The sequence below is a fragment of the Lygodium microphyllum genome, chromosome 17, assembly GCF_053477565.2.
Source record: "Lygodium microphyllum isolate KBCC chromosome 17, Lygodium_microphyllum_v1.1.10, whole genome shotgun sequence".
NCBI classification, from domain to species: domain Eukaryota; kingdom Viridiplantae; phylum Streptophyta; class Polypodiopsida; order Schizaeales; family Lygodiaceae; genus Lygodium; species Lygodium microphyllum.
In genome coordinates, this window is record NC_141151.1 from 123,692,376 (window position 1) to 123,764,464 (window position 72,089).

The 72,089-nt window shown below is 39.7% G+C and overlaps 1 pseudogene; it reads right to left on the reverse strand.

Annotated features, from left to right (window-relative positions):
* Nucleotides 1–15,830: 15,830 nt before the first annotated feature.
* Nucleotides 15,831–30,489, reverse strand: LOC148022320 (elongation factor 1-alpha pseudogene; annotated as a pseudogene).
* Between the last annotated feature and the right edge of the window lie 41,600 nt (nt 30,490–72,089).

The window sequence follows — 72,089 nt, forward strand, 5'->3', positions numbered from 1 at the left end:
GAGCTTTTTGAGGTGAGCTATAGTGTTGAGCCCCAAATTTAGAATAGAATTATTTTGCAATGGGACCTTTGTGACAGTCTTGCAGGATTGTGACCAAAAACACTGCCTGTCCCTTAGTACCAAGGTCTTACATGGATAGAGCATAGTTCAAGGGGCCTAATCAGCCACATTAATAGCATCTTGAGCATACAGAGCATCATTGCATACCCATCAGCTCAGCCATTAATGCATAAGTACACTCAGTGCCATACATCTCCTTTGACTACATGTACTTCAAGTGTCATACATGGGCGCCATTAGCATTGTGGGGTATCCAAGAGGGATCATTGGGATAGGGGAGTGGAGCTCATGGGAGTACCTGCACTTGCATACAAGTATCGGGCTCCGGATCATCGGGAGGTGGATAAAGTTTCCCCCGGGGTGCATTGTCCCCCTCGGGCCGGCTTGTGCACCCCTTCGCTTGGCCGGGCTGAAGGGCTTGTGGGGTATGAGCTCTCAAAGTTAGAGATGGTTTAGCTTGAAGAATCCATGGCTACCCCAAACTGTTCCAAATAGTCCAAATGCTATCCACCTTGTGGGCTAAATCCCAGGAGCAAGAGTATCAATCAGGAGGAGGTTAGTGTGCTAATTCAAGGCCTGGAATGGCAGAGGGCAGCAGGGAAGGAAGGTTGGGGCAGAAGGGGGAGGTTGGAGGAGTAGGGAACAGCAGCGCAAAATGTATCACAAATTGCGGGCTGTTCCTTGAGGTCTCTCGTGACCTGTGATTCTTCTCAAGGGTATGGCCTTTGGTCAGGCGCAAGAGGGGAAGGCTCTTAGGGCTTTAATTTTGACCTCCCATGTGGCTGCCTCAAGGAAAAAGAGGTTCTCTCTGTTGTATGGCTATGGGAGCTTACTTGAGAGGAGAGAGAAAGGGGGCTGGAGCAAAAAGTAACTGTGTTTTTGTCCTCTTCCAACTATTGGGACCCTAAACTTGGCCTGGAACCCTTAATATTTGCATGAAAAGAAGTGACGACCTGCTATTTTAACCATTATACCTCCAAATATGTCTGAGTCTCTAGCCATAGCTCTTACTTGCTCCAAAAAGTTAAAGTTAACTGTAGTTCTTCTTGCTGTACTTATACCTATAAGCTGAGTAACTAGGGATTTGAGAAGGAAGAAAAGGGGAAAAGAAAAAAGGACCAAATCCTGAAGCTCTGATACCACTTGTAATGAAAGAAGTTGAGAGGAGAGAGAAGAAGAGCTGGAGAGAGAGAGTGTGAGCAAGAAGAAGAAGGAAGAAAACTAGAAGAAGAGAGAGAAAGAGAGAAAAGAAGAGAGAAGAAAGGAGGAAGCCATGGAAGCTGGAGATGAAGGTGAAGAGTATGATCTTGATAATAACTGGTTGCCCTAATCTGGGGCTCTTACACCCTAAATACCCCTGTCAGTGTGACGGGGTTGTTTTTGCATGACACAGGCTGATTTCAAACCATCATTGTTTGTGCACAAAAAGGTATCCACTATTGCATGAATAATACACATGGTATCTATTCCTGGCATGCATAGCAATTGGTTAAAGTATAAATCACCCACGCTAGAGAGAGTAAGGTATCCAAGCTGTAGGTCTAGACGATGGGTCCAAGGGGACAAGTAAGTGAGGATTGGTATATTCTTGGAATGATATAATATTTTTACCAAGAGTGGAGTCTATTTCGTATATGTTATATGTGTTAGCGACACATCAAGGGGCCAAGCCCCAAGGTTTGAGAGGGTCACAGTGGGGCCGCGACAATCAACCAAGGGGTTCCTCCTATGTTGTTCTACATGGTGAATTACACCAAAGTGTGTAGGGTCTTCCTCTGAGGAGTCTGAGAAGGTTAAGGGTTGGACTACAAATACAATACAAACACAAAATGTACGTACGATGGCAAGGCTATGTGTCCTGTAGATGCTCCTGACCACAAGGCCATGGGGTTGTCTTGTGTATGTTAGAGGTCCGGCTAGTGCTATAGGTAGTGTCGATCCATTTTAGGTACCATCACTGGTGCATTTTCTGGGAGCCACCAACAAGTGGTGGTTCCAAATCTAGGGTTTTTAGGGACCAAATATTCGGTTTATGTCCTCTAACAAGGACCATTAAGCTAAAACACAAAAAGAGAAATGTGCTGAGAGGGCTATATGGCGGTTGGAGATTGTAAGGTGATATTCTTCTCAATAAATCAGCCAACTACAAATAAGTGGCAATGGTTCTAGTAATCTAAGTGTCACAAGTAGCCCTTTGAGTGCAAGTGGAAGTCTTGGTACTTCCCTTCTTCCAATTAATCAACCCACTTCAAGTGGGGGTATAGCTGTACCTACAAAAACTTATGTTGTCAATCTGGTTATAGCTATGGCACAACCCATTGCAATTCCAGCAGGTATATAAGATTTATCGGTATTAGGAGCACCTTTTCCCATTTTCCATGGGTTAGCAGAAGAAGATGGAGAATTCCATATTAAGGAGTTTCAAATTCTCATGTTCAACTATGGATCCAAGACAAAGGATACCTAATGATGTTCTTCAACATGATGTTAAAAGGAAGAGTGACAGTATGGTATCATGGTCTAGAAGCCAAAACCATAACTAGAAGTGCCCAATTCTTTACGGCTTTCCGTAGAGAGTTTGCTCTTGAGAAGGGTGGATAGTATTGGTTGCATGCCTTGAATGTAACATGCCAAGAGCCAAATGAGAATGTCCAGGCCTATGCCAAGAAACTAAAGCAAGTTCTTCGCAAAGTTAATACTTATATTCCCATTCCAGTGGCTGCACAGTTCCAATATTTCCTACATGGATTGAATTTCAATATCCAAGTGTAGCTTAGTAGTGTCGCTTTGACCGACACTGACACTGCTATTACCCAAGCAGAAGGAGTAGAGTCGCCCTTGCAAGTGGCTTATGCAGCAAGGGTAACTTAGAATGGTAATAATTTGGCCTTGACCAATGGCAGTCAAGGATACCCCATGTCAAACGCAAATGGGAGAGGGAGTATCATGTTGAATTTACTTATGTTACCAGCTCCTCCTAGTATGACTATGCCTCTGGCTAGTCATACAGGCCCACTAAGTGGTGGAAGCCAAACAATGAATTCTAATGTTGTCCCAATAGGTCAGCGGTCAATTCCTAATCAAGTGATTAGGTTGATGGGATGACAGAAAGATGATCGTGGCTATGAGTTGAGTGCCTCTAATGTCCTTGGTGAAGTTAAGGACATGATGAAGCACTATACCAATATGATTTCTGAACAATACAGACAAATAGTTGTGGACGTCATTTTCTTAAAAAGCAACAGAATTTGATAGGGAGTCGACACCCTAAGGAGGGTGCCCCCTCAAGATTTAGCTATAAGTGGTGTGGTGGCCAACATTTCCCTTGGAATTGCCCGAATGTTGAATGCATATTTGCAGAAAGTTTGGCCACTTAGCTGCTACCTGTTGGAGTAAGATTAGTTCTCTCCAACAAGGGAGTAAAGAACCAGGTCCAGTTAACCATCATGCACAAGGAAATAATCTCCAGCAAGATGAGGGACCAAGACAAATACTACAACGATGAAAGGCTATTGTAGAGGAGTTGCCTCATGGTAGTGGAGTCAGCCTTATTGAGGCCATATGTGTCAATGATGTTGAAACTTCTAATCTACGAGCCATAACAAGAGGTCAAAAGATCAAAGAGGGTGACAAAGGAATTGTAAAACCTGTCGAGGGAAGCCCTAAGCAAGATGCTAGGGAAAAGGAAGTCCTGAATCCTGATATGGAAGGTGGAACTTTAAGACCTATTGGTAATAAAGTTGATCCCGAGAAGGATAAAGGATTGCCAAGAAAGAAGGTAAAGGCTAAAAAAGAGGCACCAAAGTTGATTGAAAGACCAAAGGAGAGAATGGTTTGGCAAGAGAAGAGAACTTTGGCTAACTACCACAATTTTGACCTAGCAATTTCTCTTTGCAAAGTTAAACTAGATGTAAATCTCTTACAATTGATTAAAATTTCTCTATGAGTACGCAAGAAATTCAAGAAAATCCTACGTATAAGGTATATTGTAGAACCTTTGGGCATAGCTAGAGTGGAAGAAGATTGGTTCAATTGTGCTGAAAAGCATTGCCGTAGGGTTCTAATGTATGTGGATGGAATATTAGTGGAGCACGCTATCATGGACACTGGATCCTTTGTCAATATCATGAGTTCAGATTTGATGGAGAGGTTAGGTTTAGAGATCCAAAAAGACGGCTCCACACTTCTTAAAATGGTTGATGATAGTCTAAGACAACCGAAAGGTTGCATCACTAAAGTCCACATTACAGTTGTGAGCCTAGAATGCTATCTGGACTTTAGGGTAATAAGGTTTGCAGGACATTCTAGCTATCGAGTTCTGATAGGTAGGCCATGGATTCTACGGATAGACTGTCAAATCGATATACCCACTGGTTGAGTGATTCTAGGTCGAGATGCCCATCGTGTAATAGTGGATGCTTATCCCGAGTCTCCTCAAAGTGAGAGAGCTCCATTATCCTCCACCGAGTGAACTAGAAACAATAGATGATCCATCTAGCAGTGAGGCATCATCGAGTGATGGATCTAAAGAAGGGTCCACTACAAAGGATATTTATCAGAGAACCTTGAATGAGCCGATTTAGCCTCAAGATTGAATAAGAGATGCAAACGTTATTGAGTTGGACCTTGGCACACCTAATGATTCGTGGCAAATCAAATTAGGTTCCATGCTCAGTTCGGAAGAGAGAGAGGACTATGTGTCCCTAATTCAAGAGTTCCACGACATCTTTGCTTGGAGCTATGACAAACTTAGGGGTATTCCGCCTAGTCTGGCTATGTATATCATTCTTGTAAAGGAAGGTACCCGCCTTGTACATCAAAAAGTAAGGTGTATGCCTTTTGAACTAAGGGACGGGCTATTGGGAGAGCTTCAGAAGTTGCGGAAGGCGGGTTTGATCTTCCCAGTTCAGCATACTGAATGGTATTCACCAGTTGTGATTAGAAAGAAAAAGAATAATCAAATTCGTCTTTGTGTAGACTTTAGAGAGATAAATAAAAAAACTGTTAAAGATTACTACCCATTACTGTTTATTGACCAAATTTTGGATCAATTGGCAGGTAGGAAAATATGTTCGTTCATGAATTACTTTGCAGGGTATAACCAAATGGTGATTATTGAGCAAGACAAGCTAAAAATGACATTTATCACTATCTTCGGTACCTTTGCATACCATGTGATGGCATTTGGTTTATGTAATGCACTTGGTTCATGGCAAAGAACAGTCGACAAGACCTTTGGTGACATCTCCCCAGAGGAGTTGAAAGTATTCATTGATGACCTGGGGGCAACCACCGTAAGAGAAAGGTAGTTGATTATTTTGCGGAAGTGTTTCAAGCATTGCAAAAAATTTTGCATAGCTCGCAACCCGCGGAATTGCATCTTTGGAGTGCCTTATGGGCTACTATTAGGCTATGTGGTCAATTCGGTAGGGATTGCGACTGACCCTGAAAAAGTCAAGGTCATAGTCGCTATGAGTCTGCCATGTACTCCAAAGGAAGTGCATAGCTTTCTGTCATTGATAGGGTATTATCGGAGGTTTATCAATGCTTTGGCAGAAAGAATGTTACCACTGACAAACTTATTATCCTTTAACTGTCAGTCTACATGGAGTGATGCTTGCAAAGTATCTTTTGACTATGTGAAGCAGGAGCTTGCCAAAGCACCTATTTTAAACGCACCTAAAAGGGGAAAAATGTTCTATATATTTTCAACAGCAACCATGTATAGTATTAGTTGTTGCTTACCCCCTATATGGAGAAGTGGTGCCTTGCGATGGTTACCAAAAATTTTAGGCACTACATTATTTATGAGGAGGTGGTTTTCTATACGAAGGCAGAAGGACTTTGATTATTGATGAATAAGTTATAGTCGCCTGATCATTTAGCAAAGTGGTTAATCACTTTGCAAGAGTTTGATTATGAGATTAAGAGCAAGCCGCTAAAGCTTTAGGGCATTGTAGAGTGTCTGTGGGTTTTGGAGAGCCAAAAGAGGTCTCGGCTAAAGGAAGTGACATGGAAACTTTGTTCAAGATTGATATGGCATCTATTCCCTCCTGGTATGCTGCTATAATGCACTATCTTTCTATGAGAGAGACTGGAGCTACTTTATCAAAATCGGAGAAGAGAAAAATTAAACAGAAGACATTGAAATTTTCCTTGATCGCAGGAACACTATATCGGCAGGGTGTTGATGATATCTATCGCCGATGTGTGATGGCTGATAAGGTTCCATTTATATTGGAAGATCTAGAGAGCCATGACTCCGCTTGTGAAGGGCACTTTTCTGGGCGGTTGATGGCATAGAAGGCTTTAAGAGCTGGGTATTGGTGGCCTTCCATCTTCCACAATTCATTTGAATATATAAGAGATGTGATACATGCCAAGGATATGACAGTAGAGAGAATAGGAAGCATCCACTTACGCCGATTATGGCTACCCTTTCATTTGAGAAGTGGGGCATCGATTTTGTGGGACCTACCTTATTATTTCTGAATATGCTACCACACTAAATGCATTGCAGGTCTATGTTGGGGTTGATTTGAGACCTACAGGAGAGCTTAAACTAGTTGATGGGGCGGTTAATCCCTTATTTGGAGCACCCATATCTTGAGCAAAGATATCATCAAGGGGATCTTATCTGGTGGAGAAAGGGATACAAAGTGATTGAGCAAGAAGATGGTATCTTTGTGTGGGAGATCAAAGTTTTCTGCCATCACTGTTTACAAATTTTGACAAGCATCCATATTAAGTTTAATGAAGAAGGTGGGATGGAGCCGCCAGTTCATCCTCTAAACATGTTGAATTTTGACTATCATAATTTTGAACAGGGGACTTCTTGATGGCTGGCTGTGTAAACCCATTATAGACATACACGTTATACTTTGATGGAGCATCCCGGGGGCCTAATAAAAAAGGGAGTGTTGGAGTAGTTATCTGAGATCCTCGATGTAGAGTTGCAATGAAATTAGCGGTTTATCTCGGGGTAGGACTCACTAACAACATGGTGAAATATGAAGCCTTGATTATGGGAGTGAATATTGTCAAGAAAGGTGGTATTCGACGTGTAACAAGCGAGATACACACGGACTAGGGTTTGGACACCTGTCACACTAACCGGGGTATTTAAGGTGTAAGAGCCCTAGATTAGGGTAGCCAGTTATTATCAAGATCACACTCTTCACCTTCATCTCCAGCTTCCATGGCTTCCTTCTCCCTTCTCTTCTCTTTTCTCTCTTTCTCTCTCCTCTTTTAGTCTTCTTCATTCTTCTTCTTGTTCTCTTTCTCTCTCCTCAGCTCTTCTTCTCTCTCCTCTCAGCTTGTTTCATTACAAGTGGTATCAGAGCTTTAGGCTTTTGTCCTTTTCCTCTTTCCCCTTTCTCCCTTTTCAAATCCCAAAAACCCTAGTTACTCAACTTACATGTATAGATATAGCAAGAAGGAATGCAGTTAACTTTAGCTTTTTGGAGCAAGCAGGAGCTATGGTTGGAGACTCGGCAGGTAGAGCAGGGAACACCAGCGCAAAATGCACCACAATTTGTGTGTTGTTTCGTGGGCTCTCTTCTTGGCTATGCCCCTTCATAAGGGTGGTGCCCTTGGTTAGGGGAAAGTGGGGAAGGCTCTTGGAACTTCAGATGGGCACTCCCATGGCTGCTGCGAGGGAAAAGAAGAGGTTTTCTTTGCTGTGTGGCTATGGGAGCTTTCCTAGAAGGAGAGAGAAAGGGGTTGAACACCACCATATTGGGGAATATGGGAATTTCCCATAAGTTTAGGACACGTGGTCAAATCTTTGGATTTGTCATAACTTGAACACTATAACTCCAAATCGAGTGCTCTATAGCTCAATAGATTCCATTTTTCAAACGCTTTCCAATGATAAGTCACATCATATGGTTTTGAGAAACTTATGGGTATGTTATCCGGGTGCCACCTTTTTAGTATTCAAAAAATGGAAATTGGGAGATTCCCAAACTCACTAATATTGTGTTGCTGAGGCAAAAATAATAGAGATTTTTCCCTCTTTCAACTCCTCAGACTCTAAACTTGGCCTAGAACCCTTAAAATTTACATGAAAAGAAGTGACAACTAGCTATTTTAACCGTTTTACCTCCAGATATGTTTGAGTTTCCAGCCAGAGCTCCTATTTGCTCCAAAAAGTTGAAGTTAATTGTAGTCCTTCTTACTGTACCTGTACTTGTAAGCTAAGTAACTAGGGTTTTTGGGATTTGAAAAGAAAGGAAGGGGAAAGGAGAAGAGGACCAAAGATTGAAGCTCTCATACCACTTGTAATCTGAAGAAAATTCTTGCATTGCCCAACCGGTTTGGACATGGTTTACAAAGTTGCAGAAGCTCTCGAGGGAGTCACTCATAAATATATGTATATATAACGTGAGTTCAAAATAAGGAATTTTAAAAACACTATTTTTATATACTTTTTACATACAAAAGGGTGTCATGTAAAGGGGTTAGTTACAGATTGAATAAAAAAGGGTTTGTTTTATTCAAGAAAAATTCAAAGATTATGATATTTATAAATAGGCCATGAATGCACATTATATAGAGGATATACATATAGTGAACCCCCGAGTGCAAAAGAAACTTTTTTCAGATTCTTCAACGATTTGAAATTACGAAGGCGCAGATTAGTGGCTGTACAAAATTTTCTTCTCTTCCACCCTTATCACATTAACTTCACATTTTATCCTTATTGTAAATATATTATAATAATGTGCTTTAGGCACTCACCTCTTGTAATCTAGCTCACTTTCTCTAGCTTTTCTACCACCACCCCTGGCTTCTTGCATGATGACCAAGGTGGGGACTTATCCCATCCACTATTCTCTATATTATCAAAGACTGCATACATAATCTAGGATTATGTTAATCAAGAAGATTAGCTTAATCTAATCTCTCATAAAGGCTATATAAGGTGCCCATTGAGATGTAAAGAAACACAATCACAAGCACATGAGAGCACTCTAGATCACCAAACCTAAAGGGAAGCCACTAAGAGCACATTATGGAACACCCTCATGCTAGTCAATCTCTTTGAGGTAAGCTATGAGTAAGTCTCCTTTTTTTATGTAACATTCCATGAATACATAATGTCAAGCTTCCTCTACCTCTTCTCCTCTTGTCTCCATCTATTCTCGTCTCTCTGCCTCTGTCTCATATTCTAATATGATGTCCAGATCTTATGTACTCTCTTCTATTTCTCCCTTTATATTCATACTTAAACTTATTAAGTAAGAATTTCCATATGTTGTATTGGTCGGGAATCCTTATTCCCTCATGTTATATATATGTTCATGGGAGAAATTAGGAGCCATCTCCTCTCTTAACCTTCCATCACCTTCATTTCCCTTAAGATAGGTTGCAAATTCTCCCTTGTGAAGTTGTGTTCTGGTTCTTTCCACTCACTCAAGAAAGGGTTGTCCTAGCCCATCCTCCCTTTGGCTAGGTGGTGCCCTTCTTTGGCTCTCTTAGTGAGGATTGGAGGCTGGGTGGGTAAGAGGCAACCCACTCATCTTTTCAACTCTCAAGAGGCTCTAATATCAAACACCCATAAAGAAACTATAGAGATTCTTCTCAGTGGTGACATCTATCCTAATGAACATGTAGTAAATAATGTGAGCTTGCTAACTAGTGAGCTAGCTAGATGGCTATATCATAACTTGGTGCACCAACTAGTGATATTGAGCTACAATATTGAGCTACAAAGGACTATTAGAAGTGTATGCCAATATAGGTACATTCCATAATAGATATGCGGATATGAAATTGGTTAGTGAGGTGCATGAGGGTTAGCTCTTGAAAGATTGAAAACTCAATCCCTATAATATACCAACACTTACGGGACTCTAGCATCCAATCACATTAAGTATCCAATGTTTTCTTAGTTCTTAATCTAATAAGTGTACAGATTTCCATCTAGACTCAACTTTGGGAGCACACCATAAATGCCATTTGTTTCGTAAATTTTTGTAGAAGAAATCTTTATCATTGCCAATTTTTGTTGTGTTCTCTTTGTTATCATGTTATTCTATTCCACCATACCATGTTATTTTACATGGTATTAGAGCACGGAATAATTGGAGACATAGAAAGCTAAAGGGAGGCAAAGGCTTCAATAGCAAGAAATGCAATGTTTTCCTCAATAAGTGATGGGTCTTCTTTATCCACAGCAATAATTGGGAGTGAATGAGATATGGTTATGGTAGTTGTTCTTGATACACCTATGCCAATAAATCAAATACTACAAATTCTTCGACCAATATTCATGAAGGGAAGCTAGATGATACAAAATACACCCTATGGCTTTCAAGATTACATGTATTCTTGATTTCCATGAGGTTCTTCATATAGTGCTTGGGATTAAACAAGAGCCTTGAGAAGCTCTTGAGACAAATAACCTAAATTTAATAGTCCTTCCCAATATAGGTGTTCTTATATGAGAATGAAAACATAAGAATATAGATGCACACTATATTTTTCTTACAATCACATTTGATAACATGGTAATATTGATTCGATATCAAAATGGAATAATTATAAGACTCATAATTAAACAAATATTCATGATCTTGAGAATTAACTTGTAGTAGAAACATTTGTTGATGGAGAATTCGCATAAAATTTTATCATTATAATAAAGATTCTACGTGATCAAATGATAGTAGTATTAAGGAAAAAAAAAGTAGTAAGGAGATTATGTAGCATTTCCTTTGGATATGTCAAACAAGTATAATGGTTTAGTAACTAGATTGAACACTAGGGTAATACCTAACCCTTTGGCATTTGAGAATTTTTGTACATCAACCTTGGAGTGAGAGTTGTGACTCAAGGATGGGTTTTAGAAGAAGAGTAGTAAGAAGAAGTTGAAGGGAGAATCCTTCCATTGTAAAAATAAAGATAATAAAATCCAAGACTACTATTATAAGAAATTGGAGGAGGAAAGTTACACCGCAAAGGGAAACATGGATAAAGAACTAGAAATAAGAATAAATAGTCAATCGATATAGTTGAAGAGGAAGTAGGGATGTCTATGGGTACTGAGGGCTTATGGGAATTGTCATTGTATGTGTGTGTGTGTCTGTATGCATGTGTTGTAAGAGCTCAAACTCTCTCCTTTAGTAAACTTTACATGATACCAATGCTTGATGAAGCTTGGGGCTGAGTTTCAAGCATGCGAGTCTATAGGGAAGCCTTTTGATGGAGAATACACGTGGAGATATATTTCATGTGATATTCATAAACATGCAACATTCATGAGGTTAAAGTTATTGAGAAACTCTTGTAGACACTTTGCCTATGCTTTTGCAACCTAATTTACAATTTAAATGGGTCTTAGTCTTCATTAAAGAGTAAGAGAATATTTGCATGTGATTGAGTAAGATTAAAACATCTCTAAAAGATTTGTAATCTTTATAAGTAAGTTACATGTAATCTGATAGCTATTCTTTATATATTTTTAAAGGAAAAAAGGTGTTAATTGGCTCACATATGTGAATAAAGGTCAGTATAAATGAGAAAATTATAGGATTTAGTAAGTTCTTTGAATGTAACAAGTTCATAATTTTTTTTATACATGAAGGGAGAGTTGGAACATTTTAGACTTAGACCATATGGCATAAGAAAAAAATCTCAAGGCAACTTAGCATTGTTGTTTACATGCTGTAGGGTCCGGATTGAGAAAGGTATCTGATTGAAAACCTTTTTGAGTCCAAGGGTAGCGATGACACATGGCAAACAAAGTTAGGAAAAGGGGGAAGGGTGCAACATATGGTAGACCTACACCCCACGGTGCCGGTAGAGAATTTCAAGCCACCTCAACATTGGAGTTTCTGCATTGTCTCAATAAGTTACTATGTATAGATCCTAGGCATCACATGCATTAATACATGTTTTGTATATCCCTATGTAATCTATTTTGTGAAATTTTTTACACCCTTGTGTGAATTTTTAGTAAAATTTATGAATCCCTTACTATAAAAGTTTTTTTTTTTGGCAAAAGAATTGAATAGATCCTTATGTAATAAATGCAAAGTAATACATTATAATAGTTTCAATATACAATCAGTCACAAACTTAAGGGTTTATAGAGAGAAATTTACTATTTTTAGTCATTATGGAAATTTACAAAATGTATTTCTACAACATAAAATATAAAGGTAAGTGTTTATTTTTATGGATAAAACTAGGATTTAAAGAAATCAAGGGAAATAGATCATAGCTGCCCCAAGTGAGCAAAAAATTATGATGGAGCTTTTGGTGAGCTGAAGTATCACCGTGCACCTAGTTCCAGTGGCTATAAAGGGAGTAGATAATGAAAGTAAAAATCTCTACCAAGGTTGTATATGCTAAGAGACACTTTCCACCTAAGATAATTTGCTAGCATGCCTTCCAAATGTGCCACCTTATGAGGCTCCCAAGGATCCCCCACACCTCTGAGTGCTTTGTAGTGGGATCCAATACGAAATGAATAGGTAGTGCATCCAATCCAACCACAACATAGGATTCTACAACAATAATGATGAAAATTGTGTTGTGCATCTGAACCTCTTACAATAGGTGGTAGTCCTAGCAAACTACCTTAAAAGAAAACCCCCCTAAAGACATACACCACATGCTAGGTGCTAGTTGTTGACAAAGAATATGGCAAGCTCCTCTCCACATCAACTGTGTTACCTTGTATGAAAAAGGCAATAATGCTTTTCCATTTCCAAGTGCCACTATGAGTATTTCTTGCAAACTCCATCTCACTAGTTTGGGCCAACCAAATCCCAATTGCTAGACCTCCATAGGCAAGAAACCTACCAAAATATGACACCCTCCAAGTATGGACTACCTTGATGAAACTCAAAACCTTAGAGGGCACCATTTTGATGTCAAACAAAAGAAATCTTTGCATTTTGATTGTTTGCAACTCTTACAAGAATTAGGAGTGAGCCCTCACTCCACCAACTATTTGTCTCTACCAAACCAACCATTCATGATGCACCAATCCATAGATATGTCACCCCCAATATGAAAAAGGGCACAAAGCTCCCCAATGTGGAGGATTTCTTGTGTATTTTATAGGATTATAATAAATAAAAGAATCTTGCTATTGAAAGGAAAGTGTATGTGCATGCTTTCCATATAAGGCTTTGGATTCTCAATGTGCTTGGAAAATTTATACTTCAAATGCTATTTTATTTAGTCTATTTGAAAGAATGAGAGTAGAAGGTGTACAACTAGACAATGTTAGATTACGTAATGTTCTCACTCTACAAGTCAAGTGGGTTTGCTAGGTGAGGATAGGGAGTAATTTAACTTGGCTCAAATATTATTACATTATTTTAACAATTAAATCATTATACTTGTATAGTTTATCTTCTTGGTCATGCAAGATGAGGGGATGAGGTTACGACTTTAGTCAATAAAGTGAGCTTCTAGCCTAGCTTTATTGTGTGGCATACACAACTAGGTTCTTGTTAAAAGTAGGGTACTATAGATCTTGGAAAACAAGCCTTCAAAAGCATAGTGTGATTAGAAGATGAGGGGATTGCAAAATTTGTGTTTATGTCAAACCTTTATGCATAGATAATCTCTAGTGTGAGTGAATATGTTGGTCGTGTTTTCTAAAATTGGGAGGTATATTATTTGTTCTCGCTAAATGTAGTGTGGAGTAGTGCTGCTAGGTGTTTGCTAAAATTGGAGCAATGTAGAGCTTGGAAAATAGGCCTTTGCAAGACCAATTCAACTAGATGGATGATCATAGATTAAGCATAAAAGAGGAATTGTAATCCTAAATCTTGCCTTCTTAGCCATGGTGATGATGCTTGCAAATATCAAGCATGTTGCCTTTAGAGTCCCCTAATTACTTGGGATGGCCACAACATTGGTAATAGTTGAAGTTCCTCATCATCATTTGAGTTTTGATTGCAACACATGAAGAATTGCAAACAATGGGAGCAAGCTCGTAATGGCTAGTATCAAACCATGGAACTATATACAAACCAACTTTTGTAGTAACAGACATAAAAATTCCTTGATTAATATCCTAACAATAGTACATTTAGAACCACAATGAGAGAACTATGATAGATAGAATATTGTTTTCCTAGATCAATTGGCAAAGGTGTAGTTTTCAACCTATTTTCATCAAGTGACTATTCATTCACATCTATGGAGGTAAGTAACAAGTGATCTACTCTTGCACATGGAATGATCAAATAGTGAGAGTAATAGTATAGCATGTAGTACAGGCAAGAGTCAAGACAAAACATCTTGGAATTCTTCCATCATAGAGAGGGTGAGGTGTCTAACTTTGCATTCTCTCTCTCTCTCTCTCTCTCTCTCTCTCTCATCAATCATCAAACTTATATGTGTCCATTCCTTCTATCCTGTGTAGAAATTGTCAAGGTAAATCCACATTAAGGCCACCACGAATCATCATCATCATCATCATCATCATCATCACCATGTATGCACTATCAGTCCTAACTATCTTTCTTTGGAGCACACACATCTCTAGTTTGTGCATGACCATGCCTCCCTTGAGCTCTAGTCAACCTTTAATTTTTTTATTTTCTAAAACAAGCCCTTTTTTTTCAAAAATCAAGAGATCAACACATGCAAAGCATGAGCATCTTAACATAAGTTTAGTGAGGACTTTTTTGGGACAAGCAACACCTCGTCACCACACCATGGTAATAGCATTTGGCCTTATGTGCAATTCAAACAAAGAAAAAATAGTATAGGTGAAGAATTCCTCTCTCTCTCTCTCTCTCTCTCTCTACTTAAGACAAAACTTGTCACTTTGTTTTAAAATTAGAAAAGAATACGGAAAAACATGTGAGAATTAGAAACTTTCTAAAACTAATACATGGCTTTCCATTTGTCACAACTGATAAATAGAAGAGCCAATATTTTTAAGTTAGTATTGAAACCAAATACTTACATGACAAGGACATATAGAATTTTTTAGACATGTGTATCTCCAACATTAACTACATTATGCAATTCCATAGTGAATATGTTGCTCAAGCCATTGCCATAGAATTTTTCTTCTCTAAAGGTTCCATGACACCTTCATAGAAATTGTAGTTCAATAGCCTTGGAAAATGATGAAGATGATGCCCATAGGAGAAAATGTTCTAAAGGCTATAGCTAAGAAGAAGTGAGGAGTACAAATCCTTTCAATTGATATGTTTAACTTGGTTTTGTTAGTATCTACTTTATTTTGTACTTTTGAATGATTAGAATGTTGATCTCCAAGGTTATGTATGCTTGGGTATTGAGTAGGTGGGGGTAGCATTCAAGTGGGCATATTGTTACCTACCAAGTTTTTCGTCATTAGATATTTTTGTGGCTACTACTGTTGTCCAATAATAATAGAGACATCTGATGGGAGGGGGAGAGAGATATTTGTCAGTGCATGTGCAAATAAATTTGTTGTGGTAGTGCTAGTTATTTTTACAGCTTTCTTATTACTTTTGTAATTGAGACAAATTCTAGAATTACTTCCACATTTAGAAGAGTCATTGTGCACCTTGTGCATGTCATGCCAAGTTATTGTGTCACTATAACTAGAGTGTGAAGGCAATTAGAAGAGATACTACATGCATAGATAGAATGCTCAACTACCTTGATGACACCCATAGCCACAATTTGTATCACATCATGAGTAAGAAAACATCCAATCCTTGGCTTGGTGGAAATCATTTTCAAAAATCTCCAACATCTCCATTCTTCAAGGAATGTGGCTCCTTCACAAGCTCTCTACTGGATCACCTATCAATCTTTGTCAAAATCTCAACAAACTTCACATCTATATGAAAGTGTCACGGTTGAGGCAAGGGGCATATCCATTACGAGTTTGACTAGAATGATTCATAGTAATCACTTGAGAAGTGAAATTGGCAACTTCCTTAGTTGGATCATTCATCATTGAGTTAGAGGAAACATAATTGCTCTTGAGATTCTTCACAATAACATTCTTAACATTGAATCCAACATTTTTACTTCCATAGACTTTGCCTCAATGCTCAGGCCAATGGGAGCAAAAGTGACAACTATACAAAGCTTGAGCACACCACTCTCCATTATACCAATAGGAAAATTTTGAATGCCACCAATCTTGTACAAATCTTTAATGGAAAGCCTCAAAGTTTTATCTAAAGGCCTCTTAGGTTTTGGATTCATATGAAGAGCCTCTTAAAGGGTGGAACCCTTGTACATGTCCAATTTAGCACACCTCTCAAAATTAAATTATCATCCTCGTATTCAAATATGGGAACAAAGAGGACCTTGCTAGGGTTAAAGACAACTTTCTTCAAGTAGGCAGACTACCTCCTTAGTGATTCCATCATAACAAGATTTTAAGCGTTTTGGAGTTGTTGCAGCTATCTATTTCTTGCAAGGGCCAATTGTTTGCTTCACATTGTCAAGTGCTTTCACCTAAATTGAAAACCTCTAGAGAAATAATAGATGGGTAGGATTTTTTTAGCTTAGTCATTTGTATAACTATTTATATTGTTGTTTCGTAGCTAGATTTTTTGTATTTGTAAAAAGTAGGAATTATATGTGTCATTTATTTTGCATTTATTGAGCTTGGAAACTTGATAGCTTTGGTCAAGATTGGTATTTTTTTGGATAGATTTGAGCATGAATTTAGTTAAAGTTGTTGGACATTGTGAAACAAGTATATTTTCTTACCAAAATCTTTGCATATCATGGGGAATTTTGAATTCATGAGTGCTTCAAATTACACTAGTCAAAAACACTACACTCAAGGGTCATCTCATAAGTTTTTGAACTACTTCCATGCCATGCGTTGGATTGATGAACTCATTGCACCATCATTCAACACTAGCACATCATGATGCCCATTACAACTATATGAAGCACATCTTAGATGTGTGCGCACTTGAGAGAGCACCTTCATTGGGCACGCATAATTCTTAACATGCACGAGAGTTGGAATATTCAACACCAAAATAGAAATCGTTGGATGAGAGAGAAGGTGGATGGGTGAGTTTCATAGTCATGAAGGATGTCTATAGTTGTGGGTTGTTAATTTGGTCAATAACTTGAGGACCACTATTTTATGAATCTTTGTGAGACTTGTGCGGGTGGATCACAGTGTAACTTTTTCTTTCTTTCTTTGAGAATTGAGAGGTGAGGTCACACCAAAGCTGAGGTAGGTATGGAAGATAAACGTTCTTTTTGGAAGAGATTGGTTCATGTAAACTTCAAACATCATAGTAGTAATAAAAGTTGTGGATTTACGAGAATAAAGGTATGTTTTTTGTCTCTTAATATTATTTTCTTACTCTGCTACATAAGACACAAGTGTTGTTGGTTATCTTGAATTAATAACTTGGTAGTTGTGTTTCGTTCGTAAATAGAGTCATATATATTACTAGCACTCCTTGTCATCTCATTTTCAGGTTGTGTGAGAGGATTATTTTTGCACACCACTTGCAAAATGTGTAGGTAACATGCAAGGAGGGAATTCTCACAAGTCTATCCATCCTCATAAATACTAGCTTCAAAACCACCAACACTTGAGTTGATGATAAGGCATGAACAATCAACTTGAGAGGTCCCAAAAATCATGTTCTTGATGAATTCATGTTCACCAATGGCATCAATGCCAATGCTAACACTTGGACTTAAGCTTATCTAGCATCCATGCATACTTGAATGACCTCTTGTTATGCTCGTTGAATGACCTCTTCCTCATCTCAGCTACTTCTTTCTTTAACCATCGAAGTACATTTAGCGAGTCACTAAATTTCTTTATGTAAAGGCCTATCCTTTTCATTTCATTTCAAGCCATTAGATTTTCAAATCATCCATCATTCACATACACCAAAATTTCATGACATATTGTGGGCGTCAAATGCATCCCTCTTCTACTTACGCACTACATATGGTCCTGGAATATTTGAATCTCCAAACTTTCCCTAAGAATCCATTGAAAAAATGGCATTTCCATTGAAGATCATTTGAGATGTAGGACAACTCACTAGAGCACATTGTCCCATCTTTTCCTTTTTATTGCAAATTTGATTAATAGGGGTGTTTTGTTTATAAATAGAGTCATATATATTATCGGCACTCCTTGTCATCTCTCTTTCGGGTTGTGTGAGAGGATTATCTTTACACACTACTCTTGAAACATTTGTTTTTGATGCCCCTACTTAGGGATGTTGAAAAGTAACTTTTTTTGCAATTTGTGAATTATTTTTCTTGAGATTATTTTCAAATTCCTAATTCTTTTTCAGACTTTCATGGTACAAAAGGACAGGATCCTTAGCAATTCCTTAAAAAATTGGAACTTGGATGCATATTCCTATAAATTACTAACTCGCCCTTGAAACTTCAAATTTTAAAAATTCAGTGGTTAGATGAAGGTCGAAATTGGTTTGAAGATTATGAAAAATGTCTAAGATTGAGAAGTTCTCGTATTTATATGGAATATGAAGCTACCAAACATGTAATTTTTGATCAATTTTAAGAGATCGAAACTTCCTAGGACCTTAAGCAAAAAAAAAAACTTGCCACAAAAAATAAGATTAGATCATAGAATTTGTCACTGTAGAATATATTCGCATAACACATCCCTAGGCCGACGAGAGAGACCACCCAAAATGTAATTAAAAATTAAGAATTTTGTGGAAAATTTACAAGGAGAGGTGAGAACAAAATTAGAAATCAAGCAACCAAGTACTTTTGAGGAGGCAGTGATGATAACAATTGAAAAAGAAAGAATATTTGAGAAAATAAAAAAGAGAGACATACAAAAATAGAGAACAAAATTGGCAATGGGATAGGGAAAATTATGGATATGAGCAAGAAAAATGCTCAATTAGCTCTAAATTTGAAAATCCATTCTCTAGGAAATGCAAAACATAAGGTTGGGAGTTTTGAGCGGCAGGAATTAAGGAAGAGGTAATGGGGGATTGATGGTGAGGGCTGAAATGATGAACGGGTTGCCTCTTACCCATCCAACCTCCAATCCTCACTAAGAGAACTAAAGAGGGGCACCACCTAGCCAAAGAGAGGATGGGCTAGGACATCCCTATTCTCAAAGAGAATCAAGAAAGCCAAGACACAAATTTACAAGAGAGAATATATGTGCTAGACACCATATTGGAATATAAGAGAGAGAGATGAGAGGAGAGGGAGACAAGAGGAGAAGAGGTAGAAGAAGCTTGCCATTATGCTACATGGAATGAGAAGATGAGAAGAGAGGGAGATAATAGGAGAAGAGGTAGAGGAAGCTTGCCATTATGCTACATAATAAAAGAACTCACTCATAGCTTACCTCAAAGAGATGAGGGTATTGTAGAGTGCTCTCATGGACTTGTTATTCTCCCTCCTCCCTCCCTTCTTCATTCTCCATGGGCTCTTTATATAGCCTTCATGAGGGATTAGATTAAGCTAATCTTCTTGATTAACATAATCCTAGATTATGTATGGCATCTTTGAAAATATGGAGAGTAGTGGATGGGACAAGTCCCCACCTTGGTCATCATGCAAGAAGCCAAGGGTGGTGGTAGACAAAATAGAGAAATGGAGCTAGATTACAAGAGGTGGATGCCCAAAGCACATTATTATAATATATTTACAAGAAGGATAGAGTGGAAAGTTGGTGTGGTGAAAGAGAGAAGAAAATTGCATATAGCCAGCAGTCTGCGCCTTCGTAACTTCAAATCCGTGAGGAATTTGGAAAAAGTTTCTTCTGCAACTTTGTAGACCAGATTGAAACCGATCGGCCTTCGCGGGAATTTTCTTGAAATTCGCTTTTTCTTGGGAGTTATTGAGATTATAAAAAAGGGCTTCCAAAAGCTGCTTTGACTTTAGTATCCCATATGTATATAAATACATATAAGCATGTGACAAAAGGGGTCCATGCTTGTAAGCTTTTGTGCAAGATCCAAATGACACCATGATGTGGATATTGACTTGTGTGCAAGGGTGAGGTGTCCTCTAATGATGGTGATAGATTCCAAATCTTAGTGATGCAAACGGAGCCCATATGTAGTTGGAGGCTAGTCCTTTGAAAAATCTATGCATTCACTCAACTCCTAGGTGTAATCCATTTTCATCTTCACTAAGATAACCATCCCATTTACCCTTTACATTGACATGCCTTCTAAGAACTTGTTCCCCCCATTTGCTAGAGTTATCATAATCGAGAAGCAATGTAGCATACCTAGTGCTTGAAGAGTAAACCTAAAGTGATATGGTAAGCTCTTGATAGGGGCCTTGGCCAAATTTTATGGTAATAATCCGGGTTGTAAAAAACCCGGATCATTAGCCCTCCCCTTAGGCTAGAGGTATTCATGCCTCTAGCTTGAGAATGATGGTCCAATAGAGCAAGGAGGACTGCACCCCCCTCATTGATGGCTCTTCATTGAATGACTGCTCCAAAGTGTTCATATTTCTTTGAAAATAAGGCTTCAGTCGCCATCCATTTACCCTTGTCTTGTGAACCTTCCCATCCATGTCACCTAGCTTATAACTGCCATTTGGATATCTCCTTATGACCATGAATGGCCCTTCCCACTTAAACACAAGTTTAGCATCCTTTCTGTTATCGAAGCGGTTATCATAGCGTAGCACAAGTGATCCTTCCCTTATGTGTTTGCTAGCCAGCTTCTTATTAAAGGTCTTCCTCCTCTCTTCAGCCTGCATGGAATAGTGTTGGACTGCTACTTCTCTATCTAACTCCAGCCTCTATAGATCCAAGATCCTTTCCTCTAACTTCTTATCTTGATTCTTCTCTTGACTAGCTACTAAAACACGCAAACTGGCCAGTTCCACCTCTATAGGAAGCAAAGCTTCTTGGCCATGAACGAGGTGAAATGGAGTATAGCCAAGTGAGGTTCTGAATGAAGTCCTGTAGGCCCAAAGAGCTGCACTCAATTTTTTATCCCAGTGCTTGGGGTGCATGTGTACCTGCTTGGTAATTATCTTACAAATCAGCCCATTCACTTTTTCGACCAAACCATTACACTGTGGATAGTAGGGAGTAGAATGCCTGTGCTTGATTTTTAGCCTTTCCATTAGCTCCCCTACTAGGTTTGCCCTAAAACTAGGACCCCGATCAGAGATAATTTCCAAAGGTGTGCCAAACCTGCAACAAATATTTTCAAACACAAATTTTCCCACTTCTTGGGCTGTGATCCTACTAGTTGCTGAAGCCTCTGCCCACCTCGTCATGTAGTCCACTCCCATTATGATGTATTCCTTGCCAGATTGAGTTCGTGGGAGTGGTCCTATTGCATCAATCCCCCATTTCTCAAATGGGCCATATGTAGTTATGGGATTTTGTTCCTCATGCACTAGCTTCCTTGGTCCGGCCTTTTGGCAATCGTCACAAGTGCGGCACCAATGTTGCACATCTCGATGTAGACTAGGCCACACAAAACTGGCTTGGAGAATCTTTCTGTTGGTTATTTCTTGAGCAAAATGTCCGCCACAAACCCCTTCATGGCAGCTCTTAATCACATCTATAATCTCCTTTGCTGTTGGCACCCTTCTAAGCACTGCATCCTTTCCTTTGCAATACAACACATCATTTATCAAGCGGTATTTAGTGGCCTTAGTAGCCAACCACCTTTTCTCACTTTTACTCATATGTGTAGGTGCCTCACCTTGCTCTAGAAAATAAAGCACATCTTGTAGTTGAAACTTGCCTTGAAACAAGGGAAGCTTTACGGCAATGATGCCCACCATTGCCTCTTTCAATTTTTCAGCTGCTAGAGCATCTGCCTCGCCATTTGCGCGCCTTGGCACAAAATAGATTTGGGCTTTCTGTAGCTTTCTCATGAGAGTTTTAGCTTCTCTCATTTTCACTGCTAAGTTATCATTTTTACAAGCCCAGATTCCTTTCATTTGCTTAACAATTAGCATAGAATCCCCAAAAACATTAAGTCGAGTGACACCATGTGAGAGACACCACTTCAAACCTAAAAGCAAGGCTTGATATTCTGCTTCATTGTTAGAATGGACATCCTCCAAGCTGATACCTTCTCCATAAATTTTGTCACCTTCGGGACTGAACACCATTATTCCTGCTGCCGCTCTGTCTTGAATACGCTTGTAGGCCCCATCAAAGTAGAGGGCATGGGCATTCTCCACCCGTGGCGGCTCCTCAAGAGGAGGTGTCTCCTCTTTTACCTTTCCCTTCTCCTTTTCCTTCTTTTGATGGCATCTATGGGTCAACAAATCAGCTAGGCAAGCTCGAGTAGAATCCTCCACCTTGAAGGTGTAGTCAAACTCTTGGAGTTGTATCACCCACTTAGCAATTCTAGCTGAAACATCCATGTGCTGTAAGGCATAGGGAAAATGCTCTTCTGTCGTGATCACTGTGAATGGCCTAGGGAGAAGATAAGGACGAAACTTCCTTACAGCAAACATTAGAGACAAAACCATCGCCTCGACCATCTTGTACCCTCGTTCTGATGCTGTCATTACTCTACTAGAAAAGTAAACCGGTCTCATTAGGCCAGTTTTAGCATCCTTTTGTATTAGTGCTGCCCCTAGAGCATCTTCCCCAAAACTCGGGTTGACAAAAAACTCTTGATCCCAACAAGGCTGTAAAATTATAGGAAGGGTGCTAAGAGCCTTCTTCACCTCGTGAAAGCACCTTTCACTTTCGTCACTCCACAGGAGCTCCTCAGAGTGGGTTAACTGTTGCAATGGAAATATTAATTGGGAGAGAAGATGAATGAACCGCCCCATATATCGCACCTTCTGAATGAAAGAGGTTAGTTGCTTCACAGAAGATGGTGATGGCACCGCCAATAGGGCCTTAACTTTGTTTGGATCTGCTTCAATGCCCCTCTCACTTACGACATGCCCTAACAAAGTTACACTGCTTTCGCCAATGCGACACTTCTTATGGTTTAACTGCCCCCCCATTTGTGCGAGTCGGTTGAAAGCTTCATCCACCTTCCCTAGATGTAGAGCCTTAGAACTATAAATACAAAAATCATCAATAAAGACCCTGATGGATTTCCCAAAATATGGCTGGAAGACATAATTCATGAATCGCTGGAAGGTAGCTGGGGCATTTGTTAATCCAAATGGCATTACTTTGTAAGCAAAACAACCCCAAGGTGTAATGAAGGTGGTCTTCTGTTGATCCTCCTCAGCTATTCGGATCTGGAAAGAACCTGAATACCCATCACAAACAGTGTATCTCTCATGCCCAGCCACCTCGTTGAGTATTTCATCTTGAAAGGGAAGAGGAAAGTGATATCTCTTAGTTGCGGCATTTAGCGGCTTGTAATCCACACAAATCCTCCATTTTCCATTCTTCTTGGGTATCACCACCACAGGTGAAACCCACTCTGAATCCCCTATTGGATAGATAAAGCCTGCCTTTAAAAGTCGTTGCACCTCAGTGAGTAGAGCGTTTTGTTGAACTACTCCCAATCGTCGTAGTCGCTGCACCACTGGTCGTGCTCCCTCTTTTAGATTAATGTGATGTTTTACTGCTGTCACACCTGTGATGTGTTCATAATCAGAAATAAAAAGTGCAGAGTGTTTTATCACCACTTCCATGTAGGCTGCCTTCTCCTCAACTGATAGATCCTTAGCCAACATTTTTTCTAACCCCTCCTTCTCGACCTTTGGAAGCTGCTGCGGAATTTCACTACCAGAAGGCCCTTTTAATGTAATCCCCATCACTTCTAGAGAGCTTTCTTCCTCCTCATTAGAAGACTCTCCCTCTGTCATAGATGACCAACCCTCGCTGGAACTCCATTCATCAGCGGTGGTTTCTAACACAAGATCCTCCTGTCGGCCCTCCTTCATGTTGTAGATAGTGCTCTTCCATTTTTTATGCAGCCCCTTTTGTGGCCTGAGCTCTAAAGCCCCTGTCTCCCAATCTTGTCTGGCTTTCATTCCCATTAGCCATGGTCGCCCAAGAATGAGCGGATAGCCATCCCCCTTCACTGGCATCACATACATGTCAAGCTCTAGTTGCACTCCACACACCTTTACCTTGACTTTCTTTATAACTCCCAAACAATTTACTACCACATTGTTAGCCATTTTGGCCCCAAATTTAGTAGTTTCATTTAACTCTAATCCCAAACGATGCATCAACTTTTCCGTCATGACACAAATCTCTGCACCTCCATCCACATATGTCTTTGACACTCTCTGTCCATTGATTTCGGCTTCCACTAGAGGTACAATATCTTTCATCTTTCTAGCCTGGATTGCATTTACATGTCTATTCTTCATGGGTCTAATGCTTACCATCTTTGACCATTGTCGCCGCACTGTTGGAGATAGATGTAGTAATTGTGGCCATGAAATTTTTGGCCCTTGATTCCTCACATCAGCAAGCAAATCATAAGCTCTAGTACCTTTACCCAAGGGAAAATCATCTGGCTCAATGTGTCGGCGTGAGCAAGCCCTCCTCTTTTTACTGTTGCGTGTCTTTGCAGCCACTGATGACTCTGCCTCCTCTTCCATATTTTCAACCTCCTTTTGTGGTGTAGGCTCCATCTTCTCAATTCTCCGGGCCTTCTTCACCGGCATTGCTTCAACCTCTACTACTTTGTCATTTCCTTTGACATCACTCTCATCTAAACTAATTATCCTTACATCATGATTCTCTGGCGGTTGAACAGGCAAGGGCGGCACCTCTGCAAGTGGTCGAGGATGCTGGAGAACTTGAACCGGTGGTGGAGGCCTTGGATTCGGTGGAACAAACCTTTCCCTAGGTGGTGTCACTTGTTGTCCCCTCCTTCTTGGTTGGAACCCATTTCCTGGAAAACGCCTAGGATGAGGGCAAAAGTACATACCATGGCCAGTCTCCCCACAATTATAGCAAACATACTCTCTTTCTTGTCTTCTTGGACCTCGATTGCCTTCATTTATGAGGGGAGGGGGCCGCACTCCTTGCACCAAATTTAATGAAAGGCTTTCGAGTTGATTAGTAATGCGTTGTAGGAGCTCTTGCTGTGGTATCTCTGGTTCAGGTGGGGCCTCTGCTATTTCTCTAGGCCTTTGCATGGTTGGTAAAACCTGTATGGGCTCAACTCCCCCCTTTAACTGGGCTTGATACTTCAATTTTCTATCTTTCTCTCTCGCATAAGTGACTGATTCTTCATAGGATGTGGGAAACTTTCCTTTGACCTTCTCCCTTAGTAGAGGATGGAGTCCGGCTAGAAAACAATCTTTCTTAAGGCAATCAGGTACTCTTTCTCCCTCGGCTAAAGATGTTGTCCATTTATTCCACAATTTTATAAACATGCCTTCATAGGTTTGGTACTCCCCTGCTATGGTTTGGCAAAGATCTAAGAGTTGTCTCCAAATATCTTCAGGTGGCTCTGTATCTTGGTACTTGTGCATGAATGCGGTCTTGAGATTCTCCCAATTACCCCTTGTAGCCTCTGGGAGAGCTTGATACCACACTCGAGCATCACCCTTTAGAACTAAAGGGAAGGCCCGTACTTTGGTTGCTTCGTCATCCCGGCCTGTGACTAGGAATGCCATTTCTAAGTCATCCAAAAAGTCCAGAGATTTCTCCCCTTTGTGCCCAAAAAAACTTGGAAAAGCCATGATAGAAAGATGTTGGCCTAGCTCAATACAAAATAAAGATGAACACGTCTAGGCCCAAGTCATATCTTATTAAGGGTAGAATAAATGGATTTACAGATGCATTAATCTCAGCAAGACGACGAGGGCCCAATAAGCCCCTTATAATATTTTGAAACCTGATCTTTGTGCTAACGATTATATGCACGGTTTGTCTAGCAAGTGGACGGATAGGTCCGTACAAGTCCCTATGGTTCATGGGATACACTTAGAGTAGAATGAATATGTGCACATTGAAGGAGATGTTATAATCCAAAATAGGGAGTATTATGGGATCAGGAGACAACAAGATCTCTCTCAACCTCTCAGCTCCAAAATAGAAGACCAACCTTTGCTGGAAATGTATCTTTCTACTAATGCACACATCCACCCGAATGTTTTGAACCGATTGAAAGTTGTAGAAAGTAGGAGTAGTCATTTATGCATTAACTACAAATTTACACTACAAACTTTCATGAAGCGTGTCGTTGAAGCTATGGCCTCTTAGATCCCACCATTCGAGAGATGCGAAGGATTTGCTCACCACTGATTAGCGTAGCTTTTGTGTGACCATCATCAGCCTTGTAAAGTTCATAGGCTTCGATAGCTATCTTTTCAATTACTTTGAGTCTTCTTGCTAGTAGTAGTTGAAGCGCATCACCATATGTAGCCTCTCGCCAATACCGCACACCATTGATGTGTAACTCACCCTCCAAAAACTTGTTAATCCCCGAATTTGAAAGCGCCTTCACCACTTGAAGACGAAGCTCCGTAGGGAGTGTCTTTACACTAGACACCAAGCACTCAACACAATGCCTTGACGTAGAGACTTGATGAGAGCAAGATTTCTCATGAAGCAAAGAATGATGTGTGTAATTAACTTGCTTTACCCGCATACGTGCCGTTTGTCGATAAAGGTCCTTCTTCTCTTGAGCTTCTTTTGGAGACCATTGCGGTACTCTTGAGCGGCAAATCCCTTGAATAGGGTTTGATGAAGATTCCTCCTTAGTGATTTCTTAACAAACACTCGTTGAAGAAGAGGACAACTCCTTAGATGTTTCTTTCTTCATGGAAGTTGTAGAGCATAGCTTGAGAACTCCTCAGCGGGGGCACAAAAAATGAGGGCTGAAATGATGAACGGGTTGCCTCTTACCCATCCAACCTCCAATCCTCACTAAGAGAACTAAAGAGGGGCACCACCTAACCAAAGAGAGGATGGGCTAGGACATCCCTATTCTCAAAGAGAATCAAGAAAGCCAAGACACAAATTTACAAGAGAGAATATATGTGCTAGACACCATATTGGAATATAAGAGAGAGAGATGAGAGGAGAGGGAGACAAGAGGAGAAGAGGTAGAAGAAGCTTGCCATTATGCTACATGAAATGAGAAGATGAGAAGAGAGGGAGATAATAGGAGAAGAGGTAGAGGAAGCTTGCCATTATGCTACATAATAAAAGAACTCACTCATAGCTTACCTCAAAGAGATGAGGGTATTGTAGAGTGCTCTCATGGACTTGTCATTCTCCCTCCTCCCTCCCTTCTTCATTCTCCATGGGCTCTTTATATAGCCTTCATGAGAGATTAGATTAAGCTAATCTTCTTGATTAACATAATCCTAGATGATGTATGGCATCTTTGAAAATATGGAGAGTAGTGGATGGGACAAGTCCCCACCTTGGTCATCATGCAAGAAGCCAAGGGTGATGGTAGACAAAATAGAGAAATGGAGCTAGATTACAAGAGGTGGATGCCCAAAGCACATTATTATAATATATTTACAAGAAGGATAGAGTGGAAAGTTGGTGTGGTGAAAGAGAGAAGAAAATTGCATATAGCCAGCAGTCTGCGCCTTCGTAACTTCAAATCCGTGAGGAATTTGGAAAAAGTTTCTTCTGCAACTTTGTAGACCAGATTGAAACCGATCGGCCTTCGCGGGAATTTTCTTGAAATTTGCTTTTTCTTGGGAGTTATTGAGATTATAAAAAAGGGCTTCCAAAAGCTGCTTTGACTTTAGTATCCCATATGTATATAAATACATATAAGCATGTGACAAAAGGGGTCCATGCTTGTAAGCTTTTGTGCAAGATCCAAATGACACCATGATGTGGATATTGACTTGTGTGCAAGGGTGAGGTGAACATGCAACCTTGCAAACAACTATCTCACTCTGTCAAAGGATAGGAACTCAAAGATTAAGGATTAGAGGTGATGCTCCACTTCTAATAAAGCAGTTCCTTGGAGTCTGGCAAATCAAGAATCCCAAACTTAAGAGAATGTGTAATGAAATTTGGTGATATTTAAATAATTCTAAAGCATGGAGTTTGAAACACATTGCTAAACAAGAGAATTAAGAAGCTCGTAATGCTGCCCAAGATGCAATCTATCAAGTATTTTCTATTAAAGATGATTTTCCTTTGTATAGAGGAAGAGAAACTCTTGAATTGGAAGAAGAATTTCCTTTAACTAGGAAAGTATCATCCAATGTTCTTAAAGAAAGAAAATATGAGTTTTTAAGGACAAAGGTGTAAATTAGTGAATGACATTCTTTATTCTAAGGGAGTGGATATAATTTTTAGAAGAGTGTCTCGGAAAGAGGAAACATATCACATTGTTCAAAAATAATCAGGAGGGAGCATGTGGAGGACACTATTTCTACATAATTACTCTTCAATTTTTTTTACTAAAGGATATATATGGCCAAGTGTACATAAAGATGTAAATCACTGGTATAAATCATGTAATGAATGTAAGAGAATGAGTAATAAGATATTAAAATTTGAAATGTTAAAAATAATTATTGCTTATGACATTTCTGAAAAATGGAGAATAGATGAAACTAATCCATTACCTTATACATCAAGAGGAAAGATATAGATATTGACTGCAATTGATTATATTATCTTTCTCATTGGGTAGAAGCTAAGGCAGTAAAAAAACAACAGATCCATCAGTATTGGGAAATTCATATGAGGACATATGTTGCAATTTTGGGACAACTTTAGAGATTTTGTCTAATAGGAGACCTAGCTTCAGAGGATAATTGATTAATTATATTTGTGAGAAAATGAAGATAACAAAGCATTTGCTTCATTGTATTATCCTAAGTGTAATGGTCTAAATGAGAGATTCAATTGTGAGTTAATAAGAATGTTATTAAGAATAATATAAGATGATCCTCAAACAAGAGATATTGCATTGCCAAAGGGCTTTATGGGCTTACTGTTTAGCCAAGAAAGATACTACTAGATTTTCTCCATTTAAAATGGTTTATGGAAGAGAACCTTTACTACCTAAAGAAGTGGAAATATTGACTGCGAGAATGTTTGAAAATTTGAATGAGGGTGAAGATAAAAACTATTTCACAGAGAGCAATTACAAGAAGCACAATTAAATAGACAAGAGGTATGTGATCATTATGAAAGAAGCTAAGAAAGAAATATTCAATATTTTAATCAAAAATCAAAAATATAAATATAAAAAAGGAGATTGGGTTTTAATATATATAATGGCAAGTTGGATCATACTTTTCAAAAGAAATTTCAAATGAAATGGAAGAGACCATTCATGATCACAAAAACATATAAAAATGGAACTTATGCATTAAAAGATTTAGATGGAAAGGAACATAAACAAAGAATCAATGGATATAGATTAAAGAAGTATGTCTCAAGGTTGATGATAATTAAACTAGAAGAATGTCAAAGACAAAAACAAGAAAAATAAAATAATGAGGAAATTGAATGGATGATAGATGTAGCATCACTTTATGAAAGCAATTGTTGTGCATAAATGCTTGCAAACTAGGGAGAGGGCTAAATATATCAAGCACTTCTGCATAGACTAAAAACCCCTGGATAAACGATAGATAGATAGGATTATTTTAGCTTACTCATTTGTGTAACTGTTTGTTTTGCTCTTTTGTAGCTAGATTTGTTGTCTTCGTTTAAAGTAGGAATTATTTGTATCATTATTTTTGGATTTTTTGAGCTTGAAAACTTGATAGCTTTGGTCGAGATTGGTATTCTTTTGGATAGATTGGAGCTAGACTTTAATTATACTTAATACTGGACATCCTAAAATAGTTATATTTTGTTGTCAATACCTTTGCACATCATGGGGATTTTTGGATTCACGAGCACTTCACGTTGAACTTGTCGGCACTTGTTGCACCATCATTGAGCACTAGCATGGCATGATGCCCATTGTAGCTATATACAGTAAATCTTAGATGCACATGCACTTGAGAGAGCACCTTCATTGTGCACAGATAGTTTTTTGCATGCACGAGAATCGGAATATTCATCACCAAAGTAGGAATCATTGGATGAGTGGAAAGGTGGATGCGTGAGTTTGAGGGTCGTGAATGATACCTATAGTTGTGAGATGGGTTGTTTATTTGGTCAGCATCTTCAGGAGCACTATTTTCATGAGTGTTTGCGAGGCGTTGTCATGCTGCTACGCATCTGAGCCGTAAACACCTCCATTTTTGTTGTGCATCTGTGTTATCTTTTTACGTGTGTTTCATTGTGTTTGATTGTTGCGTTATCCTTCCGTCCTTTTCAGTACCCGCATCCAATGTACATACTCCACTTGTGTGTTTCTGTTTGTGTGCATGTTGTGTGTGTGTCAAAAAAATATGAAAAATTGATGCCAAAGAATATTATCATGCTGTTAATTTCAATGATGAACTCCAAGAAAAGTGCAGGATACCGTGGAATCAAAGGAAGCTTTGTAGAAGCCGACATTTAAGCTATGAAGACAAAGGTGTAAATTCAGGAATATCATGTGCAATGAGAAGAGCTCGTGGTGGCGTGGAAGATGTTCAGACCAGCATGGTAGCTGTCATTGGATCTGGTGCTATGTTCTCTATCGTCGGTGGCTTCGATGATTCTAAGAAGCAGCCAGCAATGGGTGTGCTTCTGAAAAACATGTTCACACAACAGGAGTTGGTGGAGGACCCGAATCTGCTCTCAGATTTGGAGGCAGACATAACTGAAGAGTGTAGCAAACTCGGTGCTATTGAGAAAATATGTATCAATGACAATAACTCACAAGGGCTAGTTCTGGTCAAATTTAAAGATAGACAAAGTGGTCCAAAGTGTATTCAGATTATGAATGGTCGCTGGTTTGGTGGCAGACAAATTGAAGCACTTACCGAAGGTCGAAAAAGGACGCGTTGATATTGGAGGGGAGGAGCTTTTCCTGAGGGGGGCTGATATTAGAGGAAATGAGCTTTTCCTAAAGACGGATTGTTTTTTTTTAGACCGAACAGGCAGCTACTTATGGGGGAAGGACGATTATGAGGTTTTAAAAAAAATAAACAAAAAAAAGTGGGGGAGAAAAGTGATTGCTTGAGGAGCTCGTGACTGAAATGCAACTACTGGAGCAAGATCTAGAGGAGAGCGCCTCGTCTGCTCTTCTTTGATGTTGTCTTTGACCAAGACACTTAGGGAACATATGTCGAAGGCATCAAGGAAGAAGTCATCTTGTCTCCTGCTTATGCATTATCATTAATTGCAGTGGGAGAGGACACCTAGTGCTGATTCAGGATTTATCCTGTGCTCTCGGGTGCCTGCCATGGCCTCTTCACCGACGTCTTTACCCTCCCTCGCCTGCAGAGATGAAGCATAACAATGTTGTTCCGAATGGCCATTTCAAGAAGGACTGGCAGAACTATATCTGAACATGGTTCAATCAGCCTGCTCGCAAGAAGCGCAAACGTTTAGCGAAGCAAAAGAAGGCCGTGAGAATATTCCCATGACCTAGTAGCGAGCCTCTCCGGCCTGTAGTGCACTCTCAGACTTTGAATTACAACTCGAAGATCAGAGCTGGCCGTGGATTTACTTTGAAGGAACTTAAATCTGCAGGTATTTCAAAGAAACTTGCTCCAACTATTGGGATTGCTATGGACCATCGATGGAAAGAACCAGCTTCACCTTTTTAACTTCCATTATATCTTGCATACAGCTGAGCCATAGCTAGATTCTGCCAAGCAGATTGATATGAATAACACCATCTTGGCGGAGCGAGCTTTCTTGCTTGTTCCAGTGGTTACTTGATAAGTCATCTCTGAATCCTCTGGCATGGTGGCTTGGATCCTTCGTGGTTGCATCTATCTACTGCTTGGGTGTTTATTATTTGCAGGGCTTCTATGTCGTCACGTATGGGCTTGGGATCTACATTCTTAATCTGCTGGTTGGTTTCCTATTTCCACAAGTTGATCCGGAAAGTGAAGGACCTACCCTCCCTTCCAAAGACAATGATGAGTTCAAGCCTTTTATCTGCTAGCTTCCAGAGTTCAAATTGTGGTATGCATTGACCAAAGCCTTCTATGTGGCATTTGGCTTGACATTTATATCTATATTCGACGTCCCTATTTTTTGGACTATTTTGCTATTGTACTGGATAGTGTTGTTTGTCCTCACCATGAAGCGGCAGATATGCCACATGAGCAAAACGACGAGGGAGCTGCTGTTCCTTTTATTCTTCAGTCGACAGGGCTGCGAATAGTGATCGATCAACTCTTCTAATTCAAGCCAAGGTATTAGGATGTTGTATCATGGACAGCTTTGTTGACAGCATATATTGAATATGGGCTTGCACAGGAAGCTCTAACACTTTATGAACTGATGAAGCTGCAAGATCTTTGCCCCAATGCTTTTACCTTTGTTAGTGGCTTGAAAGCCTGAGCTTGCTTAGGAGCCTTGGAGCAAGGCCAAAAGTTACATGCAGTGATAAGAAAAAAAGGACTTGAACAAAATTTGTTTGTTGGCGGTTTCTTTGTTGTAATTCACTTGACAAGTAATATAGTGAACTTTGGCATAAAAAATTGAGATCTTCTTGTTAGCCTCTTTCCTGGGCGCATCTTGAACCCCGTGTTCAGCAGCTCTTGCACGAACTCCACGGCATTTCTGGTGAATCCGACGTAAAAGCGCTGCGTCAATTTCCAGCAAGATGGGAGATCGCAAGAAGAGATGACGGATGAGAATGTCATGAAGCATCTGTTTCAGTCGTTTACATCCTATATGCAGCAGCAAACACACGGAAACGCGATAGTGATGCCATGGATGCCTTGAAGGCTGTCCAACAAGAGATGAAGCAGTTCAACGGCCAACAAGTTTCAACTTACCTGCATTTGTATGAAGAAAAGATGAATTTTTTGGGGTTTCTCAAGACGTTTGGAGCTGCTACTTCTTGCGGATCGTGGTTTGCGCTTTTGAGGTCCGAATTTCAGAAATTCAAGGAACACATGCTAGTTGGACAGAGTTTAAGAAGGCATTAAAAGATGAATATTTCCTAGAGGATACAGGTCTTATGAACGGCAGGAATTTCTTAGCATGGGTTTCTATGCCTAATAAGGGACTTTCAGTTACCGCCCTTCTGCGAGAGTTTGAGAGCCGCTATGATCAGTTGGACGGGACTGAGCAGCAAGCTTTGGAGATGCAGAAGGTGGAATTATTTTTACAAGCTGCTGATGCTGATTTACAGGAAAAGTTGGATGATCTTTTGGAAGATCAAGCTATCGATTCAGGCTTAAAGACCGAGTGGAGATATGTCATTGATGCTGTGAATGCGCTTGTTAAGAAGCAGTGCACGAGGGTACGATTGCATCGTAATACAGGATCTGCTTCTGAAAAATCCTTGGAGACCTCTACTTCTACCCCTGTTGCAAGTTCTATGCCTAAGCCTACTCCTCTTGTTGTAAATCCATCAATTCCTGCTGCTCTAGTACCCTTATCAAAAGATGATGTTATTAAAGGCTTGGCAGATTTGATGATAGAGGCAATCAAAGCTGAAGTTGGGAAGTTAAAAGAGCAACTTATGTCAGTACCTACTGTAGCACTTGCTCTAGTGACTACTTTCCTAGCTGGCCAAAGAAAAGGGAGACGATGTATTTGGTGCGATAGTACAGAGCACCAACACTGCAGAGATTGTGATGCTTTTCAGGAAGTGCGTAAGAAGAACGTAGTGTTTTGGGGACAAGATGGGAAGATATGGCTGACAGAGACTGGTGCTTCTCTTGACATGAACTTTGGTAAGGGAGGCATGAAGAAGCTCATTGATGATATGGCTACGCGATCAGCTTATGTGAGTGTTAGAGGAGATGCTTCAGCTTATGGAGTCCAGCTTGAGTAGAAATCAGATGTAGACTCTGCCTTATGGTCCTCTGCCTTGGGGATAGCGAGAAGAGGGAAAGTTCAGGCATCCACTATGACTTGTGTGAGCTCCAGCATCTGAGGAGAAACAGGATGGGATTCTCCTGTTGACAGGTATTCTATTTTTGCTTATATGGCAAAAACACAGGGTTTAGATGCCATGGTTGAGGAAAAGAGAAGAAGAGATGAGGAGGGTCTCAGCACCTCCAAAAAGACTAGAGGGGGTGACTTTGTTTCACCACCTGTTACAGCTCCACCTATGACAAGTTCTCCAGCACAATCAGGTCCTGAACAACCTATGGCAGACAAACAGATGAAAGAAAAGAGACAACCAAGAAAGGAGCCAGGATTCAAGCTCTTGTCAGACCTTGACATGTAGACGGATATGAGTAAGATTTTTCATGAAAGAATTTTAAATAGTGAAGTCACTTTTACTGTTGGTGAAGCTCTTGGGATTTCTAGAAGAGAAATACAGGATCAGATGCAGGATCTTTTGCGGAGGAAATGACATGCAATGGAAGGACTTGCTTTACATGGGTTATGGCATGGAGCTCTTGGGGAAGAGCAAGATGATGCAGTGATGGTTGAGAATGCTTCTATCAACCCGCAATTGGATAAAATAGTTCAGCCTATGCAGTATGAGGATGATGATACCCCTATCCTCATTCCTCGTAGCCATTTTTCACGTAGTCATTGGGCTAGAGCAACCACTGAGACGGTGGTAAGGATTGGAGAGAAACAGATTCCTTTAGTTGCTTTAGTCGATCATGGTTCCGAGATTAATCTTATTGCTCGAGGTGTTTATGAGAGTGGCAAGTGGCCTATGGATGCAGAGCATGGCTGGCGCATGAGACTAGCCAATAATACTTCTGGTGATATGTATGCTGCTTGTCCGAGCATCAGAATTTCTATTGGCAATGTTGAAGAGGATTATCATTGCTTTGTTCAGGATTCTTGCTCTTATCCGATTATTCTTGGACAACCTTTCATTACAGAAGCAAGAATGGAGACGAAAGTGATGGATGATGGCTCAGCCTATGCACGGATACGCAGTAAGGATGGTATGTGAGTTGTTCAGTTTATGACTGTTGGAGTAAATCATCCGAGAAACAGGGACTCCTTGTGTGAGGCGCCACTACCTACGAAGGAGTTGGATTTTCATTAGGTACCGCTGTCTTGCGAGACGCCAGTGGTACGGAGCGGAGAAAAGAGGAGATCTCGCCTCCTGGCAGCTAGTCTTTCTCCACTAATTTTTTTGGTTTTTCTTCAGATAGTTCAGTGAGTTATGAGAAAATTTCAGATTTGTCTAGAGCTGCCAGGCAGTACATTGGTCGTAAGGAGAAAGAGTTGAAGACTGCAGGTATTTTGCAAGCAGAAGAGCATGTGGATGGGTTGTATGAAGGGATGTCTTATACAGATACATTGTCTGAGATGAGAAATATGCTGAAAACTGATGTATGTAAGGGTTCAAAGATCATACTTGTGCAAACCTTGGATATGTATCAGGAAATTTCTAATTTTATGCTGAAAACGGAGTCAAAGACTGAGAAAACTCAGCAAACCGAATCTATGGCTGATCTTGATCAGCTTTCAGAGTTGCAGAGGGCTGAAACCTTTCAGCCAGCAGAATTAAATGCTGGAAAAGTTCAGCATATAGAGTATGAGGCTGCATCATGGCAGTCCACAAAGTTGCAGAGGGTTGAAACTTTTCAGCCAGCAGAATTAAATGCTAGAAAAGTTTGGCATATAGAGTATGAGGCTGCATCATGGCAGTCCACAGAGCAGAGGGCTGAAACCTTTCAGCCAACAGAGTTTAATGCTGAAAAATTTCAGCATACAGAGTTTCAGGCTGCACCCATGTAGTCCATAGAGCAAATGGCCGAAATCTTTCAGCCACCACCAACAGAGTTGAGAGTTGCTGAAAAATTGTAGAAATTGGAGCAAAGAAAAGAGTGCCTGACTGATGCCAAGGTTGACACGAAGTATAAAACATTTGATAAGAAGGTTAAGCCGGTTGCAGGGCCGCTTCCTCTTGATAGTGATGAGCAGATAGAAAAAGCTATGAAGCAGCCTATATTGAGAGATCCTGCAAATATTGGCCATGAATTTACAGCTGAAACTCTTGCAGAATTGAAGATTGGAAATGATGATTTCTTGCTTCCAGTGGAAAAAGAATGTTTTAGAGAAATGCTTGGACGACATGGTAAGGCATTTGCTTTCTTTCCTCATGAAATTAGCTGCATTAGTCCCGAATTGGTTGCGCCTATGGTCATCTTCACTGTTCCTCATGTGCCATGGAATATACATCCTATACCTGTGCCTAGAGCACACTTGCCAAAGCTGATAGAGTTGCTGAATGAGAAGATTAAGATGGGGATTTTGGAACCCTCTTCTGCGCCCTATTCTAACAGATGGTTTAGTGTACCAAAGAAGAATGGAACCATGAGATTTATTCAGGATATGTAGCCCGTGAATAAAGTGACAATCAGGAATGTGGGAATAGGACCAGTTGTGGATGAGTTTGCCAAGGCTTTTGCAGGACGAGCCATCTATTCCCTAAGTGACTTGTATTCTGGTTATGATCAGTTTTAGCTTGCCTTGGAAAGCAGGGATATTACCACTATGCAGACACCTATTGGTCTTGTGAGAATGTGTACCTTGCCTCAAGGTGCCACCAACTCAGTTGCTCATATGATGAATGCTATGCATAAAGTTCTGCGAGACTATATTCCTTAGTATACCATGCCTTTCTTAGATGATGTGCCTATTAAGGGTTGTGAAGAAGAAGAAAAGAATGAGAGTCTTGATTTGCGAGGATGTAGACAGTTTGTGGCTGAACACTTGGTTGCTTGTGAGCAAATATTGACACGATTAGAGGAGGTGAATTTGACTCTTTCAGGGCTGAAATCTGTCTTTGGTGTTAATGAAGTCATCATAGTTGGGCATATTGTTGGTTATTGTGGCAGGAAGCCTTCACCTGCAAAGGTGGATGCCATAAGCAGGATTGTAGAGTATTGCTCAACTACTTCAGAGGTGCAGAGATTTGTGGGAGCTTGTGTATTTTACATGATTTGGATTCCTCATTTTGCTCACATAGCAGATGTTCTCTATCAACTGCTTCAAAAGGGGCAGAAGTTTCATTCGGATGAGAAGCATTCGAAAGCCATGCGTAAACTCAAGAGGATGTTGCAGTCAGCTCCTACTCTTCGCAAGATGGATTATCAATTGTGGACGGCCAATCATGTTGACAGTTGATACTAGCCCTATTGGCATAGGTTGGGCAATGGGACAGGATGATGCTGATGGGAACAGATATGCAATCCGCTTTGGAGCTAAAGTTCTTAATGAGCGACAGAGAAGATATCCGCAGATTAAAATAGAGTTGTGGGGAGTAGTCACTGCACTGAAGTGTGATAAAGAGTATTTTATTGGTGCTCCACTTGTTGTGGAAACAGATTGCTTGCCTTTGCTTGGCATGATTACTAGCAGTTCGACTCCAGATATAGCGATGCTTCGGTGGATTGCCTACATCAAATCATTGATTCCAGAATTTCGACACATAGCAGGAAAAGATAATCCAATTGCTGACATGCTGTCTAGAGTGAGATATGAGGATGAGGAGTCATTGCTTGTAGAAGATGATGAGAGAGAGTTTGTGGCTTCTGTCCTTGTTCATGATTGTCATGTATCTATTTTTGAAGCCTTTACTAAAGAACTCTATGTTGGCGAGTGGTTGCAAATTGGTCAGTATTTGAGTTCATTGACTCGAAGAGCTGATTGGACAGATGATGCATTCAAGAAAATCAGAAGAAAGGCTTATGGGTATTTCTTGAAAGATGGTTTTCTTTGGAAGCACCCAAAGAAGAGAGGCGGCCTACCCTTGAGAGCAGTTTGTGAGGCAGCGATGCAGATACAGATTATGCGAGAGTTTCATGAGAGTTCTTGGGCTGGACACAGAGGTGTGTGGGCTACCTATGAGAAAATCAAAGAAAGATACTGGTGGAAAGGGATGTATAAGGATGTTTCCCACTTTGTGGAGACTTGCAGGGACTGTCAGCTCTACTCTTTAGTGCGGCATCGCGATGAGTTGCATCCGACCTATCCGCTGCTATGTATGCATTATAAGTGGGTGGTTGACTTGGTTACTTTGCCAATGGGACTTTGGCAGATGAGATATCTTGTCTTGGCCAGGGAGGATCTTACAAACTATGTTGAGGCAGATCTTTGCGGACGAAGACCACCACTACAGTATGTAAATTCTTATTGGAAGAAATATTTTGTAGGTATGGATGTATAGGCAAGATTACTGCTGATCGTGGAGAGTTAGATGCAGATGAAGCTAGAGAATTTTTCTCACAACTTGGGATTAAGTTGGCTCTTACTACTACCTATAATCCAGAGGGGAATGGCAAGAGCGAAAGAGGGCATCCGCCAATAGTGAAGGCATTGGCAAAAGCTTGTAGAGGTCGAATTGGAGATTGGCCAAGATTACTACCTTTTGCATTGTGGGCAGACCGCTCTACACATAGCGTGACTACTGGATATATGCCTGTGGAGTTGATGTATGGGCAAAAACCTGTTATGCCTACCAAAATATGTGCTCTCATGTGGAGTGCTCTTCCTTGGCATGAGAATTTATCAAGAGAGGAGCTTCTAGCTCTTCGGATTCGTCAACTAGAGAGAAGGGCAGAAGATGTGCAGCTAGCAGTTGATCGTTTGAAGGCAGCTCGAATCAGAAACAAGGACAGGTTTGATTTGAGGCATCGCTTGCGGCCTAGAGCCATAAAAGAGGGAGATTGGGTTCTAGTCTACGACAGTAGCCTAGAGAATCAACATAGCAACATGAGAAAATGGTTCAAAGATGGTTTGGACCGTATGAAGTGAAACAAGTTTTTGACAATGCTATCTATGAGTTGGCTAAATTGGATGGGATGGTATTGAGGGTGCCCATTGCTGGAAAACGAGTCAAGATTTTCAAGAGAAGAGAAGATGAAGAGTATGCACTTGAAGCATTGGCAGAATAAGAGCAGTCAGAAGAAATTCTAGTAGAAGAAGCAGAGAATATGGATGATGTAGCTGATGGAGAAACAGGTCTACCGGAAACTGATGAAGAACTGGACGTGTTTGTGGACTTAGATGATCATGGATAGTTGGCTCATCCGGAGGATGTGCAGGTTTAGAGGGGGTGGATGTCGTGCTATTGCGCATCCGAGCCGTAAACACCTCCATTTTTGTTCTGCATTTGTGTTATCTTTTCACATGTGTTTCATTGTGTTTGATTGCTGCGTTATCTTTCTGTCCTTTTTAGCACCCGCATCCAATGTACATACTCCACTTGTGTGTTTCTATTTGTGTGCATGTTGTGTGTGTGTCAGAAAAATATGAAAAATTGATGCCAAATAATATTATCATGCTGTTAATTTCAATGATGAACTCCAAGAAAAGTGCAGGATACCGTGGAATCAAAGGAAGCTTTGTAGAAGCCGACATTTAAGCTATGAAGGTGTAAATTCAGGAATATCATGTGCAATGAGAAGAGCTCGTGGTGGCGTGGAAGATGTTCAAACCAGCATGGTAGCTGCCATTGGATCTGGGGCTATGTTCTCTATCGTCGGTGGCTTTGATGATGCTAAGAAGTAGCAAGCAATGGGTGTGCTTCTAAAAAACATGTTCACACAGCAGGAGTTGGTGGAGGACCCGAATCTGCTCTCAGATTTGGAGGTAGACATAACTGAAGAGTATAGCAAACTTGGTGCTATTGAGAAAATATGTATCAATGACAATAACTCACAAGGGCTAGTTCTGGTCAAATTTAAAGATAGACAAAGTGGCCTAAAGTGTATTCAGATTATGAATGGTCACTGGTTTGGTGGCAGACAAATTGAAGCACTTGCCGAAGGTCGAAAAAGGACGCGCTGATATTGGAGGGCAGGAGCTTCTCTTGAGGGGGGCTGATATTAGAGGGAAGGAGCTTTTCCTGAAGGCCGATTGTTTTTTTTTAGACCGAACAGGCAGCTGCTTATCGAGGAAGGACGATTATGAGGTTTTAAAAAAAAAAACAAAAAAAAGTGGGGGAGAAAAGTGATTGCTTGAGGAGCTCGTGACTGAAATGCAACTACTGGAGCAAGATCTGGAGGAGAGCGCCTCGTCTGCTCTTCTTTGATGTTGTCTTTGACTAAGACACTCAGGGAACATATGTCGAAGGCATCAAGGAAGAAGTCATCTTGTCTCCTGCTTATGCATTATCATTAATTGCAGTGGGAGAGGACACCTAGTGCTGATTCAGGATTTATCCTGTGCTCTCGGGCACCTGCCATGGCCTCTTTACCGACTTCTTTACCCTCCCTCACCTGTAGAGATGAAGCATAACAATGTTGTTCCGAACGGCCATTTCAAGAAGGACTGGCAGAACTATGTCCGAACATGGTTCAATCAGCCTGCTTGCAAGAAGTGCAGACGTTTAGCAAAGTAAAAGAAGGCCGTGAGAATATTCCCACGACCTACTAGCTAGCCTCTCCAGCCTGTAGTGCACTCTCAGACTCTAAAGTACAACTCGAAGATCAAAGCTGGCCATGGATTTACTTTGGAGGAACTCAAGTCTGTAGGTATTTCAAATAAACTTGCTCCAACTATTGGGATTGCTATGGACCATCGATGGAAAGAACCAGCTTCACCTTTTTAACTTCCATTATATCTTGCATATAGCTGAGCCATAGCTAGATTCTGCCAAGCAGATTGATATGAATAACACCATCTTGGCGGAGCGAGCTTTCTTGCTTGTTCCAGTGGTTACTTGATAAGTCAGCTCCGAATCCTCTGGCACGGTGTCTTGGATCCTTCGTGGCTGCATCTATCTACTGCTTGCATGTTTATTACTTGCACGGCTTCTATGTCGTCACGTATGGGCTTGGGATCTACATTCTTAATCTGCTGATTGGTTTCGTGTTTCCACAAGTTGATCCGAAAAGTGAAAAACCTACCCTCCCTTCCAAAGACAGTGATGAGTTCAAGCCTTTTATCTGCCAGCTTCCAGAGTTCAAATTCTGGTATGCATTGATCAAAGCCTTCTATGTGGCATTTGGCTTGACATTTATATCTATATTCGAGGTCCCTGTTTTCTGGACTATTTTGCTATTGTACTGAATAGTGTTGTTTGTGCTCACCATGAAGCGGCAGATATGCCACATGAGCAAAACGACGAGGGAGCTACTGTTCCTTTTATTCTTCAGTCGAGAGGGCTGTGAGTAGTGATCGATCAACTCTTCTAATTCAAGCCAAGGTATTAGGATCTTGTATCATGGACAGCTTTGTTGACAGCATATATTGAATATGGGCTTGCACAGGAAGCTCTGACACTTTATGAACTGATGAAGCTGCAAGATCTTTGCCCTAATGCTTTTACCTTTGTTAGTGGCTTGAAAGCTTGAGCTTGCTTAGGAGCCTTGGAGCAAGGCCAAAAGTTACATGCAGTGATAAGAAAAAAAGGACTTGAACAAAATTTGTTTGTTGGCAGTTTCTTTGTTGTAATTCACTTGACAAGTAATGTAGTGAACTTTGGGATAAAAAATTGAGATCTTCTTGTTATTCTCTTTCCTTGGCACATCTTGAACCCCGTGTTCAGTAGCTCTTGCACGCACTCCACGACAACGTGGTGGGTGGAGAAGGGTGCAAATTTTTCTTTCTTTCTCTGAGAATTGAGATTTGAGGTTAAGGATCATAAAGTAATCAAGGATTTATGTTTTCATCTTGCATAATGCACGACCACTTGTAGACCCTGTTAGGCACAAAAAAATTTTATATGTCCATATCTTTGAGTGTCGCATTTTTTGTATGGTTGCATAGCATGGATCAAGCTTGGTATTTCTTCTCAAATCAGGAGTGATTGAGTATAGAGTTCATCTTTAAAGCATGGATATGAGACATTGCATGGAACTAAAAGAAGGTACATATGAAAGATTAGTAATAATTTGAACATGCAAAGCACACTTCAAAAAGTTCTCTTGACAACTATATATATTTAGTTATTGTTTATGTGGTTTTGCGGTGCTAGTTTTGTGATATTTTGACTTTTATTTTTGACTCTCTCAACTTCTTGTAATTAAGATATGAGAATTTAGACTATCAAGAAGAGGAGTCATGATAAAAATAATCTATAATCCGTAACCGGACACCTTCTAGGACTGACAAAACTACAAACGTCTTTACACGAAAATTATCATACGCATGGTGGTCATGGCTAATAAGTCCAAAATTGACTAAACACATTTAAAACTTTGACTATTATTTTGACTCTCCCAACTTCTTATAATTAATATTTGAGAGTTTAGACTATTAAAAAGAGGAGTCTTGATTAAAAAAATCTATATTCCATAACCCGACACCTTCCACGACCGACAAAACTACATACATCTTTACACGAAAATTGTCATACACATGGTCGTCATGGCTCATAAGTCCAAGATTGACTAAACACATTTAAAACTTGAATAGTCAAAACTTGACTAGTGGGGGAGGAAGGAAGAAAGAAGGAAAGAAAAAGCTTTAAGCTTTAATAAAAAAGCTTAAGAATGAGAAGGAGTTGATGAACTGGCGCTGCCCCCACCCCTCCCTTAGTGAAAATGGTGCATCTCTCTCTCTCTTCCTTTCAAAATTGGGGAAAATGGAAATAGGGAAAAAAATCCTAAATTCTCCTCCTCAATGATCCCAGTGAGAAACTCTAACCATCCCCCCCTCTTCTTGGCTCGACAAGGGGCCAAGATTGGAGCAAGATCACCCAAGAGCCAAGCAAATCAGTGATGATATCTCTAGCAGCCTCTCTAGACCTCAAATATCAGATCACTAGCATCAAATAGCATCTTAAAAGCTTCCAAATAGCTTGATCAGCACCCTCCATAAAGAACTCCTCTTCTTCGCTGCAACCCATAAAATCACCCCCTCATTTTAACTATAAATATGGATCATGAGGAGTCATTAAAGATCAACTCAAAATGAAGAGAAGAGACTCTTCTTGAACTAAGAGAGAAAAGCAAGAGGGAGAGAGGTAAGAGGAGAGCGAGAAAGGAAAATCTTATCATGAAGACAAGGAGGATACTCTGCCGGTTCTGAAAATCGAATTAAATCTCTTCTACCTTCACTCCCTTGTAGAATTGAGATTCTACTCAATTTTCTCCCAATTTCTAATACTTTCCATCTCCATCAATCCAACCATGATGACCCAAAGCTCTATTGTTAAAGTCTTTTCCACAATCTTTTAATCAACGACCATGGCCCTGAAGAAGAAAACTATGAAGGTGGCGGAAGTGGGAGCTACTAATAATGCTATGGGTGTGAGTATGACAAACAGAATGGTGAGTATTCGAATTACAAACAACGCTACAAATACCAACATCAATCAAGCTCTCATCATAAATCCCCAGGTACGATATTTGATTAGTATTTGAAATTTTAAAGGCAACAAATAGATCATCATCCTATGAGCTGGTAACAAAAAGCAAAATTCATAAGAATAGGATTTTAAAAAAAATCTCATTCATTAAACAAATCCTAGAGAAATTCTTAACCGCAAATTCCGATGACTGATTTGGGTTTGTATGAGATGGTGCAAGGAAGATACTACACTTCTCGAAAGAGTCAAAAAATTTAGTATTGAATTGATGGAACCTCTAACTGTAAATACGAATGCTAATTCTCTGAAAAAAAAAGTATTCATATGAAATTGTTAAAAATACTTTTCATAATAAAAACAACCAAGAATTTCAAATTATCGCTAGATAATGACCCATAAAACTCCATTCAGAAAAAGAAAAAGAAATATCACGGTGTCAAAGAGTTTACTGTTCATAATATAAATTATGGGAATCTTATGAACACAAAAGAGCTTCACTAAGAGTTATATGAGAAATTTGCATACAAAATTCAGACATTGTTATCCAATAACCACCTTAGTTACACAAGTTCTTTTGTATTTAGCATATAGTTTTTAGTTATACCATGTATATTTATGAAAAATAAGTCTATGGGAACCTACAACTTGGTCAACTGGAAGTAATTGACAGTCTGCAGGATAAATCACATTGATACAGGTGCAAAAATATGGTTAGAACCCAAGAAGAATGCCAAAAGTTGCCAAAAGTCCACTAGCTCCACATGGGACCTGGAGTAAAAGACTTAAGTGACCAGCAAGTGACCGGGATAGGTCAAAAAGTGACTAGGGGCTGAGCAGGGAGCAGCCCGCATTTTTCGGCACAAAATGCGGGCTGCACAGTCTGAAGCAAACTGGAAGAAAGCTAGAGCTATGGTGCATGATTTGGAGCATGCAAACTGAAGATCAACAGGCCCAACTACTGAAGATGTAAACATGGTGAGAGCTCCACTTCTCTGCCTCTTTGGTCTGACGAAAATGCATGCTGAAACAGTCTATAAAAGAGGGAAATCTGAGAGAAAAGTATTCAGCGTGCTCTTATGCATGACTTCTCTCATTTTATCTACCATATTCTTGGTCCAATAAAGCCCGACTCGTACCCAAGTACTTGAGTGACTTTGGGGCAAGCAAAGGGTGAGAATATTGAAGGCATACGGGCTGTTATGGGCGGAAATAACCAATCATAAACAGGGCAACCCACTGTTATGGTCCATTTTTTGAGCAAAAATGGGATTTATATGATTGTAATGGAAGGAAATGACCTCTTTTCATCAGGACATTGTTCATCAATGATTAGAAGTGCTTCTTCTTGAGTTTATGCACTTATTTTGAACTTGATTTTGGGCTGGAATTTTCTGTTTTAAAACAGGGCTGAAGCTAAAATTATGCTTCTTCAATTTATTTCATGTATCTTTGGTCCAAATCTTGAATGCATTTGAATCTATCAACAAAATACTTATCCCAAAGGGTTGAAATTCATCCATCTACTTGAAATAAATGCCATTAGATCTTACATTTTATATTCATAAATGAATTGAGGATCTGAAAATATCCTTTATGATATGATGTATGTAACCAGAGGCATTTGATGTAATCAAGATAGACTTACTTCTTCCGTTCATGTATGCTAAGTACATAGTGTAAAAGCTTGAACTCTTCTTCCGTACCTAAATTATTTCTAAATCGCGGATCTTATTAAACCCCAATCTATTTTTCCTTCCTGAACCTTGAATCCTAAACTCCTCTTCTGCACTAAAGCCTCGGTGGTAGATCTTCAACCCTTAACGCGACGACAGTGGTGAATCCGACGTGAAGGTCCGCTACAGAAGAAGAAGTCCAATGGATGAATCATCAAGTTCGGGAGGAGATGCTTTGCAATAGTTGGTTCGTCTAATGCAAGAGAGCCAACAACAACAGTTGCAATCTCAACAACAGTTGCAATTACAACAACAACGGAGACAAGAAGAAGAGCAGATTGATGCTGCTGCCATTAAAGCCTTAGAAGCAGTTGGACAAGAGCTCAAGCAATTTAATGGGAAAAATATATCCTCTTTTATTCCCCTTTATACTGACAAGATGGTCTTCTTTGGAGTCCCTCAACATGCCTGGAGCTGTTATTTTTCCCGTCTGGCTGTGCACGGTCTCCAGGACCGAATTCATGGTCTTTTCCAAAAAGATGCAGGATGGACTGTGTTCAAGAAGGCTCTTCGAGAAGAATTTTTCCTTGAAGACTCTAGCCTTATGACAAAGAAAGTCTTCATCGAATGGGTCGAAAGGCCACATAAGGGTCTAACAGCTACTGCTCTTCATCGAGAATTTGAAAGCAAATTGTCCCAACTAGATCCTGATCACCAACAAGGTATGGAAAGTCAAAAGATTTAATTATTTTTAAAGGCTGCAGATTCTTCTCTTCAGGAGAAATTGACTGACCGACTTGAAGACCCTGACTCTGAGTCGGGATTGAAGACTGCTTGGAGTGATGTCACTGAAGCAATTAATATGATTGCTCAAAGAGAGCGATTGCGCCTAAGATGGGGATCAACCCATGCAACAATTGAATCTATGAAGGAGCCTATTCCAGTTTCTCGACCTCTTGTCTCTATGGCCAAGCAATCAAGAAATTTTGTTGTTCCTTCTCCAAAGAAGGATGTCATGGACGAGCTAATTAAAAGCATGCGGGATCTCCATCTTAATTTAACATAAATTAATTCTAAAGTAGAAAGGCTTGATGTAAAGGTAGAAGAAAGGGGTCGGTCAACTGCCCAAAGGCCTGCATGAGAAGGCTTCAAAAGACGCTGCATTTGGTGTGATAGCCTTCAGCATGACAAGAGGGAGTGTGGTGCATTCCGTGAAGCTGAAGCACAAAAATTAGTCTTTTGGAAGGATGTAAAAATTCATGCAACCAAAACCGGGCTTCCTCTTGAGCCAAACTTCAGGAACGGTGGCATGAAGAAAAGATTGGAGGATTTGGTAGCAAGAACAGCCTATGCAGTTGTTGATGTTGCAACTTATGGGCTGCAAATTGAGCCAACTAATGAAATTGTTAAAGTATGTAAAACTAATGCGAAATCTAAAGTGTGGACGCAGGCCTTGGAACGCATGGAGCAAGGCAAGGCAACTAAAGATGATTTGACCACTGCCAGTCAATGTATTTGAGGGAGAACCAGTTGGTCCGAGCCTGTAGATTCATTTTTAGATTTTGCTCGGTTAGCTGAAATTAATAATCAAGAAGCCATGATAGAAGAAAAGAAAAGAAGATGTTGCCAGTCCTTCTTCTTCATGATCGACTAAACGCATAACAAGAAGTAAACCAGACCAACAAAAGGCTACTGAAAATCCGCCGCCACCGGAATTTGACATGGGAGATGCCCCTCAAGTAAAGAAGACAGAAAGAAAAAGAAAAAGTAAACATCCCAGTTACAAGTTGCAGTCTGACATAGAGACCGCAACGGATCTTAAACGGATCCTAGAAGAAAGGATTCTTGGAAGTAGAATTGAATTTACATTAGGTGAAATTCTCGGTATTGCAAAACGAGGATTTCATGATGTAATAATTGATGTAATTAAACGAAAAAGACAATATGTTGGTGAAGAAACTGAAGAATCTGTACATGCTTTTTTGCAAGTACTTCATGTGTATTTGCAGGATGAAGAGAAGCTGAAAAATCAAGGGATTTGATTGGAGGCAATCAAAGAATTGATTCCAGCCATAGAAGCCAAAGATGAAGACATTTATGAAGCAGAAGCGGAAGAAGCTATAATGGTGGGGACTTCTCAATCCAAAGTACAGCCCATGTGTAAGAAAGAGACTCTTCTTCACAACATGCAAGAAGAAAGTGAAACTCACTTTATTCCTAGTAGTCACTATTTCCGTACCCATTGGGCAAGGGCGACTACTAAAACTGTTGTTAAAATCGGTGAAAAAGAAACTCCATGCATTGCCCTTATAGACCATGGTTCGGAAATTAATGTTATGTCAAGAAGTCTCTATGAGAATGGTGGATGGCCCATTGATGTGGACCCAGGATGGCGCATGAAGGCAGACAATAACTCTTCTGGTGATCTTTATGCAGCATGTCCTTATGTGCAAGTTACTATTGGTAATGTAAAAGATGAGTTTCATTTCTTTGTTCAAGATTCCTGCAGTTATCCTATCATTCTTGGACAACCATTTATTTTCGAGTCTCGTTTAGAAATAAAGGCTCTTGATGATGGTTCATCATATGCTCGGATAAGAAGCAAGGATAATGATAAAGCTGTTAAATTCCTAATTGTCTGTGTTAATCACCACCAGAATAGGGATCGATTGAGAGATCATCCTGTTCCTCCTAATGCCAGAGAATTTCAGGGTTTTTGGGTAGCGCTGCTATAAGTGGAGGCTATGGTAGTGCATCATGTCACAAAAAAATGCCTCCACATATGAAGGAGGCAAGGCCAAAAGCTGATTTGAAGGTTTTTTCAGCCAATGGTGTGGGCTGTTATAAACAATTTTCATCCATGAACAGGGTTGGAAGAAAGTATTTGAGTCATATGGAGCAAGAGCTGAAGCAAATTGATGTTTTAGCTAAAGATGAAGAAATTTCAGGACTATTTTATGGGCTGAATTATAATGATACAATGGCTGAAATCTATACAGCCGTTCATGTAGAAAATCAAGCTGAAAATCAATCCATACAGGTATGTACATTGGATATGTATGACATAATTCAAGAATTTGCAGATTATGAAGCTTTTGGACAGCCATAAAAGGATGAAGTAAGAGTAGAAACAAAGTATAAAACAGTTGATAAGAAGGTCAAGCCGGTAGCTACTCCTCTACCGCCTGAAAGCGAAGGATTGACAGAAACGGTATCCAAACAACCAAGCCTTCGTGATCCTAAAGATATTGGTCACCAATTTACAGCTGAAAGTCTACAAAAGCTGAAAATTGGTGAAGACTCTTTCCTCTTGCCGACTGAAAAAAAAATCTTCATGCATATGTTAAAGAACCATGGTAAAGCCTTTTCATTTCAACCTCATGAAATTGGCTGTGTGGATCCAAGCATTGTGGCACCAATGGTAATTTTTACGGTCCCACATGTGCCTTGGAATCTTAAACCAATTCCGGTTCCAAGAGCTCATTTGCCTAAGTTATTGAAACTTTTAAATGAAAAGATAAAAATGCAAATATTGGAGCCATCATTAGCTCCATATTCCAACCGATGGTTTACTATACCAAAGAAGAATGGATCTTTACGATTCATTCAAGATTTACAACCCGTCAATAAAGTCACTATTAGAAATGTTGGATCAGGACTAATTGTGGATGAGTTTGCTGAAGCTTTTGCAGGTAGGGAAATCTATTCCATGGGAGACTTATAATCAGGCTATGACCAATTTCAGCTTGCTTTGGAAAGCCGTGACATTACCACAATGAAGATGCCTCTTGGCCTAGTCCGCATGTGTACTCTACCTCAAGGGGTTACGAATTCAGTAGCTCATAGGATGAATACTATGCATAAAGTATTGAGGGATTATATTCCTCAATTAACTCTTCCTTTTCTTGATGATGTTCCAATCAAAGGATGTGAAGTTCATGAGAAAAATGAAGAACTCAATGAACTTGGATGTCGAAAGTTTGTTTCTGATCATATTAATGATTGTGCTCAAATCTTGTCTAAATTAGAAGAAGTCCATCTTACTCTTTCAGGAGCTAAATCTGTTTTTGGATTCGAAGAAGTCCTTGTGGTCGGACATATGTGTGGTCCATATGGCTGAAAGCCTTCTCCATCCAAAATAGATGCTATCGGCAAAATGCAGGAAGAATGTAGAAATGTTTCAGAGGTGAGAAGATTTCTTGGTGCATGTGTCTTCTACCTTATTTGGATACCACATTTTTCCCATAGGATGGGCAGTTGGTCAAGACGACCTTGAAGGCAACAGATATGTAATTCGCTTTAGAGCAAAGGTTCTTAATGAACGACAAAGAAGGTATGCTCAAATTAAAAGAGAACTTTGGGGAGTAGTAACTGCATTAAAATGTGACAGGGAGTACTTCATGGGTGCACATGTTATAGTTGAGATAGATTGCCTTCCACTCTTAGGCATGATCGCCAACTATTCCACTCCTGACATAGCCATGCTAAGATTGATAGCCTATATTAAATCCTTAAATCCTGAATTGAAACATATTACACGTAAAGATAATCCAGTTGCTGACATGCTTTCACGTGCTAGATATATGGATAAAGAAGAAATGATGGATAAAGAAGAATCAGAGTTTATAAATGATGCTGTTAATGCAGGTACAAATCTGAAAACAACAAGTATAGCCGAATCTAATATTGCTTCAGTAGTCAAAAATGTTGGTACAACAAAAAATACAGCAAGTACAACAGGTTCAGCTGCTAAAACAAATGTTATATCAGCAAGGAAGGATAAAACAACCAAAGAAGGACAATGGACAACTAGTAAACAGCATATTCAATGTTTTGTTATGGTTTGTTCACACTTTAAAGAAGAATATTATGCAGATGATTGGCTAAAAATTGGCCAATTTTTGAGCACTATGACAAAGAAGGAAGATTGGATAATGAAGAATTCAAGAGAATCAAGAGAAAAGCTTATGGTTTTTTTCTTAAAGATGGTTACCTTTGGAGGCATGCGAAAAAGAAAGGAAGGGCGCATGTCCGTGTCTTAGGAGACAAAAAGACACAAAGACAGGTCATGCAAGAATTCCATGAAAGCCTATTGGCTGGTCATAGAGGCATATGGGGCACTTTTGCCAAAATAAAAGAGAAATTTTGGTGGTAAAACATGTATAAAGACATTGAGCATTTTGTTGAGTCTTGTCATGTTTGTCAAATGTATTCTATGGTAAAGCATAGAGATGGGCTTCAGCCTACCTATCCTTTATCCATTCACTATAGATGGGTTATTGATTTAGTTACCATGCATACAAGAATTTTGGAACATGAGATATCTAGTACTTGCTAGAGAAGATCTCACAAATCAAGTGGAAGGAAAGGCCTTGACAACAAAGTCCACTCATGCTGTTTGGAGATTTTTACTTGAAGAAGTATTTTGTAGGTATGGATGTGTTGCTAAAGTAACTGTTGATAGAGGGGAATCGGATGCCGATGAGGCTCGCCATTTCTTTGCTCAATTGGGAATTAAGCTATCTCTTACTTCAGCCTACAACCCTGAAGGCAATGGTAAGAGTGAAAGAGGTCATCAACCAATTCTTAAAGCTTTAGCAAAATTATGCAAAGGGAAGATGAGGGAATGGCCTAAAATGCTACCATTCGTATTATGGGCTGATAGAACTACTCATAGTGCAGTGATAGGATATATGCCAGCTGAACTTATATATGGACAGCCACCTGTTATGCCTATTGAGGAATCCATTGTCACATGGAGTATCTTGCCTTGGGATGAAGGCATGAATAGAGAAGAATTGTTGTCTTTACGCATAAGGCAACTTGAAAGAAGGCTAGAAGATGTCAAAACAGCCATTGAAAGGCTAAAAACAACAAGATTAAAGAATAAGAAGAGGTTTGACAAGCATCATCGACTCCATCCAAGAGCTATTCAAGAGAATGATTGGGTTCTTGTCTATGATAGCAACCTGGACAATCAATATAGTGCTCATAGGAAGTTAGCCAAGCGATGGTTTGGACCATATGTTGTAAAACTAATACATAATAATGCTACTTACTCTTTGGCTGAAATGGATGGGACCATAATTAAGATTCCAATAGCTGGGCAACGAATCAAACTCTTCAAACGAAGAGAATCTTCAACTTATGAACTTGATGATTTAGATATGAGCCCTCTACTTGATGACATGCAGAAAGAAAAAGACTTAGAGAATGAAGATGAAGAAGAAGACCCTCCTTGACATATAATCTTATGAAATGGCACATGCCAGAGGATGTGCAGGTTAGGAAGGGGTGAATGTCAAAGAGTTTACTGTTCATAATATCAATTATGGGAATCTTATGAACACAAAAGAGCTTCACTAAGAGTTATATGAGAAATTTGCATACAAAATTCAGACATTGTTATCCAATAACCACCTTAGTTACACAAGTTCTTTTGTATTTAGCATATAATTTTCAGTTATACCATGTATATTTATGAAAAATAAGTCTATGAGAACCTACAACTTGGTCAACTGGAAGTAATTGACAATCTGCAGGATAAATCACATTGATACAGGTGCAAAAATATGGTCAGAACCCAAGAAGAATGCCAAAAGTTGCCAAAAGTCCACTAGCTCCACATGGGACCTGGAGTAAAAGACTTAAGTGACCAGCAAGTGACCTAGATAGGTCAAAAAGTGACCAGGGACTGAGCACAGAGTAGCCCGCGTTTTTCGGCGCAAAATGCGGGCTGCACAGTCTGAAGCAAATTGGAAGAAAGCTAGAGCTATGGTGCATGATTTGGAGCATGCAAACTGAAGATCAACAGGCCCAACTACTGAAGATGTAAACATGGTGAGAGCTCCACTTCTCTGCCTCTTTGGTCTGATGAAAATGCATGCTGAAACAGTCTATAAAAGAGTGAAATCTGAGAGAAAAGTATTCAGCGTGCTCTTATGCACGACTTCTCTCATTTTATCTACCATATTCTTGGTCCAATAAAGCCCGACTTGTACCCAAGTACTTGAGTGACTTTAGGGCAAGCAAAGGGTGAGGATATTGAAGGCATACGGGCTGTTATGGGCTGGAATAACCAGTCATAAACAAGGCAACCCACTGTTATGGTCCATTTTTATGAGCAAACATGGGATTTATATGATTGTAATGGAAGGAAATGACCTCTTTTCATCAGGACATTGTTCATCAATGATCAGAAGTGCTTCTTCTTGAGTTTATGCACTCATTTTGAACTTGATTATGGGATGGAATTTTCTTTTTTAAAACAAGGTTGAAGCTAAAATTATGCTTCTTCAATTCATTTCATGTATCTTTGGCCCAAATCTTGAATGCATTTGAATCTATCAACAAAATACTTGTCCCAAAGGGTTGAAATCCATCCATCTACTTGAAATAAATGCCATTAGATCTTGCATTTGATATCCATAAATGAGTTGAGGATCTGAAAATATCCTTTATGATATGATGTATGTAACTAGAGGCATTTGATGTAATCAAGATAAACTTACTTCTTCCGTTCATGTATGCTAAGTACATAGTGTAAAAGCTTGAACTCTTCTTCCGTACCTAAATCATTTTTAAATCCCGGATCTTATTAAACCCCAATCTATTTTCCCTTCTTGAACCTTGAATCCTAAACCCCTCTTCTGCACTAAAGCCCCAGTGGTAGACCTTCAACCCTTAACGCGATGACAACGGGAGTTTCTCTTTAAAAAAAATAGAAGTAAAAAAAAAAACAAACTCTTATTTAAGTTTATCCTGGTCTAGATTCCAAGGGGAGAATAATTGGAGAAAATTATTAAAAGATATGGCCACTTATGCTAAGATTAGCCCTAATATTGCTATTCTAAAAAAGGGGTTTTCCTTGGAAATAAATTTATTGAAAAGTTTGTGTATAATGCATTTGAAGTAAGTTTGTGATTGTAAACTAGATACTAATATTTCCTAAATTCTCATGCTAAAAGGTGGCTAACCAGGTACAAATTGTTGATTAACGTAGTATTCTGATAGACATAGAACACTGACATGAGGCAATGTTCTCTTATGGCACTAGACCTCCCCAAGGTCAATGTGAATAAAACCTACTTCAAGAGGCTTCTGTTTTCATGTTAGTGAGTATAGATCTATCATGACGTGAAAGGTCCTATCATAGGGAACTCTACTTGTTAGGAGGAGGTGAGGATACTAAGGGTGCTCTAATCACAAACTCCTTAGACTCTTACAAACTGTCAATTACCCTTTGAACGCAAATAGTATTCTAGAAGTTTCAATACAGGTCTAGGAAGAACTAAACTTGGAAAGAAGAATGCATTCGGGTTGACATTACATCTAGCCAAGAAATATAAAACAGTGTAAAAAGATATTTTTGTTAAAGGAACTATTGAGAAAGAATTACTTTACATTGTTTTTTGTGTCATAAAATAAAGATGTATAACAAATTTTCTGCCAAGAGATAATCAAAGAATATATTTTTATATGTCAAACCTAAAGTAGTAGGTAATTACATAATTAAAAACACTCTATCGAGGGAACAGGGAGGATGGGGTCCAGACCTACAATTGGGTGGACTCAGTAAGCCAAGAGATTTTCTCAATAGAATAAAAAGGTAAACCCATGACTGGAAGATATTAGCAAACCTGACTTGCATCATTTTAGGGGGTTGGAATGGGGTTTTTCCCTGTGGGCAGAAGGATTGATGTGGCGCACTCCCCTTCATCTCCCATTCTCTTTGAACCAAGTGCAATGCAAGTTCACTTCAGTTGGTGTAATCCTATAAGAAGTGGAAACTTGAATTACTAACACTAACTGAAAGTTAGTAGGTGACTTGACCCATAATAGAAACCTAAAACTCAAGTCAATCCTCATGGGAATGGTCAAAACTTCCAATGCGAGGTAGACTTGAGCAAGCCTAGATAGCAAACTCTGCGGTATTCCATGGAACGTCAGACGGTGTTATCTAGGATATCTCTTGATTGGCTACTAATAACGTTGTCAAAGAGTTTACTGTTCATGATATAAATCATGAGATTCTTATGAACACAGAAGAGTTTCACTGGAAGTTATATGAGATATTTGCATACAAAATTCAGGCATTGTTATCCAATAACCACCTTAGTTATACCAGTTCTTTTGTATTTAGCATATAATTTTCACTTATGTCAAGAATCGCGTGGTGGAGGGGGTTGCTCAAGATGCTGCGCCGAACACACATAGAATGCACAAGGAGAAGCTCACTCAAGAGACAACAAGAGAGATGGAGGCCAAAACGTTTTCTTGCTGATTTTTTCTTCTTCTTCCACACTCTTTACAATATACACAAAGTATAGATAAGATACAACATAAAAAGAAAGTGGCCTACTAAGTCAAACAATGCATAACCGACTACACTAGTCGACTGGCGCTATAACTATGCCAGCTGTAAATAGGTGTAACAACCTGAATATAATAAGTAATGAGTCAGTGGCCATCTGAGAGTCATAATGACCACCAACATGCTAAGTGTAGACGTGTGGACCCATCTAACCAGGCGGTCCATCATCAATGTCCGCATGTGTTGAGCTTGTCATTTCAACACTCCCCCTCAAGCTCAACTGCATCTTTGCAACTCCAAGTAAGCTTCGAAACTTTTGAAGCTTCTCTGTACCCAAGGCCTTCGTGAAGATGTCAGCTATCTGATCCTGTGTGCTGACATACACCAAGTCAATCTCACCTGCTAGTACCTTCTCTCTCACAAAGTGGTAGTGTATCTCAATATGTTTTGTCCTGGCATGGAACACAGGGTTCCTAACCAACTGTATACTGCTCATGTTGTCACAATAAATGACAACTGGACCTTCCACCTGGACATCCAAATCAGCCAATAGCTTTTGCAGCCATACTACCTCACATGCTACAACAATAGCACCTCTATACTCAGCCTCTGTACTCGACAAAGCAACTGTAGATTGCTTTTTGCTGCTCCATGCAACTGCTGCACTACCAAGAGAGAACATGTATTCGCTGGTAGATCTTCTATCAGACATACTACCAGCCCAATCTGCATCTGTGTATCCAAACACCTGTACATCTGTACCTGCCTCATAGAAAAGTCCATAATGTAATGTGGACTTCACATATCTCAATATGCGTCTGATTGCATCCAAATGTGGCTTTCTAGGTACTTGCATAAACTGACTCACAAGACCAACAGCATAGCTCAAGTCTGGCCTTGTAATGGTCATGTAGATCAAACTCCCCACTATCCTCCTGAACATATTAGGGTCTTCTATCTCATCCCCAACATCAGCACTCAGCTTTACATTCTGCTCCAACGGGACTGAAAGTGGTTTGCATGTAGTCATACCATACTTGGACAACATATCCAAGCCATACTGTCTTTGGAATAGCCATATACCATCATCACATCTGATCACCTCAATGCCAAGGAAGTACCTTAGTTCACCTAAATCCTTTATCTCAAACTTCATCTTCAAACAGCCCTTGACTTCAGCAATCCCACTATCACTATCACCTGTAATAATCAAGCCATCCACATAGATGACTATGATGACCAAACCTGCATCTCCCTTTCTCACATAAAGTGAGTGATCAACATCAGAAACATAAAAGCCAATATTGACAAGATACTCTCTGATCTTGTCAGACCATTCTCTAGGTGCTTGCTTGAGCCCATAGAGTGCCTTCTTCAACCTGCACACATACGTGGGATGCTCTAAATCTTCATAACCTGCTGGCTGATCCATATACACTTCTTCCTGCAAATCACCATGCAAGAAGGCATTCTTTACATCCATTTGCTACAACCTCTAACCTTTGGCTGCTGCCAAAGCAATCACACATCAGACAGTTGCCATCCTAGCAACTGGACTGAAGGTTTCATCATAATCTATGCCATATGTTTGGGCATAGCCTTTTGCAACCAGCCTAGCTTTGTACTTGCTAATAGAACCATCTGCATTGTGCTTAATCTTTTAAACCCACTTACATCCAATAGCTTTCTTTCCCTTCGGCAATGATACTAGATCCCAAGTCTTATTGGCCTCTAATACAGCCATCTCCTCATCCATTGCTGCATCCCAATGAGCATGACCAACAGCCTCCTCAAAACATGTGGGCTCAACATCCTCAACTAGTTTCACCATATAAGCATAATGGTGAGCTGCATAACCCTCAAAACCAAATCTTTTAACAAGGTATCTCACCCTGCTAGACCTGCGTACCACTGGATCACTCAATGGAGTCTTTGCATTAACACGTGCTCTCTGCACACCTGGAGTCCTCACTGAAGGAATGCCAAGCTTCATCCAAGCTCTCTGAGCCACTGGAGTCTCCATCAAGAACTGCATCAATGCCATCTGACACTTTATTCTTTCCTTTGTCTTTACCTGTAGTGCTACTAGATGCACTCGAAGATGTAGAGGTACTCCTTAGTCTCCTAGACCAAGGACTACCAGATGATGTCTCTGGTCCACTAAGAGTCCGTGATTCTTGCCTTTCAGCCTGCATATGAGTGTCATGATCATCATCAACATCCAATGCATCACCACTAGATGCATACCAACTGCTCATTTCATCAAAGATGACATCCCTGCTCACTCTGAACTTACATGTGACAGGGTTGTAACAGCGATACCCTTTCTGCTCTAAAGAGTATCCAATAAAGATACACTTTTCAGCCTTTGGATCCAGTTTCTTCCGCAACTCATCTGGCACATGAACATATGCAATGCAGCCAAATACTTTCAAGTGTGAAATATCAGGCTTCTTAACTGTAAAACATTCTTCGGGGGTCATACCATGAACTGCAGCTGTGGGAGTTCTGTTCATAATATAAACAGCAGTATGAACAGCCTCAGACCAAAAATGCTTAGGCATATTCTTTTCAGCCATCAAGGCGCGTGCAACTTTTGCAATATGCCTGTTTTTCCTTTCTGCAACCCCATTTTGTTGTGGGGTATACCTGCATGTGAACTGTCTCTTTATCCCATGAGACCTCAGAAAATCACTGAACTCATTTGAGAGGTACTCTCCCCCTCCATCTGACCTCAGGCACTTTACTTTCAAGCCTGTTTCTCTTTCAACTGCAGCCTTGAAAGTTCTAAAGTGCTCAAACGCTTCACTCTTTTCCTTCATAAAATATACCCACAGCTTTCTAGAACAATCATCAATGAATGTGACGAAGTATGAACTACCTCCAAGAGATACATTTTGTGTAGGCCCCCAAATGTCTGTATGCACAACATCAAGGATATTTCTGCTTACATCTCTGTCATGTGAAAAGGGTTGTCTTGCCTGCTTACCAAACTGACATGCTTCACATACCTTCTGAAATTCTACAACTTTAAATGTAGGCAAACCTGTAACCAACCCTTTGGACTGCATTAATTTCAGCCTTTGTACATTTGCATGTCCAATGCGTTTGTGCCAAATTTCAATGTCTGCAACAACACCTTTTCCTTTGGCATACATAGCCGCATTCATAGTAGGAATTCCAGCATCTAGAGTGAACATACGTCCAACTCTACTTCCCTTTGCTACCAACCTGCACTTGTCATTGAAGTCTTCTACAAAGCAGCCCTTTGCATTAAATCTGACTTGCAGCCCTTGCTCTACCATTTGACCGACTGACACCAAGTTCTTTGTAATAGATGGTACATGTAATACATCTGAAAGACTCTTTGTCTTACCATCATGCAAGGACAAGGGAACTTTTCCAATGTGTGAAATTGGGTGGCATGAGTCATCACCTGTCTGCACATAACCTGCATTCTGCAAATCCTGCATCTCTCCAAACCATTCTCCATGGCTGGTCATATGATTGGATACACCTGAATCAACATACCAAACATCTTCATGTGTTCCCTTTCCTGTAACAGCATTCAGCATATGCTGCATAATGAACAAATGTTCATTTTTGTCTTCATTCTGTCGTGAAGACGATGCATAGTTTCCTTGCTGCAACTTACCACTGCGGATATCATCTCTCTTAGCATAACATTGGGCTGCAATATGACCTGTTTTGCCACAGTAGTGGCACACAATACCAGAGTTGTTAGAACCTCTGTTCTGCCATCCACCTCTTCCTCTAAAGCTCCCCCTGCCTCTAAAGATACCACGACCTCCTGAAACCTGCATATCGCCAAATTGCGGATTCAATCTGTTTTGCTGGTTGTCACTACCACGTCTGTACCACGGCCTCTTGAAGAGAACCTGCCACGTCCCCTTCTTGATTTGGAGTAGAAAGCTTGGACCTGTTCACCACTTCTTTCAGATGTCTCACTCTGCATGTTGATCTCTTTAGTGATCATAAGGGAGACCAACTCATCGAAATCTGGAAATGGCTTTCTGACATATACAGAAGTTACAAAAGACTTCCAAGCCTTTTCATTGTTAAGTCCACCCAAGGTAGACGACACCAAATCATCATCATCGGGCATTGCATCAATCGCTGCAAATGCATCTACAATGCTTCTTACCTTCAGTGCATACTCATTGATAGACATCTTCCCTTTCTTTAATGTATTCAACTCTTGCTTGAGTTGAATCTTTCGTGCCTTTGTATTTACAGAAAACATACTTTCAAGTATGGTCCAAGATGCATATGAATTCTCTACATTTCTAATGTGTCCCAGCATATTATTGTCAATTACTGCAGACAACCAATACATGACCTTTTTATCCTTTGCATTCCATTCCTTCCGTGCCTTTGTCTCTTCTGCAGTTGGAGGATCACTCATCTTCGATTCCTTTTCTTCACCTGAAACAAACTCGTAGAGGCCTTTTCCAATAAGGAAGTTCGTGACACGGAACTTCCATGAAGGGTAGTTGTTCTTGTCGAGCTTCTCAATGATAGGGCTTCCATTGTTCTCTGCCATTATCACAAAATTAATACCAACAGCAAGTAAATCTTCTGCAACCCTGGACCTGTAGTGCACAGTAATACACCAGACAGCCTTTTTAACTGTCTGCTCAACAATACATGCAATCTGCAACCTTTTTGCAGATAAACCTTGTGTTTACTCACTGGTAAACACCTTTGAACTTACAGATCTGAAATCTGTAACCTGCGCACCCACTTTCGGTCAATACAGTCAAAGTCACAGCGTACCCTGAAACTGCTGTCCGCAACCTTACGGCTCTAAAACGGGCCTTGAAATGGCCTCAGATGCCCAAAATAACAGCGAGATAGCCCTAAAGGGCTGATTTGCAGAATACACAGTGCTCTTCGCGCACACCAAATCTCACTGCAATCTGAGATTTTTGCTCTGCCTTGCTTCCAGTGCCTCCACAGGCACTATCCAAGAGAAAGAGTTGAAGGATGGGAGAGCTTCTTACCCGTGGCTTGCTTGCTCGAACCTTGCTTCTTATCCTTTGCTTCAACCTTCGAAATCAGCCTCTCTCAATGGCGCGGCTCTGATACCATGTCAAGAATTGCGTGGTGGAGGGGGTTGCTCAAGATGCTGCACCGAACACACACAGAATGCACAAGGAGAAGCTCACTCAAGAGACAAGAAGAGAGATGGAGGCCAAAACGTTTTCTTGCTGATTTTTTCTTCTTCTACCACACTCTTTACAATGTACACAAAGTATAGATAAGATACAACATAAAAAGAAAGTGGCCTACTAAGTCAAACAATGCATAACCGACTACACTAGTCGATTGGCGCTATAACTATGCCAGCTGTAAATAGGTGTAACAACCTGAATATAATAAGTAATGAGTCAGTGGCCATGTGAGAGTCATAATGACCACCGACATGCTAGGCGGTCCATCATCAATGTCCGCATGTGTTGAGCTTGTCATTTCAACAACTTACACCATGTACATTTATGAAAAATAAGTCTATGGGAACCTACAACTTAGACATCTGGAAGTAATTGACAGTCTGTAGGATAAATCACATTAATTCAGGTACAAAAATATGGTCAAAACCCAAGAATGATGCCAAAAAATATCAAAAGTCCACTAGGTCCACATGGGACCAGAAGTAACTGACTTAAGTGACCAGCAAGTGACCTAGGCTGGTCAAAAAGTGACCAGGGACTGAGCAGAGAGCAGCCCGCATTTTTCGGTGCAAAATGTGGGCTTCACTATCTGAGGCAAACTGGAGAGAGCGTGAGCTATGGTGCATGAAATGGAGCATGCAAACTGAAGATTAACAGGCCCAACTATTGAAGATGTAAACATGGTGAGAGCTCCACTTCTCTACCTCTTTGGTCTGACGAAAATGCATGTTGAAACAGTCTATAAAAGAGGGAAATCTGAGAGAAGAGTATTCAGCCTGCTCTTATGCACGACTTCTCTCATCTTGTTTACCTTATTCTTGGTCCAATGAAGCCCGACTTGTACCCAAGTACTTGAATGACTTTGGGTCAAGCAAAGGGTGAGGATATTGAAGACTTATGGACTGTTATGGGCTGTAATAACCAGTCATAAACAGGGTAGCCCATTGTTATGATCCATTTTTATGAGCAAACATGGGTTTTTAATGGTTGTAATGGAGGGAAATGACCTCTTTTCTTCAGGACATTGTTCATAGATGATAAAAAGTGCTTCTTCTTGAGTTTATGCACTCATTTTGAACTTGATTATGGGCTAGAATTTTCTGTTTTAAAAATAGGGCTGAAGCTAAAATTATACTTTTTCAATTCATTTCATGTATCTTTGGCCCAAATCTTGGATGCATTTGAATTTATCAACAATATACTTGTTCAAAAGGGTTGAAACTCATCTATGTACATGAAATAAATGCCATTAGAGCTTGCACTTGACATTCATAAATGAATTGAGAATCTGAAAATATCCTTTATGATATGATGTATGTATCCTGAGGCATTTGATGTAATCAAGTTAGTCTTATTCCTTCTGTTCATGTATGCTAAGTACATAGTGAGAAGGCTTGAACTCTTCTTCCGTACCTGAATCATTTCTAAATCCTGGATCTTATTAAACCTCAATCCATTTTTCCTTTCCGAATCTTGAATCCTAAACTCTTCTTCTGCACTAAAAGCCCCGGTGGTAGACCTTCAACTCTTAACGTGACGACAGTGGTGAACCCGATGTGAAAGTCCGTTGCGGAAGAAGAAGTCCAATGGGAGAATCATCAAGTTCGGGAGGAGATGCTTTTCAACAGTTGGTTCGTCTAATGCAAGAGAGCCAACAACAACAGCTGCAATTTCAGCAGCAGTTGCAATTGCAACAACAACGGAGACAAGAAGAAGAGTGGATTGATGCTGCTGCCATTAAGGCCTTAGAAGCAGTTGGGCATGAGCTCAAACAATTTAATGGGCAAAATGTGTCCTCTTTTATCCGCCTCTACACTGACAAGATGGTCTTCTTTGGAGTTCCTCAACATGCCAGGAGCTGTTACTTTGCTCGCCTGGCTGTGCATGGTCTCCAGGACCGAATTCATGGTCTTTTCCAAAAAGATGCTGGATGGACTGTGTTCAAGAAGGCTTTTCGAGAAGAATTTTTCCTTCAAGACTCTGGCCTTATGACAAAGAAAATCTTCACTGAATGGGTCGAAAGGCCCAATAAGGGTCTAACTGTTACTGCTCTTCATCGAGAGTTTGAAAGCAAATTTTCCCAACTAGATCCCGATGACCAACAAGGTATGGAAAGTCAAAAGATTGAATTATTTTTAAAAGCTGCAGATTCTTCTCTCCAGGAGAAATTGATTGACCGACTTGAAGACCCTGACTCTAAGTCGGGATTGAAGACTGATTGGAGTGATGTCACTGAAGCAGTTAATATGATTGCTCGAAGAGAGCCATTGTGCCTAAGATGGGGATCAACCCCTGTAACAACTGAATCCATGAAGGAGCTTGTTCCAGTTTCTCGACCTCTTGTCTCTATGGCTGAGCAATCAAGAAATTCTGCTGTTCCTTCTCCAAAGAAGGATGTCATGGACGAGTTAATTAAAAGCATGCGGGATCTCCATCTTAATTTAAGATAAATTAATTCTAAAGTAGAAATTCTTGATGTTAAAGTAGAAGAAAGGGGTCGGTCAACCGCCCAAAGACCTGCACGAGAAGGCTTCAAAAGACGTTACATTTGGTGTGATAGCCTTCAGCATGACAAGAGGGAGTGCGGTGCATTCCGTGAAGCTGAAGCACAATAATTAGTCTTTTGGAAGGATGGAAAAATTCATGCAATCGAAATCGGGCTTCCTTTTGAGCCAAACTTCGGCAACGGTGGCATGAAGAAAAGATTGGAGGATCTCGCATCAAAAATGGCCTATACAGCTATTGATGCTGCAACTTATGGGTTGCAAATTGAGCAAACTAATGAAATTGTTAAAACATGTAAAACTAATGCAAAATCTAAAGTGTGGATGTAGGCCTTGGAACGCATGGAGCAAGGCAAGGCAACTAAGGATGATTTAACCACTGCCAGCCAATGTATTCGAGGAAGAACGGGATGGTCCGAGCATGTGGATTCATTTTCAGCTTTTGCCCGGTTAGCTGAAATTAATAATCAAGAAGCCATGGTAGAAGAAAAGAGAAGAACAGAAGAAGATATTGCTGGTCCTTCCTCTTCAGGACCAGCTAAACGCATAATAAGAAGCAAACCAGACCAACAGAAGGCTGCTGAAAATCTGCCACCACCAGAATTTGACATGGGAGAAGCCCCTCAAGCAAAGAAAACAGAAGGAAAAAGAAAAACCAAACATCCCAGTTATAAGTTGTAGTCTGACATAGAGACCGCAACGGATCTTAAACGGATCCTAGAAGAAAGGATTCTTGGAAGCAGAATTGAATTTACATTAGGTGAAATTCTTGGTATTGCAAAATGAGGATTTCATGATGTAATAATTGATGTAATTAAATGAAAAAGACAATATGTTGGTGAGGAAACTGGAGAATCTATACATGCTTTTTTGCAAGTACTTCATGTGTATTTGTAGGATGAAGAGAAGTTGAAAACCCAAGGGATTCGACTCGAGACAATCAAAGAATTGATTGTAGCCATAGAAGCCAAAGAAGAAGACATTTATGAAGCAGAAGCTGAAGAAGCCATAATGGTGGAAACTTCTCAATCTAAAGTACAGCCCATGCATAAGAAAGAGACTCTTCTTCACAACATGCAAGAAGAAAGTGAAACTCACTTTATTCCTAGTAGTCACTATTCCTGTACCCATTGGGCAAGGGCGACTATTGAAATTGTTGTTAAAATCGGTGAGAAAGAAACTCCATGCATTGCCCTTATAGACCATGGTTCGAAAATTAATGTTATGTCAAGAAGTCTCTATGAGAATGGTGGATGGCCCATTGATGTGGACCCAGGATGACACATGAAGGCAGCCAATAACTCTTCTGGCAATCTTTATGCAACATGTCCTTATGTACAAGTTACTATTGGTAATGTAAAAGATGAATTTCATTTCTTTGTTCAAGATTCCTGCAGTTATCCTATCATCCTTGGACAACCATTTATTTCCGAGTCTAGTTTAGAGACAAAGGCTCTTGATGATGGATCATCATATGCTCGGATAAGAAGCAAGGATAATGATAAAGCTTTTCAATTTGTAACTGTCCGTGTTAATCACCATCGAAATAGGGATCGATTGAGAGATCATCGTGTTCCTCCTAATTCCCGAGAATTTAAGGGTTTTCGGGTAGCGCTGCTATAAGTGGAGGCTATGGGAGTGCATCATGCCACAATAAATTGCCTCCACATATGAAGGAGGCAAGGCCAAAAGCTGATTTGAAGGTTTTTTCAGCCAATGGTGTGCGCTGTTATAAACAGTTTTCAGCCATGAACAGGGCTGAAAGAAAGTATTTAAATCATATGGGGCAAGAGCTGAAGCAAATTGATGTTTTAGCTAAAGATGAAGAAATTTCAGGACTATTTTATGGGTTGAATTATAATGATACAATGGCTGAAATTTATACAGCCGTTCATGCAGAAAATCAAGCTGAAAATCAGTCCATACAGGTATGTACATTGGATATGTATGACATAATTCAAGAATTTGCAGATTATGAAGCTTTTGGACAGCCAGACAAGGATGAAGCAAGAGTAGAAACAAAGTATAAAACAATTGATAAGAAGGTCAAGCCGGTAGCTACTCCTCTTCCACCTGAAAGCAAAGGACTGGTAGAAAGGGTATCCAAACAACCAAGCCTTCGTGATCCTAAAGATATTGGTCACCAATTTACAGCAGAAAGTCTACAAAAGCTGAAAATTGGTGAAGACTCTTTTCTCTTGCCGACTGAAAAGCAAATCTTCATGCAGATGTTAAAGAACCATGGTAAAGCTTTTTCATTTCAGCCACATGAAATTGGCTGTGTGGATCCAAGCATTGTGGCACCAATGGTAATTTTTATGGTCCCACATGTGCCTTCGAATCTTAAACCAAGTCCAGTTCCAAGGGCTCATTTGCCTAAGTTATTGGAACTTTTAAATGAAAAGATTAAAATGCGAATATTGGAGCCATCCTCAGCTCCATATTCCAACTACTGGTTTACCGTACCTAAGAAGAATGGATCTTTACGATTCATTCAAGATTTACAACCCGTCAATAAAGTCACTATTAGAAATGTTGGATCAAGACCAATTGTGGATGAGTTTGCTGAAGCGTTTGCAGGAAGGGCAATCTATTCCATGGGAGACTTATATTCAGGCTACGACCAATTTCAGCTTGCTTTAGAAAGCCATGACATTACCACAATGAAGACGCCTCTTGGCCTAGTCCGCATGTGTACTCTACCTCAAGGGGCTACGAATTCAGTAGCTCACATGATGAATGCTATGCATAAAGTATTGAGGGATTATATTCCTCAATTGACTCTTCCTTTTCTTGATGATGTTCCAATTAAAGGATGTGAAGTTCATGAGAAAAATGAAGAACTTAATGAACTTGGATGTCGAAAGTTAGTCTCTGATCATATTAATGATTGTGCTCAATCTAAATTTGTTTTCGGAGTCAAAGAAGTCCTTGTGGTTCGGACATATGTGTGGTCCATATGGCCGAAATCCTTCTCCATCCAAAATAGATTCTATCGGCAAAATGCAAGAAGAATGTACAAATGTTTCGGAAGTGAGAAGATTTCTTGGTGCATGTGTCTTCTACCTTATTTAGATTCCACATTTTTCCCATGTTGTTGAAAGTCTTTATCAGCTTCTAAGAAAGGGCCAAAGGTTTCTATGGACAATAGAACACACTCACGCTATTCGGAAACTCAACAAAATGCTGACTTCAGCTCCCACTTTAGAGAGGGCTAACTACTCTAATGGGCAGCCCATTATACTCACAGTGGACACAAGTCCTATTGGAATAGGATGGGTAGTTGGTCAAGACGACCTTAAAGGCAACAGATATGTAATCTGCTTTGGAGCGAAGGTTCTTAATGAATGACAAAGAAGGTATGCTCAAATTAAAAGAGAGCTTTGGGGAGTAGTAACTGCATTAAAATGTGACAGGGAGTACTTCATGGGTGCACATGTTATAGTTGAGACAGATTGCCTTCCACTCTTGGGCATGATAGCCAACTATTCCACTCCTGACATAGCCATGCTAAGATGGATAGCCTATATTAAATCCTTAAATCTTGATTTGAAACATATTGCAGGTAGAGATAATCCAGTTGCTGACATGCTTTCACGTGCCAGATATATGGATGAAGAAGAAATGATGGATGAAGAAGAATCAGAGTTTATAAATGATGCTGTTAATGCAGGTACAACAAAAATTACAGCAAGAACAACAGGTTTAGCTGTTAAAACAATTTTTACATCAGCAAGGATGAATCAACCAAAGAAGGACAATGGACAGCTAGTAAATAGCATATTCCATGTTTTGTTATGGTTTGTTCACACTTTAAAGAAGAATATTATGCAGATGATTGGCTAAAAATTGGCCAATTTTTCAGCACTATGACAAAGAAGAAAGAATGGACTAATGAAGAGTTCAAGAGAATTAAGAGAAAAGACTATGGTTTTTTCTTAAAGATGGCTACCTTTGGAGGCATGCAAAAAAGAACGGGAGGGCACCTGTTCGTGTCTTAGGTGACAAAAAGACACAAAGACAGGTCATGCAAGAATTCCATGAAAGCCTATTGGCTGGTCATAGAGGCATATGGGGTACTTTTGCCAAAATAAAAGAGAAATTTTGGTGGCAAAACATGTATAAAGACATTGAGCATTTTGTTGAGTCTTGTCATGTTTGTCAAATGTATTCAATGGTAAAGCATAGAGATGGGCTTCAGCCTACCTATCCTTTATCCATTCACTATAGATGGGTTATTTATTTAGTAACCATGCCTACAAGAATTTGGAACATGAGATATCTAGTACTTGCTAGAGAAGATCTCACAAATCAAGTGGAAGGAAAAGCCTTGACAACAAAGTCTACTAATGCTGTTTGTAGATTTTTACTTCAAGAAGTATTTTGCAGGTATGGATGTGTTGCTAAAGTAACTGCTGATAGAGGAGAATTGGATGCCGATAAGGCTTGGCATTTCTTTGCTCAATTGGGAATTAAGCTATCTCTTACTTCAGCCTACAATCCTGAAGGCAATGGTAAGAGTGAAAGAGGTCATCAACCAATTCTTAAAGCTTTAGCAAAATTATGCAAAGGAAAGTTGAGGGAATGGCCTAAAATGCTACCATTTGCATTATGGGCTGATAGAACAACCCATAGTGCAATGACAGGATATATGACAGCTGAACTCATGTATGGACAACCACCTATTATGCCTATTGAGGAATCCATTGTCACATGGAGTATCTTGCCTTGGGATGAAGGCATGAATAGAGAAGAATTGTTGTCTTTACGCATAAGGCAACTTGAAAGAAGGCTAGAAGATGTTAAAATAGCCATTGAAAGGCTAAAAACAACAAGATTAAAGAATAAGAAGAGGTTTGACAAGCACCATTGACTCCGTCCAAGAGCTATTGAAGAGAATGACTGGGTTCTTTTTTATGATAGCAGCCTCGACAATCAACATAGTGCTCATAGGAAGTTAGCCAAGCGATGGTTTGGACCATATGTTGTAAAAGTAGTACATCATAATGCTACTTACTCATTGGCTGAAATGGATGGGACCATGATAAAGACTCCAATAGCTGGGAAACGAATCAAACTCTTAAAACGAAGAGAATCTTCAACTTATGAACTTGAAGACTTAGATATAAGCCCTCTACTTGAAGACATGCGGGAAGAAAAAGACTTAGGGAATGAAGTTGAAGAAGAAGACCCTCCTTGACCTGTAATCTTATGAAATGGTACATGTCGAAGGATGTGCAGGTTAGGAGGGGGTGAATGTCAAAGAGTTTACTGCTCATGATATAAATCATGAGATTCTTATGAACACAGAAGAGTTTCACTAGAAGTTATATGAGATATTTGCATACAAAATTCAGGCATTGTTATCCAATAACCACCTTAGTTATACCAGTTCTTTTATATTTAGCATATAATTTTCACTTACACCATGTACATTTATGAAAAATAAGTCTATGGGAACCTACAACTTGGACATCTGGAAGTAATTGACAGTCTGTAGGATAAATCACATTAATTTAGGTACAAAAATATGGTCAAAACCCAAGAATGATGCCAAAAACTGTCAAAAGTCCACTAGGTCCACATGGGACTAGAAATAATTGACTTAAGTGACCAGCAAGTGACGTAGGCTGGTCAATAAGTGACCAGGGACTGAGTAGAGAGTAGCCCACGTTTTTCGGCACAAAATGCGGCTGCACTGTCTGAGGCAAACTAGAGAGAGCTGGAGCTATGGTGCATGAAATGGAGCATGCAAACTGAAGATTAACAGGCCCAACTACTGAAGATGTAAACATGGTGAGAGCTCCACTTCTCTGCCTCTTTGGTTTGACGAAAATGCATGCTCAAACAGTCTATAAAAGAGGGAAATCTGAGAGAAGAGTATTCAGCCTGCTCTTATGCACGACTTCTCTCATCTTGTTTACCTTATTCTTGGTCCAATGAAGCCCGACTTGTACCCAAGTACTTGAGTGACTTTGGGGCAAGCAAAGGGTGAGGATATTGAAGACTTATGGATTGTTATGGGCTATAATAACTAGTCATAAATAGGGCAACCCACTGTTATGATCCATTTTTATGAGCAAACATGGGTTTTTAATGGTTGTAATGGAGGGAAATGACCTCTTTTCTTCAGGACATTGTTCATAGGTGATAAAAAGTGCTTCTTCTTGAGTTTATGCACTCATTTTGAACTTGATTATGGGCTAGAATTTTCTATTTTAAAAATAGGACTGAAGCTAAAATTATACTTTTTCAATTCATTTCATGTATCTTTGGCCCAAATCTTGGATGCATTTGAATCTATCAACAATATACTTGTTCCAAAGGGTTGAAAATCATCTATGTACATGAAATAAATGCCATTAGAGCTTGCATTTGACATTCATAAATGAATTGAGAATTTGAAAATATCCTTTATGATATGATGTATGTATCCTGAGGCATTTGATGTAATCAAGTTAGTCGTATTCCTTCTGTTCATGTATGCTAAGTACATAGTGAGAAGGCTTGAACTCTTCTTCCATACCTGAATCATTTCTAAATCCCGGATCTTATTAAACCTCAATCCATTTTTCCTTTCCAAATCTTGAATCCTAAACTCTTCTTCTGCACTAAAAGCCCTGGTGGTAGACCTTCAACTCTTAAGGCGACGACAACGTGCTAGTGAGAAAGTGGCTCGGGTAGCAAGCATGTCACAATTGGTATGAGAGCCTATGTTGATATAGGATAGGACACAAGTATAAAAACTAATAAAGATTTACAAATACAGCATAAGATATCTTTTCCTTAAGTTGTGAATTCTTCTCTTGTTAATATATGTTTTTGATTCATGGTAGAGGGACAAACCTTGGGATTGATTCTTGATTTTCCAAGTCATGTTTATGTTAGGAATGCACTCCTCTAGTTTCAATTGGAGAAACTAGATGATGCAAATGTTAGATCAGACATACAATCCTTTGCCCTTGTATTATGAAAGATGATGAATGTTAAGTGGAGGGTACTATTACATTGATGCAAACCGTCTTGATTACCTTCATAACAATTTAAAGAGGCTAAGACTCGGCTAAGATGGATGGAAACCCTTAAGGTTGCCAAGATTTATCTAGTCTATGATGCCACAATAAACTTAAACATGTTCACTGGAGGATGACAAGTCAAATTAAATTGGTGCATCTATGAGGAGGTCACAAAGGTTATACCAGCTAACGAAGTGATGGTTGTAGGACTCCCCTTGCAAGCAGGATAGAGCTGTGCAAGATCTCGAAGATAAAAGAAAGAAGAACTATCATTTCTGTGTCGAGATAAACGATGTGTATCCTGCTGCTAAGAAAAATGCATTTTTCAGTAGAGGAAAGGAAAATAGGGGTCATACATTGTTTCTAATGCCAAGGAAAAATCCGCATTTAAGCGGCCTCTACTACAAAAGAATGTAGGTTGTGAGAGGTGGGGGATCTCTCTTTGTCTCTCTCTCTCTTGCTATATATATATATATATATATATATATATATATAAGAAAGATAAATAATATAAGCCTCTGAGCTACTCAAATAATGTACTCCGTTCTTATTGACGTAAATATTTATTTTTGTCCATCCATTGTAATCGAAATTGGTTGTCGCCTTAGCAATAGAGAACAATAAAAAAAATTATCCGTTTTTTGAAAAAGAAATTAAAATGAAATTTGGATTGGTTAAACCCTAGTGGAAATAGAGTTAACTATTAGCAAATTATTTCGAGGTGACGAGGTCAGAAGAGAATCATGTATATATCTACCACGCATCCATTACGAACATTGAAATAATTTTATAACTATCTTATAATGAATATACGGTATTTATCTCTCCTATCTAGAATGGCCATATGGGACAGATTGATACGTTGAGGCTAATCACTCTGACTATACCAAAGATCAACCTTAGGTGAATCCAATAGATGGAGAGCTTAAAAGCTCATTGAGCTATCTCTCCTTGACCACCCTGAACATGATCCCATTCTTCACATCAATAACAAACTAGATTACTAAAATCATTGCATAAGCAGAGAACCAACTAAGTTCATGTCAATCGATAGAATTTCTATTCTAGGGAGTAACCCTCATCATAACTTCTACAAAGAAGGATATCTAGACCTTCGCACTAAAATACCAAAATATTGATATACACATCGCAATTCTAGCCCATAGGGTCTGCTAAGCTACCCAAGACCCACAAGTAAGTCAAAATAATTCCCGACTAAAATTAAAACTCACTTTAAATGTGTAAGCCTTGATCATTATTAGAAAAGCTAAATATTGCATACTTCCCCTCCTAAATTAAGGAGATAGATTAAGTAAGTTAACATCTTTTTAAATATTATTACTAGAGGAAATTTGATCATGAATTTTTTTCAAATCCCTAGGACGTCACCTTAGATCTCAATATTACACAAGCTCAAGATAATAAATTTCTTCTCAAGCAGTACATGCCACCGAAATTTGATGGTAAAGGATAGGATATTCCAACCAAGGCAGAAACATGGATAGAATCTATGGAAGACTATCTCATTGCTATAGGGACTGCACCGTCGAATCAATCAATGATCACAAAACTAAAACTCACATGAGATGCTTGTCTTTGGTGAAAACAATGATGCAAGGACCAAAGAACATCTAAAATCACTATCACCTAGGACAAGCATAAGGACGTTGTGCGTAAGTATCAAGCCCAAAAGATGAATGCATTTTTCAACTTAAAGCTGTTAAGCCTAAGCCTAGAAGGTTACTACTCCAAATTTGTAATGCTTCCAGAATATGCACCTACAATGGATATTTCACAGCAAGTATCCAAATTTTGCAATGGTCTAACTCTGCCCCTAAATATGTGCCTTGAGTCAATGAGATCGTCATATTTACAGGATGCATTGATTCGAGTATCAACAATTTAGGAAATTGAAAAAAGGCCAAGAAATGATAATATTTGGAACGAAAACCATCCAAATAAGGGAAAATTCCAAGAATATGAAAAAAAACCCAAGGAAAGTATCAACCAAACAAGACAAAGAGAGCCAAGTCAAATGTAGTGGGAATCTTTCTACCCATAGGAAAGACAATGAGGCTCCAAGGGGTTTCCATTACAAAGAACGAGGATATTTTAAGAGGATATAGTGACTGAAGCCTGGCCCAAAAAATCACCAAGGTCATTTTTGTGAGCAAAACCAAGTTGTGAGAGGCAAAGCTGCTGGAGTAAACCCGAAAGAGATTAGTAATGATAAAGATCCTATGATGGAATCTAATATGGAAAGAGCAAGAGTACATGCCACTCTCTGTAAGAATGGTCCAAATCACCAATTCTCAATGATTGAGACAATAGAAAATTATCAAGGTAAACCCTTTCGATTTTTATCGATTGTGGAAGTACCCACTCTTTCATATCAGCAAGATGTGCAAAATAGCTAGGCATAAATACTACTCATGTACCTAGATTTCTTGTGGAGCTAGAAAATGGTAAAGAAGTTCTTCCAACACAACAAAGTAGCAAGATAGAATTTATCTTGGGTGGCATTTCTTCCAAAATGGGTTTCGAGATTATGAACCTCAGGGCTTATGAATGCCTACTAGGTATGGATTGTTTAATTTCAAATAATGCCCATATCCATTGCAGAAAGGGTCAAATTACATTTCAAGATTTAAAAGGAGAAAAAGTAACTACTTAGGGAGAAGCAAGGAACCCTAGGGTTCAGTTGGCTAAAGCTTCCCGAATAGTTAAAGGGCTAAAGAAAGGATTACCAATCCATCTAATAAAACCCAACAAGGCCAAGCAAGATAGTGAAGCCAAGAACCAACCCTCTTGGCTAAAAGATTATATGTATTCCCTAAGCCGTAAAGCATTTCTTAACACTCTAATCCCAGAGGAACCCTCTAGGGTAGAAACTCTTGCTACAATAATTTCAATGCCTAGTAACCCTATCATAGAAATGGCCAAAGAAGAAGCACTGAAGGATCCAAGGTATCAAAGAATGCTATGAGAAATTCCCATTAAGGATTCAAGTCCAAAACTCAAGTCTAAGTATCAAGATTTTTCCATAAGTGGAGATCTTATCTATTTCAAGATAAGACTATGTATTCATGCAACCCAAGAACTCAAGAAGAAAATACAGTGGGAAGCTCACAATTGCTCTATTTTTGGGTCATCTTGAATATGCTAAGACTCTTAATGTAGTTAGAAAAAGCT